At 28.8% G+C, this 72089-nt stretch overlaps 1 long non-coding RNA gene across 1 annotated transcript; it reads right to left on the bottom strand.

Moving 5' to 3' along the window:
- Positions 1-26836: 26836 nt before the first annotated feature.
- Positions 26837-33434, bottom strand: LOC132947854 (uncharacterized). Its single transcript, XR_009664945.1, has 2 exons — positions 30646-33434; positions 26837-29231 (listed from the first exon to the last, which is right to left on the bottom strand). It is a non-coding gene; the product is annotated as an uncharacterized LOC132947854 (long non-coding RNA).
- Positions 33435-72089: the final 38655 nt, after the last annotated feature.

A 72089-nucleotide genomic window follows, 5' to 3' on the forward strand; every position in this document is an offset into this window, starting at 1 on the left:
AAAACATTGTGAAATCCAAACGAATATTGTGTTTTTTTGGTTTTAAACTAGTTTTTTCTCTTTAAAACGACGTTTCAAACAAAACAAATTTTTTGAGACCGTTTTTAACCATTTTAAATATACTGTTTAAATACTGTTTTAAACGGTCTAAAACTTAATCTACCTATTTTTTAATGAAATAATACACCAACTCTGTAACTAATACACCACGTAGAAATATCATTACAAAAAAACATTATATACCTAACAGTTATGTTATAAATATGCCTATAGCTATGTACTGTAAAAATCTAAATATGACAAACAAATTGTAAACGTTGTGTCTTTTTTTTCATTATAATATCGCTTAGTAAAATTCCCTAAAATTAATATCCTATGGTTTATGTGGCTATAAATTACAAATATTATAATGTATATTTGAATATTTCATACAGGTACCTATTATGTTGGTCACGTGTTTAATTATGACCTATCGTATGGTACATATTGAGTATATTATAAATGCATGGATTTAAGTAGATTTAGTTTGTCCATACCTATAATATGATGTTATAATATTTTGTTCGGTCGGCTTAAATGTTGTGCATCGACGTGGGTGATCCGTGCGCAACGGGAAGTCCGTCCGATGTGGGTAAACTCGGTGGGTTCTCACGTCCTAAGCGTCCTATTTTATATTATACCGATAAGATCAGGGTTTTCGAAATGCTATTATAAACTGAAAAAAAAATGTACAGAAAAGAGGGTGGTAGGCACATAAGTATATAACAACAATTCTTTATAATATATTATATTATCGCGTGCATCGAAAGAACCCCGGTTCCAACAATAATAAAATAGTTGTTATTTCCAACAGAAAGATTTTCCAAACAATGATATTCCGTCTACCTATCTATATAACGATAACAACATAATTTATTAACTAGCCCTGTCATCCAGAGTCGCCGTTTCCCATCTGTGTGTCACCATTTAAGTACCTTCAACGCGTCTATACATTCCTGTTAAACTAGTCACAGGCGGTAGTTTTAAGAAAATAACATTTATGTCCGTTTATGAAATACATCGATTGATGCGCGTTTCCAGCCGAAAATTTCCAGACGAAATAATATGCGTATACCTATACAATGTTTGGTTTCAAACCGAAACCTTATTCGTGCCCTGCACCGTCGTAGTTGTATAGTTGTGACTTGTTAGGTTATATTTGTAAACCTAACTAATTAACTGTTATATGTATATTAACTTTTATCAACGTGTTAGATTATATTTTCTGTTCAAAACGATATTTTAAACAAAACAAATTGTTTGAGACTGTTTTTAACCATTTTAATATACTGTTTAAATACTGTTTTAAACGATTTAAAACTCAAACTACCTATTCGTTAAAACAAAAAATACAGTTTTTTTTTCAAAATGAAATAATAAACCAACTGTAATTAATACAACATGTAGAAATATCATTACAAAACAACATTATATACCTAACGGTTATGTTACAAAATAATGCTATATGCCTATAGCTATATGTATACTGTAAAAAACTGAATATGACAAACAAATTATAAATGTTGTGTCTTTTTTTCATTATAATGTCGCTTAGTAAAAGTCCCTAAAATTATATCCTATGGTTAGTGTGTCTCTAAATTACAAATATTATGGTGTATATTTGAATATTTCATATAGGTACCTATTATGTCGGTCACGTGTTTAATTATGACCTATCGTATTGTACATATTGAGTATATTATAAATGCGTGGATTTAAGTAGATTTTGTTTGTCCATGCCTATAATATTATATTAGCATATAATTTGTTCGGTCGGCTTAAATGTTGTGCATCGACGTGGCAACGCGTGTGATCCGTGCGCAGTGGGAAGTCCGTCCAATGTATAATATTGTTATTATTTCGAACAGAAAGATTTTCCAAATAATGATATTCCGTCTACCTATCTATATAACGATAACAACATAATTTATTATCTAGCCCTGTCATCCAGAGTCGCCGTCTCCCATCTGCGTGTCGCCATTTAAGTACCTTCGACGCGTCTATACATTCCTGTTAAACTAGTCACAGGCTTTAGTTTTAAGAAAATAATACACGAAAAACCCGTATAATAATATAATTTATGTATAATATACGCGTTCAGAGAGGGTCGAGTGAATTTAGGCGTAGGTATACAACAGTATACGAGAAGGTTATCGTAGGTACATCAAATGTAAAAGCGATTAAAAAAAAAACATTCGTCCTATTCGTCCATTCTTATATGGTACCTACATTTATCACTCGGCCATCGGATAATCGTCGTTGTAGATACCATGCTTCATTGCTATATTCAATAAAACTTTCAAATAAAAGTAAATAATAATAATTGGAATATTGTTTACAGTATTATTAGTAGCATAGTTGACAATAGTAGTTCGAGAAAATGATAATCTATACTATTATACTATGTAGCTGTAAGCGCATTTTTTTGTAAAGTAAACTGGATAACACTATCGGTTGAATTTTGATCGGATTTTTTATGTGTTCCTTATGATCACGTGAATGTTATAGGCATACATTTAATTAATTAATTAATTCGATAAAGTTAGTAAATAATTAGTTATAAATAAACGTGTAAAATTAACGTGTAAATTACGTATACCTATTTGCGACCCGCAGAATTCCTGCTACCTGCAATCTGAAATTTTTTTCCGTCAAATTATGTGTTTGATATCTGCGTATCAGTTGTTCCCAGAAATTTATTGATAAAATTAATCCCGTGGGCATCACACGTACACCAATATGTATGTATTCCTAGAAGTTGAAACGATCATAACACGCGTAACAAAAAATATTTTGTATGAATGAATTTATTGTCTATGTTACGTGAGGGCAGATAGAGAGCATTAACAAGGCGCTGAGTGCTGACCGATAAAAAACGACATATTCAAAAAAAGGCTTTTAACCTCGAATAACCTCTAACGCGTATATATGAAAATCGATGTCGACTTTCTTCACGTTGTTTATAACCATGCCATAATGTCGTGTACCAAAATTCAGCTAGCTCTTATCTTTTCCAAGTTGAACCCTTTTTTTAAATAAGCGTGAAAATTTAATACAAGGTTCCTGATATATTTTTAGTATAGTAGTTGAAAAATATTAAAAATTCATAGGTACAGTTATTTTTTATAAGCATTGAAAATTTCACTGAATGTTTATATTTGCATTTTCTATACACGATAAAATGTTGAAAATAATTTGAATTTTTTTGAGCTGTTTAAGGACAATGTAAGTTTTCAATTTTTTTTAGTTTTTTTTCTATAAATATCATTAAAATATTATTTGTTGGGTAAAAAAGCGTGACAATTTAATACAAGGTTCCTGATATATTTTTAGTATAGTTGTTGAAAAATATTAAAAATTCATAGGTACAGTTATATTTTATAAGCATTTAAAGTTCAAATTTTGACAAAATTTATCAAATTTAAAATGTAATAATTATTTTGTAGTTGAAAAATTTATAAAATATTCAACTTGTATAGCTAAGGATTGAACATTTAAAACAAGGTTCCACGTAAATAGGTCAATATATAAATTACCTAATTTACAATAATATTATCACATATTAGTAATACCATGGGCAGCTGACTGACCGTTTTCGCTCAGAATCGTTTTTCTTATACAATGATATTATAGAATTGAATTCAAATTTAACACCATCCATTACAGTGACCCACTTGTAACCTACTGTACAGCAGAGCGACATCCACTTACCCACCTTTTTTATTTTTTTTTGGTTATCGGATTTTCAATAAATTTAGAATTTTTATATACGTTATACTCATAAGTTTGTCTACCTTTATCAAAAAAAAAAAATGTCTACAAGAAAGTCAAATTAAATTTTTATGAGCGTTTGAAATTCATATTTTTACAACATTTGATATTCACTAGATTTCTCTTGTAACAATTTTATTATTTTATTGTAATTAAAAACGAATGACTGTAGATACTTGAAAATTTCACTGAATGTTTATATTTGCATTTTCTATACACGATAAGATCTTAAAAATTTGTTGACTCTTTTTGAGCTGTTTACGGACATTGTCAGTTTTCAATTTTTTTAGTTTTTTTTTCTATAAATATCAATAAAATTTTATTTATTGGGTAAAAAAGCGTGAATATTTATTTCAAATTTTAAATTTAATAATTATTTTGTAGTTAAAAATGTATAAAATGTTCAACTTTTATAGCTAAGGATTGGAAATTTAAAACAAGGCTCCACGTAAATAGTTTATATATAAATTACTTTATTCACAATTATATCATCAAATATACTTGGTCATATCATAGGCTGACGGACCGTTTTCGCTCAGAATAGTTTTTCTTATACAATAGTATTATATCATTGAATTCAAATTTAACACCATCCATTACAGTAACCCACTTGTAACCTACTGTACGGCAGAGCGACATCTACTTATCCACCTTTTTTGATTTTAACTTCTCCAAAATTGAAATACGACAATTTTTTAATTACTCTTTTTATATAATGTTTTTCGGAATTTGGAGGATAGGTAATATAAAAAATGTGGGAAAGTTGATTTCAAGTTGACTTGACGACAAGTTCAAATCTGATTTTAGAATTGTTAGTTTAATAGTATAGATTATTTTAAATTAAAATTAATTTAGTAGTACATGTTGGCAACGTTGCACTCGCTTTCATAATATTTTTAAGGCAAAGGTAGAGAAATCGTACACAATCGTTTAACTAAAAAGGACCATCGTATATCCCTGAGAGTATCTTCTTGATACCATATAATAGGGGAGGGGGGGTCTGCCGTTGGAATGTGCAGCTGCAGCTGGCTTCAACAGCGTCTATTGTTACTAAAAAAAAGGACGAATCGGTCCTTAAATCGATATATACATGTTACCCCAAAACCACCCAGTTAGCTTTCAGACGACAATAATAATGTATTACCAACGGGCTACGGTTATACGTTTTTGAATTACAACAAAATAAGAAAATCATTCTATGAGAAATCGATGTGTTAATATAAATATAATATATATAATATATCACACATAAAATGATATCGAGTTGAATAACAATAAAAACATATATACCTAAACACCACTGAAAAACCACTAACTTCCTCGCTCCGCTCAGAATCTAAAATATATTTTTATAGATAAAATACAAACACTTGAATAGAACGTGCTTATGCACTATGTACCTATTATGACAGCGCTATGATGATGGACACTTTAACTATCTGTTCTTTTCTGCCCAAAAGGTAAATAGCTTGTTGCTTATCGCACACGTCCATATAACGACATTTTCAGTTCAAAATGTTTTAATTTTTAATGTTTGATCAGCGATAGTATGGTATTAAATATCGTTGAATATCGATAAAACATGATAATCTCGTCCGTATAAGTTTTTATTTATACACCTGAATTGATTTTTGTATAATAGTTGTATGATTTGTTTTTTAATATTATTTTTAATTTTTTACCTATATACCTAAGTCATTTGGTTTTTTAATATTTAATGTTGTATGATAGTTCAAAGATTTAAACTCGAGGAAATGATTAAATTTGATAATGTATGCTGGGAAGTAGGACACCAAATTTATTATTCCCCGGATATTTTCGGTGTAGTAGGACTTTTCACTATAAAATTTATAAAATGGATTTATTTTCATAAATATCATAGATTATAAATGTATATATTTGATCAAGTGAACTACTTTGAAACAACAAAAATTAAAAAAAAATAAGTAGGTACGTGTAACGTAAAATATAATTAATAAAAATATTATTATTATAATTTCATATTTATTTTATTAATATTATTAATATTTTTTCCTTTTTTATTTAGCCAATTTTTGTACTTTTTGTACTTTTGTCAGGAAAATTTATTTATTACTTTTCATTATCTAATTCCATAATGCAGATAGCACATTGGAGATTTTATCCATAAATAGCAAATTTTTTTTCTGATTTCAAAACCTCAAAATCATAAATTTGGGACATAGGATATTTTTTTGTGTCAACAACGTTATATTTAATAATTTTTCATATGCCATCATAAAATAGCTAAAAAATGTCCACGAAACTGGAAAGTGACTCAGGGAGCGTATTATCTATATCGTGGTTTTAAAATAATATATAATATACTCCTCCAACACTATCGCGGGTAAGAAATTATTATTTTTATATTTGTACACAATTTATTATTCAAACAAATATTATAGTTATCTATATAAGTATATGCTTACTTATAGTTTATAGTATAATTTATTTATCTCTGTATATTATAGAATATATTACGATTATTAATTGTATTGATTAAAGAATTATTATTAATCACGTCATAATTTTGTTACGTTTCACAAATTATTTTGTATTGTATTAAATACCAAATTGAAATTATCTTTATTTTATAAAATTACATTATATTAGATTTTACAGCTCGTGATAATTTCGTTTATCATCTATACGAGATGAAATTTAAAATTTATTATAAGTAATAACATTATCTAAACGGGAAAAAATAATGACACTACAGTTATTTATAATTAGTGTGAGGTAATTTTGGACAACTCCGAAGAACAAATTTGTCTAGATTAAACTGTAAAATTAAAGTATCAGTTGGATACTTTTAATAGTCAAACATATTTATTTATTAAAATATAATTTTGATGTCTGATCGGAAACAGTATAATTAATCGTATGCGAAATCGACCAGCTATTCTTGAAAAGTTGTTCATTTCATAAATTGGAAACGGTAAATAATATTCTGTGTCTCCACAAAAACACTTACACGGTCATATCATATATAAATATTTAAGTCATTTTATATATGCAAAATAAAAATATTTATCAAAAAAACGATAAAGGCTACGCTCAGCAGATCACGTTAGTTTAAAAATTACAGTGAATTGACCGCTTATAAAATTTAAAGGCAATATCATAGGATTTTTATCATATTTTAATTTTAAAGCAAGTTTTACTTATTAATATTTCATTATGTATGTAGAATTATATATAAATATTTTATATTTGCGGGGATTTTTTTCCAATTACCGAGAAATGTGATCTCAGTGCGTGTGTATTATGTATATTTATGTGTATTTTTTTTTTATACAATTGTTATTGTTTGTGACTAAAAAAGGATAACAATAAATACGAAATAACTTCTACGTTTTTCCATTCGGGTAATTTGGTAAATATTATTCGTAAGAAGTTTGATGTTAAATTTTGAAGTTCAAATTTGAGAAAATTCGTTTCTAGGGTATCAAAAGAACAAAGTTTCGCAGTAGATTTTGAAATAATCGGAAAAAGTACAAAAATCAGCGTTAATTACATGCAGTTAAATACATGCGTTAAATACGATCAGTGATATACGGTTATCATCATATTAATATATCGGGATATATGTATTGTCAATAGGTACTATAGCGTAGTAGACAAGGTAAACTCCTGAGAAGAGAGGTAGAGGGCACGATTATCGTCTTTGGTTTTCGTCGACGTTGGAGTTTTCGAACAAAAAGACTACAGGCACGTTGCCTGTAACCTAACCACGTTGGTGACGTTGCCGAAAACATCCCATCAGTTCGAGGGTAGCGGTGTGATGGGGTGCGGTGGGGTGGAGAGGGAGGTTTGTCGACTACGCCCCGCCGCGCACTGAACAACACCCTACTCAACCACTCCCGAGAACCTGCCGTCAACGGGGCCTAACAATAACCATAATATATATTTTTTATTGATCCAGCAATCTAATACTTACCAATTAGATCCAATGTCATTTATTTACATTAGTTCATAATACCTATTACTGTTTTTAATAGTGAATTTATCAATTTCGGTTTGCTAGTTTATTAACTACGGCCCTCTATAATATCATGTACTTATTTATCTATATTATAATAATAATATAATAATTATCATTAAGATTGTATATTATTTTTATTATTTTTAATTATTATGTTAACAGCTGTATCTTATAGCTTTGGATATTAGTAACCTAACCTAACCGATACTCCAACACTGTTTATACCTATATATTATTTAATAACAACACGTACCTACGTGTAAAAACCTCGTGTTGTGTTGTGGTTGTGTGTAATAATATAATATTTATATATATAATAATATAATTTTGTTACACATTGTTGTAGGTATATAATATTTTATATCAAAAATTTGTAACGGGGATCATGGAATAGCTTCGCGGGCCACGGGTTGGGAATCACTGTCATAGATGAATACGAAATCTTATTACTATAATATATTATTCTGTATCATAAAATATTACTATACATATCGATATATGATAACATAAGTTATAATATAGGCACCTAAATCATAATATATAATATATGTATCTATATGTATATATGTGTTATTATGTACAGATATCGTTTAATTAATTATGTTAATATGTTATGTAGCGTACAAATTGGTTAAGTAAATTCAAATGTATAATATTATTACTAAATATCGCATCATTTACTTGTAATAATACAGTTTATTAGGCACCAGGTACCTTCTTACTAGAATTTCATTAGAAACAGTTTTCAATAAATTATTTATCAGACTATCTATTTATATACATAAATTATATAATTGTTGGAAAATTGGTACGGTTAATTAACTTACAAACTTGTATAGAAAAAACTTAAATATTAAATATATTACGAAATTATATAATATGAGCTCAAAAGAATTAAAATTACTGATAGCGTATAAGCTAACCTCACCTAAGCTGTATACGATTGTGATGCACTTAACGTTAATTAACTTCCTCCAGTAATCATATAAATATAAATGAATTCGGATTTTCAGATGATCTTTATTATGTAGGTACTAGGTACATTGCATATAAATATAATATTTTTCGTTTAAATTTCCAATTTCATCAACATTACATTCCTTAACATTTCTTCTATATTTTAAATTTTAATACAATAAAATGTGTACATGACGTGTGTGCGTGTGGTCTATCGGCGCCCTGTGACCGTCTAAATTCTCAGAATAGAGGCATGAGAGACGACAATACAAATATAGACATTATAAAGTTTTAAGTATACAGACCTTATGCCATATACAATTAAATGAACATACAGAAATGTATAAGCTACGTATAGATAACCTTCCTATTTATTTTACAATGGTTTGTAATAATATTATAAAAAAATATTATTATATCTATTTAAAATTATATTACTTTATATTCATCAAGTTCGAGTTTCAAGTGACAATATACCTACCGCTATATGTAGATTGTTATAATGTCGAGTATTGTGAGTACCAATTCTTAAAACGAACGGTATAAATCTTAAAATATATAATATAATGTAAAATCGTATGTAAAATCGTACCGAAAGACATGGTTTTAATTTTAACTCAAATAAAATATATTTACATACTATATACTATACATATTTATATAGGTACTTTATTGTACATACTACATACTATATTAATAATTGATAACTTGACTGTTCAATTATTTACTGCCGTTTATCAAAAACTTCTTTTTCTAAAATATTTCTGACAATCTAAAACATTAGATCGGAGTTTGAATCAGCGGTAATTTGAGGCAATTACTTGTGGGGGGGGGATGGGGGATGGGGCTGAGAATTATATAATGCTCATTACACCTCTATATGTACTACTGGACTAGAGCTGCTCGCAATTATTTATTTCAACAAGACAATTATTAAACAATTTGACCATAATGAAGTACAAAAAATATGATGTGCCTTATCTTTTAGTAGTATTATAAACAGAAATTATTCAGTTATTCATTTTTAATTTAGAATTATAAACAATGGTGGATTAAAGGGTTCATATAAAGTCGGCAAATCCATAAGAGGTCACTCGTACAAAATGTATTAGTAACATAATTACCCCCATTTTACTAAACCACTCGCTTCGCTAGCTAAAAATAATGACCATCCAATATTAATTTTATAGTAAAAATCATCTAAGTAATCTAAGTTTAGTGCGTAGGAATGAGGTATCTACTGTCTGTCTGTGTAGAATGTAGATAATAATTAAAATTTAGTTTGACAAAAAACCATTTTAAAATATAAAAATAATTTGAAGCTATCAATTATTCGTTATAATATTATAAGATTAAAAATATCAAATAATTACTTACACATAATGATTAATAATTTATTAAAATATGTAAAGCACTCAAGTACTCAATGTGATATGCGGCGAAAAACAAAAATACTTAAAATTTATCAATTGTTCCGATTTTGGTGGTATTAATAGTAAAAACCTTCATATATAGTTTAAAAAAAACATATTAATACGTCATATCATCAAAACCGGGAAACTTACTTATTATTATTACTACATAATTACGATAGTTCCAACTTATGATAGTAAGTAGTAAAATCTTACAAATTTCATTTAATTTTTCACAGAATATTTTGTTATAATTTATTATTTAATTCAGTTATTAAATATGAATTTTACAATTATAACAATTATTGTATATTCTGTTACTTTAAAATCGTGTTGGCCAGGGGGGTCTAAAACGTGTACCTTGAAGTTTTAGGAGGGCTTAGTCCCCTCAAGCTCCCCCCCCCCCCGATTTCCACCTTTGTAGGGTGGGCGAGATTCTCAACATTTTTGAGGCCGTGGCCACCCATAATGTCACCAGGAGTTTCGATGACGATTTTTTTAAAACAATAATTACACAAAATACTCACCATATATTAGATTATTATATCTGTGTTGGCGACAATCAATAATTTGTCTGAGAATGGTTATTCTGGACGACTGGCGTCGTTAGTCTTCGACTATCTATTAAAATATTTAACTAATAGTTTAAAGTAGAATATAATTAACGGGGACGGAAAACTAAACAGTTACAATAGTTGTTAAAATAATTATAGACGTCAATGATTTTCATTTTAAATTAAAACATTGTTTTTGAGTATTGTTATCAGTAACTATAAAATTGTATGTCATGCCAATTACTAAATAAAATTACAAATATTTTTAAATGTATAACATTAGAATATTATTATTATTTCATTTTTATTTTGTTAATATTATTAATATTTTTTCCTTTTTAATTTTTGGATTTTTGTCATTATTTTTTAACAATATTGTAATAATGTAATATAATATTCAAGATAATTTGTTTTCATATATTTTGTTGATTATTGCATATTTTTGCATATCATATAGCTTTTAGAATAATATTGCGCACTTTCGCGCTTTCAACTAAGCCGCTTGAAAGGTGTGACAAAGTTAGCGACGGGTAACGGCAGCGGTCGACCACTGACGACCAATCACAGTGCATCTAACCCTTGTCAAGGGGGTCGGACCCTTCCAGCGGCTCAGTTAAAAGTTCGAAAGTGAGCAACCTTATTCTGAGTAAAGTACTTGTACTGTACAGTTCTATGCCATTAGCTTACGAATTATAGCAAATCGACCTATTATGAAAATGGATGGTAAGAAAATTATCTGAAGTTTGATGGAAGTTTTTTTTACGATAATTCAGTTTTTAAGTGAGTTATGAGCATTTTTAATTTACTATTTATTATACACGTATAACTACTTAAAAACTGAATTGTCGTAAAAAACTATCATCAAAACATAGATAATATTCTTACCATCTAGTTTCATAATAGGTCGATTCACTCTAATTTATAAGCTAACGGCATAAAACTTGAACTGCTGAGCGTAAATTTGGTATGTTATGCGTCTGTAAGACAGAGACAACACATTCGGTGGCGCGGCGTCCTCTAAATAGATTCATAATATTCTTAAGCAATTTCACTAAAAAATATTTATTTTGTATTATGATATTATAAGAGTAATATTAATTAACACACTATGTCGTAAATGATGAAAATGTGTAAGTACCTACATTTTTTTAAAATTTTTTTTCGTATATTTGTTGCATATTTTAATATATTTTTATGATATATATTATTATACGGCTATATACCATGAAACTTTTTATTGCATACAAATCAGTACACTAATTATTATTATAATACTATCTTAGTATATTAATATATAAAACAGCAAATGTTATGTCAAAAGACAAGACATATTTACGATAATCTAAACATCATCACTGTGACATTGACGTGTTACTAATATCAGGTGTATTATACTAATAATTGGAAAATAAGGAAACAGTTTTAAATATTTATCTATTGAATGCAAACATTATATATGGAATATTAATATAAAATTAAACCAAAATTAATATTTTTTTTTGACAACTTTTGAGCTGTATTTTTGATAAATTAGGTATTACGATTTGACCAATCAACTTTTTTACACAATTTTTTTTGACTAACTGTCCGGATACAATAAAATATAGGTACAAATATGGATTTTCTTAAATAATGATAATAGTGTCAAGGAATAAAGTTTATTAAATAACTTAATGATTCCACAAATTGACAAGTATTTATGAATTTAACCATCGATATTTTTTGTATATACTTGATTTTTTGTTCGAAATAATATGTATACCAAACACAACATTTAAATACCTTAATTTAAAATGTATAACATAATATACAAATTAAATCAGCATTTATTTTCTAGGAAAATGAATAAATTGATAAATCTGACAAATGAATAGGAACGTTTTTATTTAATAATAGTAATATTTAATGTTTTGTTATTTGAAAATGCGTAACTGATAGGGAGTAGCGTATATTATAATTTATAATATAAAATATACAACATTGGGCAGAAAATATAATATATACTTATACATATTCGTCCCAAATGTTGCGATTTTCAACGTTTTTGCAATTTTTTACCTACCTAAGCTTGTATACATGTACTATATGTACGTAAATATCTACCTAACCTAACTCATTCTTAGTGGAGTGCTAAACCTACTCGGAATTAATTTTTTGTATCGTATGTTGGCCACAAACACAATATAAACAAACGTACACAAAAAAGTTATTCATATTAATTATTATAATAAATAAATAATAATAGATAATATACTGGCTCAAAAGTATGCTGCCTAGTTATAAATTTTCTTATTAATGTTATTACTGTATTAATTTTGTTAAAAATACATTTGTCTAAAATAATACATCAGTTTTTACTTTCGTTAATAATATTTATATTTTTCCTATTACAGTTATAATTTTAATTTTCTAAAAGTTTTCCTGTATTTTTTTTTATTTTTTAAGTTTTTTTTCATTCGTAAACTATAAATTCTTTTTATTTTCAACATAAAACAATTACACTTTTTAAATTCATAGACGCACGCACATCAAAAATGAATGCAATTATTAACGAAGGATTATATATTTTAGCTGGCCACAGATCTGGAGACTAAAATATTTTTATGCATCCATAGTAAGCCTATATAGTAAGCCGAAACTTTGCGAATACCGTGCTGCGACAAAATTAAAAAAGTGAAATTAATACCTATTCAAATTTAAATTTCATATTTATTTATTTATGTTAAAAATGTTTTATTGATCTATGTAAATCACAATATTATTGTAGTAGACCGGCGTTCGCGTGTTCTCGCTTGTGATGTGGATTAGGCCTACAGGGGACACCACAATAAAAAAAACGCGCCACGTGTAATACCTCATGCTTTTAAACAACATGTACGATGTGATATAATGTCTTTTAAGAAGCATAGGTGGTGTGGAAACATACACGACGCTGCAGTCATCCTATACAACGATTACATTGAAGTAATATATATAACACAAATAATAATAAGATAAAAAACCTATATAACATAAGACCGTGTTAGACATTAAAGAAATATGCTTTTAGAGCGATACAGATCACAGGTAGTTTAAGGCATAAAATATATACATAATATATACCTATAATGTGTCCAAAAACTCTCGTATCACTCCTGTTATATTCATAGCAAATCATGAGGTTTTTTTTATTTTATTAGAATTAATACTTATTCATTTAAATATTACTGATTTTATTGTGCGACTTGGCTCACTTTAAAGATTCATAGAATATTTTGTTTTATGATTTGAATATTATTTAACTGTGATATAAGTTATAAATAATTATTTAGAATGTCATATACTAGATATAATTTTTTTTCTCAATTTTTGACAATATTATATACAATTACATTAATATATTATAATATGATTACCTAATGAAAAACAATGTTTGGTGTATTTTTACCTATTGTTATTTAATATTGTTATTTAAAACGTAACTATTAAAATCTTGATGAATGTTTGCTCTGCAGTCTGGCGACAGCAAGTCGGATCAGAAAAAATGCAGGTACCTGGTACTGCACCCCTACATACAATTGGAAATGACCCCTCAGTCTATATAGCATGGAAACAATATCATTTTATTTTTGACAGCTTAGAAAACGATGATTATGGGATCGGCGCGGCCTGCAAGTCACTCGCATTAGCGGCGCTTACATGAACAGGTAGATGGACAGACAATATTATAGGTATGGGCGTGAACTGTAATAATAATGGTATGTTTTGATAGCTGATGACAGGGAGAAAAATATTTTACCACTAGAAACGATTTTATGTATAATACCTCTATAAAAATAAATTCGACAGCTGTAACGTATAGTCGTAGTCTTCGTAAATATATTATGTTAAAATGTTATATTTAACTAATATATACGTCTTATTATTCAAAATAATAACCACACCACTTACGGCAAATAATAATTTAAACTTAAATGTATACATATTTTTAAGAACGCTTCTCGAGAATTTGTTGACTTCATCTAACACACGACATCGCAAATTTGCAATCGCTAGTTTCAATATTGTGCAGTTGGTTTTCATATTAGAGTGACAACTGACAAACTTTTAGGTAAGAACATAATCTGTGCTTAGCGTCGGCGATTTGGCAATACTTTTTATTTTCAACGGGTATGTGAAATATTACAAATTAAAAATGCTCAATCTTGCTTGAAAATTAAAATATTACAAAATCGTTGACTCTAAGCACATATACCTAATGTTCTTACCTAAAAGTTTTTCATTTCACTCCAATATCAAAACCAACAGGCAACAGTTACTAGCTAATGAAAATTTGCTATGCTGTACATGTGTAAGACGGAGATAATAAATGCAAGAGTAGCGTTGTCTTAATGACGATTCTAAAGACATTCATTTTCGATAAAACTATTTTATGAATTATTTAGCATAATTCCAGCCTATTAAAATATAATTACCAAACGGTTCCATATACAAAAAAAAATGTTATTAATTTAAATAAGATTATAATATAATAGGTTCACATAATGTATGTTAATAATTGAAATACCTAGTTTATATTTTATTAGTTAAGACCTAATTTAATTACCTTTTGTAGCATTTATTTCGTAAAACAATTATAATCGTAGAAATATCAAAATTTAAATAAAATTCGTTTTCAGTTAATTTTACAAATTTGGAAATAAATCTTATTCACTGATAAATATTGAATTGTGAATTGTAGTATGTTAGTGATTGATTGAAGTCAGGTCCGAGCGCTTCTCCGATTTGTTGTGATATGTGGTGTTTTTTCATCGCATCTTCGTATTTTTGGCATTCGGTGATAATGTGTTTGACTGTGTAGTCCACTCCACATATTTCGCATATAGGAGAATCGTTTTTTTCCATGAGGAGCCTATGAGTGATGTAATTTGAATTATATACCTACCTATGCAACATATATAGTATATTGTAAATAGTGTCATTGATATCATGAATACCATTAAATTTTATAAATATAACTGTTAACTTCATTAAATATCTTAAAGTTATAATTTTTTGTTCATAATAGTTGTGTCCAGTTAGTACAAATTTTCATTTTACATTTTAATTTTATGACAATATGATATGATATGGTGCCTATAACAATATCAAAAATCATAAAAATAAAATGCTGGACGGCAAAGTGCAAATCTCAAAAAGTACCGGTTGGTAAAATCCATAAAAGTGCTGGGCGTATCCTCTGCAAAAGCACCCAGTCAAATCTACACCACGATCCTAACAAAACATAAAATTTGGTTTACATTTTATAATATTCATAACGCTTAAACATTTTTCTTTAGGAACTTACATTTGCCCATAATCGATCACTGTAGTACGAATCGCGGAAAAAAGTCCCACACTAGGAAAAATGAATAAAAGTATATCAAAACTGAAGTATAAATATGTTAAAATTGTATTGAAAAATACTTTAGAGTTATATAAAAAAATCATATGATATCATAAAAAATGTTAATTAACTACTTAAATCACATATTAAAATATAGTAAAATTTAATTTAATACAAGTTTAAAATAATAAAATGTAATAAAATAGTCAATAGTAAATACAATTATAGTACCTTTATAACTATAATAATAATGCTATAAAATAATAAAAATGTAATTTTATAATTAGGTACACATCTTTCTTATGTTATGACTTACGGCTGTTAAAAAGGCCTGTTTATAGGCAGGTATACATATTATTATACCAAAAAACGTTTGTTTTTATGTAATGTTCTAAAATTTATTGTAATTAAAGTTCAAATTATAAGTGTCTATAGTAATTTCGTATATATTTATTAGTCTAGTATATTTGAAAATCCATCCAGAATAAATTTCTATTATAACAAAAATTTAATTTTTTTAAAAATGACCTCTGCAATTACCTTTTAATTTATGATGAATAATTATTATAATATGAAACTTTTTTTATTTATCTATACCATAATATTATCATTACACTAAAACTAAATAGTAAATTTCTAAATTATATCAAAAGCCTAAAATATGGTCTTCATTAGGGAACTTGAAAATTAAATATATTTATTATAATATATACACTATATTGATATGTATTCTCCCTTCTATTTCTTATGATATAATATGATTTTTTATGTAACTTAAATGTATTTTTCAATACAGTGTTAACATATTTACACTTCAATTTTGATATATTTTCATTCATTTTTTTTCGGGACTTTTTTTCCGATTACTCTGTTGTAGGTAGGTTATGAGTGATAAATACTTTCCAATTTTGAACACCTTAAATCGTCTATAAGCATATTATTTTTTATCGTGTAGAATATTAGTTTCTTTGAATAGTTTCAACAAATTCTTATGTATAGATGGGTCATTATTAGAGTGGTGACGTTTGACGGGCCCTGGGCGCGGTGATTCGGTATGACAAGGGTAAGTAGATAATTTATTGTTATTATTATTTTTTTTTATTGTGGGAACATTCTAGTCCAGCCATACTCAACCTTTTTTTCACATAAAATATTTTAAAATATTACGCGGGCCGCATAATACCATACCATAATGACGAATAGGACGAATATTTTTTTAAACGCTTTTACATTTTATGTATCTATGATAACCTTCTCGTATTGTTTACGTCTAAATTCACTCGACCCTCTCTGAACGCGTATATACATAAATTATATTATTATACGGGTTTTTCGTGTATTATTTTTTTAGAACTACCGCCTGTGACTAGTTTAACAGGAATGTATAGACGCGTTGAAGGTACTTAAATGGCGACACACAGATGGGAGACGGCGACTCTGGATGACAGGGCTAGTTAATAAATTATGTTGTTATCGTTATATAGATAGGTAGACGGAATTTCATTGTTTGGAAAATCTTTCCGTTGGAAATAACAACTGTTTTATTATTGTTGGCACCGGGGTTCTTTCGATGCACGCGATAATATAATATATTATAAAGAATTGTTGTTATATACTTATGTGCCTACCACCCTCTTTTCTGTACATTTTTTTTTTCAGTTTATAATAGCATTTCGAAAACCCTGATCTTATCGGTATAATATAAAATAGGACGCTTTGACGAGTAAATTATTTTCCATAGTTGTACACCCAGAGAGTGAATTGTTTTTACCAAAAAACCGCACTTTTCACCATAGTAACGACGGAAATTTACGTCGCAATTATTGTTACGTAAAAGAGTAAAGACGGATAAATACGTCCTATTAATTTGTACCATAAGAGTGAAGACGGAAATAGACGTCATTAGAAAAAGTATAACTCCAAGAGGAATGACGTAAATTTCCGTCTAGTATATACCTAATTTAATAAAATTTTAAATAATTAATAAACATATTAATTACCTGTACAATTTAGAAATAAAACACTATTTAAAATGTATTCCCTAATATAATTTAAGTATTAGCTTTGGTTATAAATACTAGTATTCACTATCAATGGTATTAGGTACCTATATAATATAAGTAGCCTTTAGTAATACTTTATAATACTGTACCTATATAGTTATCTAGCTATGTTGTTACCTAAATAATAATTATACTACAAAGAACAGTTTTTAATACTATATATACATAATATCTTATATATATTTTTCTGTCAATAAAAATATGAACTGTACATGCACAGTCAAACACAGCACAGCATAATATTGCAGCTGAGCAATCACGTATGTACAACTTTACTGTGTATAATATACTATCAATAATCAAAGCCAAATATTATGATACAAATTGTACAGTATAGGCAACATATACACAAAGGTTTAATACACTTTTTCAAATAATTTATATTTTAATAGGTAACACTGATAAAAGTGTGGATTTTAGTTATCAAATTAGTCAAGATTTTTAGCTAAATATTTCATGATAAGTTTATTATTGATAACAGCACTCCTGAAAATATTAAAAATCAAAGACGATAGAAATTACAACATGAAGGAAATATACGTCATTCCTCTATAGAGCTACATTATTGATTGACGGAAGTTTCCGTCTATACTCGTCAAAGGGTTAGGACGTGAGAACCCACCGAGTTTACCCACATCGGACGGACTTCCCGTTGCGCACGGATCACCCACGTCGATGCACAACATTTAAGCCGACCGAACAAAATATTATAACATCATATTATAGGTATGGACAAACTAAATCTACTTAAATCCATGCATTTATAATATACTCAATATGTACCATACGATAGGTCATAATTAAACACGTGACCAACATAATAGGTACCTGTATGAAATATTCAAATATACATTATAATATTTGTAATTTATAGCCACATAAACCATAGGATATTAATTTTAGGGAATTTTACTAAGCGATATTATAATGAAAAAAAAGACACAACGTTTACAATTTGTTTGTCATATTTAGATTTTTACAGTACATAGCTATAGGCATATTTATAACATAACTGTTAGGTATATAATGTTTTTTTGTAATGATATTTCTACGTGGTGTATTAGTTACAGAGTTGGTGTATTATTTCATTAAAAAATAGGTAGATTAAGTTTTAGACCGTTTAAAACAGTATTTAAACAGTATATTTAAAATGGTTAAAAACGGTCTCAAAAAATTTGTTTTGTTTGAAACGTCGTTTTAAAGAGAAAAAACTAGTTTAAAACCAAAAAAACACAATATTCGTTTGGATTTCACAATGTTTTAAACATGTTTAACAACCTTGATTAATTGTGATTTTTGGCACAGAGTATTAATTGTTAGTTACATAGGTATGAGGTATCTGACATGGCATCTGGTATTTTTTATTTATAATTATTAAAACACAACTTACAATATCCACTAGGTAGTAGGTATGTACACGTCTACGTGTTTACTGCAGTTAACTAAAACAGTAATACGTAGTCATTACTCATTAGTACTCATTTCATCAGTACTCGGTAGGAATATAATAAATAATAATATACTGCCATACTGGTCGGCGTCCCTATCGTATTAAGACGGCTCTAAAAGATAGAATTGTTTATTTTGAATACTAATTAGAATTCGATTGCCCGTTTTCTATGTCTTGTGGGAAAAGCTTTTTAATTTTTATATTCTGAGCGAAGCGATGAATGTATTGATTTTATAATGATGTGTGTTTTTTTTTTATTATTTTTTTTATTTGTCAAAAAAAACAAAAGAAAAATTAAGGAAAAACAGGAATTTTTACGCAAAATATGTTTTTGAGAACATCGATTTTGGTTTTTGGTGTAACTCTAAAACAAATGAACGTGTATAGGTACATGAAATTTCCACTGGTTGTTTATATTTGCATTTTCTATACACGATAAAATTTTAAAATATTTTGATTTGTTTTGAACTGTTTAGGAACATTTTCCGTTTCTAATTTTATTAGTATTTTTTTCTATAGATGTCAATAAAACTTTATTTGTTGTGTAAAAAAGCTTGAAAATTTAATACAAGGCGCCTACTATATTGTTTCTATGAAATTTGAAAAATATTAAAAATCCTTAGTCACAGTTTTTATTTATAAGCATTTAAGTTCAAATCTTAACAAAATACTGTAAAATCACGAAAATTAGCAAATTATTTTGAGTTGAGAATTCATAAATATTTTCTTTTTAAATCTAAGATTTGAAAATGTAATACAAGATTATCCATAAGTTGATCTACATCTACCTTTATCAAAAAAAAAATGTCTACAAGAATGTCAAATTAAATTTTTATGAGCGTTTGAACTTATTTTTACAACTTTTGATATTCACTCAATTTCTCATGTAACGATTTTCTTATTTTGTTTTAATTAAAAAACGTATGACTGGAAATACTTGAAAATTTCACTGAATGTTAATATTGGCATTTTCTATGCACGATAAAATTTTGAAAATAATTTGACTCTTTTTGAGCTGTTTACGGACCATTTCAAATTTTCAATTTTTTTAGTTTTTTTTTTTGTTGAGTAAAAAAAAGTGAAAATTTAATAGAAGGCTCCTGATATATTGTTACAATAGCAGTTAAAAAGTATTGAAAATACATAGGCACAATTTTTTTTCATTGAATTCAAATTTAACATTATCCGTTACAGTGACTCACTTGTAACCTACTGTACAGCAGAGCGACATTCACTTACCCACTTTTTTTGTACATGGAACTGATTGGTAGTTATATTTCGATACGGCTGGAATTAAACTAAATTATTCATAAAATAGTTTTATCGAAAACGAATACTGATGTTTTAAGAATTGCCATTAAGAGGACGCCACACCGGCATGTGTTGTCTCTGTCTTACAAACGCGTAACACAGGTACCAAATTTACGCTCAGAAATTCACGTTTTTTGCCGTTAGGTTAAAAATTAGAGTAAATCGACATTTTATGAAACTTGATGCTAAGAACATTATCTGTGTTATGTTGGAAGTTTTTTTTTTACGATAATTCAGTTTTTAATTGATTTATGCGTGTATAATAAATGTAAATTAAAAATGCTCATAACTCACTTAATATTTAAGCTAACGGCATAAAACGTGAATTTCTGAGCGTAAATTTGGTATGTTGCGCGTTTGTGAGACGGTATATTACCAAAAATTCCGAGTGAAAAAGTCCGGTAAATATAATTAGGTAAAAAGAGAAATACAATGTTATGCACAATCAAACTTCCAATTAGTATTAATATAAATTGTAACTAAATTATTTACCTGACAAAATTAATTTTTTTTTTTTTAAATTATATTTTTGACGACAGTTAGTTAGTTTAACTGATAACAGTTTTGTTAGGTAATACTAGATAAACATTATTATCATTGATTTGATATGTTGCGCGTTTGTAAGACGGTATACTACCAAAAAGTCCTAGGAAAAAAAGTCCGTTTTTTTTAAATTATATTTTTGACGACAGTTAGGTAGTTAAACTGATAACAGTTTGGTTAGGTAATACTAGATAAACATTATTATCATTGATTTTTTTTTTTTAAATTAATTATTTTAAATATTATTATGTATATCATTGAATATTCTGTACTTTTTTATCTCGGGATTTTTAAGCTTAGCCCACCAAACATTTATCAAGATTAAAAATTATGTTTTAAAATAATATTAAATAACTATAAAGGTACACTAAAAATTGTTTTCCATTAGGTAATCATACAATATATTTATGTAATTGTAAATAATATTGTAAAAAACGTTTGAAAACCATATGAAATAGAAATGAAACATAGATATTTATGTATTAGTGACATTATAGATAGCCGTGTCATCAAACATTTTGAGAATCTCCGATCTACTTTTATATATCGTCAGAAATGTGTTAGGAAAACAAGTTTCAAACACTGCAGTAAGTAATTGCATAGTCGCGTCGACGATGCTGTACTATAGCAGTCAGCAGAGTTGTATAATATGATGTTGATTTTTCTTTTCACATTAAGAATTATGGAATACTCGCATTTATACCTACGTGAACATTAAACTATAAATCAACTCATATATAGAGGAATAACTATTATTCGAATAAATAGTGTTGTGCTATTGTTACACACAAAATTATGGAGTTTATCCTCTGTCTGACATTTAGGCGTATTTTAACGGATATCGGGTCATTATAATGAATAATAATGATTGTGATTAATCATTATTTAGTGTTTTTTGTAAATATATATATTATGAAGTATGTACATTGTACACATGATGAAATTTTAATATTTTATAATACAGATAAGTACATACAAGTATAATAGTATGTAATGTGTACAAATAAGTATGTAAATATGTTTTATTGGAGTCAAAATTAAAACCATTTCTTTCCGTACGACTTACGGTGCTATATATTATATATTTTAAGATTAATGCTATTCGTTTTGAGAATAACCTACTCAATACTCGACATTATAATAATATACATAATATGGGGGTAGATATTATATTGTCACTTTAAACTCAAACTTTATGAATATAAAGCAAAATCATTTTAAATAGATATTATAATTTTTTTTTATAATATAATTACAAACCGTTATAAAATATATAGGTAGGTTACCTATACGTAGATTATAAATTTTTATATGTTTATAATACCACGAATAGCCGCACGGACACATATTATTTTTTTAAGTTTTTAGTTAAAATGTTGATGAAATTTGAAATTTAATCGAAAAATATTGGTTTTATTTTTTTTTACGATTACAATATAATAAAATATAGGTATTTTTAATCAGTGCTAATATCTACGTAATAAAAATCGTCTAAAACTCCGAATTCATATATATTTATATGTTTACTGGAGGAAGTCAATTTACATTAAGTACATCACAATCGTATATAGGTTGGGTGAGGTTAGCTTATACGCTATCAGTAGTATATAATATATCAAAAAAATAAAAACAACGTTGCACAGTCAAAGTTCTCCTTTTTATGTGGTGCAAATCTCATTTCTTAGTTATGACTGTAGCCTTTTCGGTTCTTTCCCGCGTAAAACAGTTTTTGCTATGTTGTACATTTGTAAGACGGAGACAACACATGCGGGTGTAGCGTCCTCTTAATGAATGCAAGCATGGAAAAATAGTAGCCAATAAGAGCTATATATTATATATTATCTTATATGTTATAAGCTATAGTTAAAACATTTAGGTGTAATATCGCCTCATCGTATTCGATATCCGATATATCGACGACGAATGTAATATATCTGTATTCTGTACTTATATTTAGCTAAATAATAAATAATGATATATTATACTCGTATATATTATATATAATGATTTTAGTTTCCATTTACTGCACAGCTGTTGGTTGTAATTTATATGCAATATGCGTACATATTTGTAATAAGTATAAATTGCATTCTTAGTTAGGTCAGTGTGTTTATATATTATTTCAATTCGTGTATTTTGAAGTATTACTTTGTGTCACCTAAAACTGCTACAGCATAACTCAGAGGCAGCTACGGGTCTGGTAACTGGTAAGGCATTTAATATAATATATTTATGTTGACTGCGGATACTTCATATATTATAATTATTTACATAAAGCTCCTGATATATCGTTCTAATAGCAGTTAAAAAATATTAAAAATACATAGGCACAATTTTTTTTTATAAGCATTTAAAGTTCAAATTTTGACAACATTTATCAAATTTAATATCTATTTTAAATTTTGTAGTTTAAAATGTATAAAAGGTTCAACTTTTGTAGCTAAGGATTGAAAATTTAAAACAAAATTCCACGTAAATAGGTTATTTATAAATTACTTTATTCACAATAATATCATCAATTATACTTGGTAAATTCATAGGCTGACTGACCGTTTTCGCTCAGAATCGTTTTTCTTATACAATGCTATTATATCATTGAATTCAAATTTAACACCATCCATTAAAATGACCCACTTGTAATCTACTGTACAGCAGAGCGACATCCACTTATCCACCTTTTTTCTATTTATAAGTTAGTTACATTTTTTAATGGTTTTTTTTTAAAATTGTTATTCATGTATTATGTATTGCAATTTAATCCAACCTAAAGTTACATTTTTTTTTGTTCTCACATTGTTTATTATAAGTTTTGACTTAAAAATATAAAAATATAAAAGTGTATGCATACGAACAAAATTTTTGATACGTATATCACTTACCCGTTCTACGATTAATGTTGACATCTCGAATACAAGTCGAAGTGGTTAGGTACTTGAACGTATATTTTGATCATCCATTGACGTTTATTATAATATAATTATATAATATATAATTATATATTATTAACGAGTTAATTTTTCGTTTTAAGAAGTAAGTTAAGTTAATTTATTTTGTTTTTAATTTTATAATATTTCACTATTTCAGTCTATTACGTTTTCATGTCAAAAAATATGTATCGTAAATTAATTAAAGTTAAAAATGTATATCATTCGAATCTAACTTATATGGAAATACTGTATGAAGTATTAATACTATATCCTAAAATTTAGTTTTGGGTTGGAAAAAAATTAAGTACGCTAGCGTTGTATAAAAAATTTAACTTTTTTTTAACTTAATGAAAAGTTAACAAAAAGTGTGGATTAACTTTTAACTTAACTGAGTTTACCTATAGTTAAATTAACTTTTAACTTATAACTTTTTGTTATTAGTGCATATTAACTTAACTTAACTCAGTTAAAAAAAATCATTAACTTGCCCAGCCTTGTCACAATTCCTAAATAATTGCACATATTTTTCATTTATTTAGGTTTATTAAGTTTCATAGGTATTATATTTTAGATTGTGAGTGGAACGATGAATGTATTGATTTTACAATGATGTGTGTTTTTGGTTTTAATTTTTTTTTTTGTGTCTGTGTACACGATAAGTAGTTGAAATAATGTTTCGATTTTAAACTTCAGTATCTTGTTCGATGGGAAAGTGAATATTGTTGATGCATTGAAGAGGTCAGAATTAAAAATTCAGTAATTTTCAAAAGCGCCGGGAAAAACAAAAGAAAAATTAAGGAAAAAAGGGAAATTTAACGTAAAATTGATTTTTAACAAAATCGACTTTGGTTTTTAGTGTAACTTTAAAACAAATGACCGTAGATACATACAATTTTCACTGAATGTTTATATTTGTCTTTTCTATACATGAAAAAAAAATTTAAATATTTTGATTTGTTTTAAACTGTTTACAGATATACTCAGTTTCAAACTTTTTTACGTTTTTTTTCTATGAGTGTCAATAAAACTTTATTTGTTAGGTAAATTTGCTTTCAAATTTAATAAAAAGCTCCCATTATGTTATTTCAATGATGTTTGAATAATATTAAAAATTCTTAATCACAGTTTTTTTTTTTTATAAGCGTTTAAAGTTCAAATATTGACAATTTACTGAAAAATCACGAAAATGAGCAAATTATTTTGAGATGAGAATTCGTAAAAATTGTTCTTTTTAAATCTAAGATTTGAAAACATAATACAAGATTAATATTAAGTTTGTCTACCTTTATCAAAAAAAAAAAAAATGTCTACAAACAAATCAAATTAAATTTTTATGAACGTTTGAAGTTCATATTTTTACGACATTTGATATTCACTCGAATGCTCATGTAACGATTTTCTTATTTTATTGTAATTCAAAAACGAATGACTGAAGATACTTGAAAATTTCACCAAATGTTTATATTAGCATTATCTATGCACCATATAATTCTGAAAATAATTTGACTCTTTTTGAGCTTTTAACGGATTATTTAAATAATATATATTATATAACGGATATTTCAAATTTTCATTTTTTTTAGTTTTTTTTTTTCTATAAATATCAATAAAATTATATTTGTTGGGTAAAAAAGTGTGAAAATTGAATGCAAAGCTCCTGATATAATGTTACAATAGCAGTTGAAAAATATTAAAAATACATTGACACAATTTTTTTTATAAGCATTTACAATGACCAACATTGTCAAATTTAAAATTTAATATCTATTTTAAATTTTGTAGTTTAAAATGTATAAAAGGTTCAACTTTTGTAGCTAAGGATTGAAAATTTAAAACAAAATTCCACGTAAATAGGTTATTTATAAATTATTTTATTCACCTTAATATCATTAAATATACTTAGTTATATCATAGGCTAACTGACAATTTTCGCTCAGAATCGTTTTTCTTACACAATGATATTATATCATTGAATTCAAATTTAACACTATCCATTACAGTGACCCACTTGTAACTTACTGTTAAGTAGAGCGACATCCACTTACCCGCCTTTTTTTTTCATTTATTTACAATTCGACATTTTACACGAATAAAGTTTACCTATTTAAAAAAGACCAAAGTAAATAAGAGGTACTATACATTATATAAGTGGTATACACAGATATTTCCAATGGGAGGTGTTGAATTATAAAATCATCTCCATACTGTGAGCTTCCAGGTTTTTTACGACCTGTAAACTACTCACAATTCAAGAGGAACACTTAACCTGTACATACAAACCGCACCGCGGGTAAGCCCTGATGCTAGGTCGGTGGAACTTGTAGGTTTTAATCATAAATGTGTTGCTAAAATGAAATAACCAGTACTAATAAAATGTTAGTTTCTGCAAAAATAGTAAGGGTAACACTTTAAATAATAATATTAAATAATTGAAGAGAAAGTTTAAAGGTTATCATGATTTTATATTTTACATCCAACAAAAAGTGAAAATTTGTAGTGAAATACATAAAAAGAATGACAGTTTTATAATAATCATTTTTATGCACATAGCTGGTGCGCATGTAATTTTTTTTCCTCTATAACAATACAGTTAGAATGTAAATATAGGTACGACTCCTGTAGTTTAGCTTGTAATGGAGTAGGAGTTTAACATTATTTTGTTGACATTTTGTATACAATATAATAATAACAAATAAATAAATACAATAAATACATTTCAAATTAAAGTTAATAAAATATAGAGTGGTACAAAATAAATACAAAAATTAAACATTTTTTAAATAAGAAACAAAATTAAATAATAAGACTAAAAATTAAATTAAAAACAAATCAAATTATATAAGGATTATTATTGTAAGATGCAGAATTATGTCACCTATAAACTATTTTTCTCCAAGTACACTATTGAATATATTTTTTTTACGATCGTCGGCATTTGACCAAGGTAATTAACAAAATAATAATAATGGTCAATTACAATTTATAATAATAATTTCGTTCACGTAGTAAATAATACAATAACAATTTTTTGAGTGTGGCTTCGGGGAAATAATAATTTGTTAGCACGTGGCAAGTGCAGAAAAAATATTACAGTTTATGGCACTTGGCAGGTTCAAGAGGAATAATAATAAGGACATGTATTTTAATTTAAAGAATAATATTAGATCATTGCAAATAATGTAGCAAGCGTCGACACGAATAATAATCATTTTGTGAGCTTATGCTCTGTATACAATAAAACATCTCGGTGTCGGCGCCAGAGCAAGGCGATCTGTGACCCGTACGCCGTCTAAGCGTAAATCTTTTAATAATAATAATGTTTTAATAGTGGTATTTTTATATTGATTTTCTAAGTGTATTTTTCTTTTGGTCATGTGATTTACGACTTTCCACAATAAAACAAGATGATCAATTATAATAAATAAATAATTAGAATAAGGAAATGGAAAGAAAGAGACCTGCATCATGCGACGCCTTTAATACGTGCTTGTGTGGGGTGGTTGGGGGTATGATGGGGAAAATTATACGTTACAATGAGTGACAACTGATGGTTTGAGACGTGGGTATCCTGTTGTTGGTGTCTTCGCCAACTACGGGCCCATGTCGTTGACTTGGCCCATTGGTGTTATGGAATGGTCGATTATCAATCTGGAATTATAGTGTGTGTTCCGTGGGCCGGAGGAAACATCTCTCGTAGATTTTAGAAGTCTCCACCGTTCAGTGCGGACAAGGCCAAAATAACATATGTGGAATTTTTCACATGTCGTAATGTTTTGCGGGCGGCGATTTTACGTCTGGTTTTTCAGACTTTACATCCCTTGACGTCAGCGCCGCTGCTAGATTCTTCTTGTTTTTTTGATCTAGTTCTCGAAAAAAACTTTTGTCTCGGTCTTTCTTTCGAGTCATTGCCACAATAGGTCCACAGTGACAGTCAGCTGGAGTCCAGAAGTCATTAGAAATCCCAAAGTTACTGTGATTTTCACAGCCTCCGAAAGTCTGTACAGACACGAAATCGACAATTGCAATATAATAAATTATAATACTCATCACGTGACACGCCGTTTACAGGCGTAGCGTATAGGTAATTTATATTTAGAATAGCAGGTCCCCTGTTTTCTGATGGTAAGTTGAGTGGCACACTGCCCAAGCATCGTTCCTCGTAGCGTACATATCCGGAGAAGCCCAAAGCGCCGTTGAGTATAATGATGATTAGCATATACCAGTGTAATGTACAGTCAGGTGATCCGGTGAGTTGACGTGGTTTTTTCATTGCGTTTTCGATGTGCATCAGCTTTATACGTCAAAGGTACGGGTATTTACGTGTGTATAATGGCCAGCACTAGCAAGCAGGTGCGACCCAGACAAGTTCGGATGATAACATACATGCCAGATAGTTAATAATATCATGTTTGGGTAACTTGAAGGGTTCTAAAATACGTATATTAATAATTGCAAATTATGTGCTCTTCGCCTTTTCCGTTGCAGCTTGTCGACCTTCATACTATTGACGCAGAAGTGGGCACTTGGAGCTATGCATTGCACGGACTGCCAACACGCTAATTTTGGCAGGCACCGTTATATTATTTTATTTTATTTTCACTGACGACGGAGGACGCGACCCTCAGTCCAGAGGAACGTTCCAAATTGGTGATGTGGCCGATTACTCACTGGTCGCTGTTTGCCGGAAGTGCTCTGTGCTCAATAGAGGGCGTTGGAATGCTGAGCATTGTTTATTTACCGACCAGTTATCCTATGGAAATTGAGTGGCAGCTTTCTACGTAAAAGGTACGAGTATTCGAGTACGGCATGAGATGGACGGACGGATGACATATTCAACTAAAAAAAACAAAATTTTGTTTTAAATATAGTAGTATGGCCCATCGACAGTTATACTTTATTTAAGGGGGTGGAGGCGGAAAGTGTTATAAAAAAAAAATAAAAAAAAATATTATGCTTAGATTTACCGTAACCATATTCTAATGACTAATTATATACTAATCACTAAGACATTTAAATATTCAGGCGGACTCACAACTATTTTGTAATATATAAAGATGGGATTTTCCTATACACACAATATATTATATCTATTTAAAATGTGTTATTATTGCTATAATCAATGTTCGACCACGGCTATAACATAAAGTTAACTACTTAAATCAAGTACACAGTGAGCTACTAAACACTATAAGAGCAAGTTTTACTCGAGGATAAGATTGGAACACGTTCAATTTAACGTAATACATTCAATGTTATCGGCTATAATTTTTATTCCTTGAATATTTGTTTTTTGGTTATTACCCTGTAGAATATGATAGTATTAGTAAGGCTGTGCAATTTACTTATTTTTTATTAACTCCGTTAAGTTAAGTTAATATGCACCAATAACAAAAAGTTAAAAGTTAAAAGTTAATTTAACTATAAGTTAAATCAATTATGTTAAAAAATAATACACACTTTTTGATAACTTTTTATTAAGTTAAAAAAAAAGTTAATTTGTTTGTACAACGCTGGCGTACTTAATTATTTTCCAACCTATACTATATTATAGACTATAGACTCTAGTCTTGATACTCTATACAGTATTTCCATTTTTTTTAAATAATATTGATAGGGCTTAGATATTTTATTTATTCGAGTCGATACAATGTACCATTGGAATTTACGTGCAATGAATCCGACCCTAAAATTACCTACCTCTAATTGTGTATTCATGTAGCCATGTAGATAGCCAAAATGAACACATACCTATATATCAGATACCAGAGATATATAATCTGCCATTCTAAGCCTGGATGCATTGATGTGTTGTGAGATATGATGAATTCACAGAAAGCCCATGCCGAGTAAAATGTATAACCCTAAATGCGTTTATGTGTATACCATATTTTTTTTCCACACGTTTCTTTACAAACAATGTAGTCTCATACACAACAACGTTGTAACCTCGAAGGTTCGATAATAAAATTAACACGTGTCTTTAATATTTTAGTCTTGACTGTTCCGATAATATTTCGTCTGTTCACTTCATAAAACGCAATATATATGTCATATGGTACCTATTTATAAACCGCATAATATTATAAACACTATTTGGGTACTTCCATAACCCACTGGTAATCAAATCTTATAAATCTAAACAGAACGGTTTGATAACGCATATTATTTTGTCATTGTTTTGGCTGCGCTGTTTTTATATATAATATGTGGGCATACGCGATAAAAAAAAATGTAAAAAAACAATGCTCACCATTCCAACGCCCTCCATTGAGCATAGAGCACTTCCGGCAAACAGACACCAGTGAGTCATCGGCCATACCACTAATTGGGAACGTTCTTCTTGGCTCCCTCAGCTTCGTCCTCCAGGGTCAGTGAAAATAAAATAGAATATGATCAGTAGAGCTACGAACAATGGGTCCAGCAGATAGACAACCCGTGCAATGCGTAGCCCCAAGTGCCCACTTCTGCGTCAATAGTGTGAAGGTCAACAAGCTGTAACGGAAAAGGCGAAGAGCGCATAATGTGCGATTATTAATATACTTACGTATTTTAGAACCAAACATGTTATTATTACTATCCGGCATGTATATTATTATCCGAACTTGTCTGGGTCGTACATGCTCGCTGGTGCTCGCCACGAGACGCACGTAAATACCCGTACCTTTGACGTATAAAGCTGATGCACATCGAAAACGCAATGAAAAAAACACGTGAACTCACCGGATCACCTGACTGTACATTACACTGGTATATGCTAATCATCATTAGACTCAACGGCACTTTGGGCTTTTTCGGATACATACGCTACGGAGAACGGTGCTTGGGCAGTGTGCCACTCAACTTACCATCAGAAAACAGGGGACATGATATTTTACATATAAATTACCTATACGCTACGCCTGTAAACGGTGTGTCACGTGATAAGTATTATAATTTATTATATTGTAGTTGTCGATTTCGTGTTCGTACAAACTTTCGGAGGCTGTAAAAATCGCAGTAACTTTGGGATTTATAGTGACATACGGACTCCAGCTGACTGACACCGAGGACCTAGTGTGGCAATGGCTGAAAAGAAAGACCGAGACTAAAGTTTTTCTGAGAACTGAATAAAAAAAACAAGAACATTCTAGCAACGGCACTGATTTCAAGGGGACGTAAGATCTGAAAAAACTAGACGAAATAAATAAACATGCTTTGAAGAAGTCGCAAAGAATAAAGAAAGAATTGAATATGAAATAGTGTTATATAAACAGAGAAATTTCTATTGAAACTGCAATAAAAAAGTTTCATAAATTATGTTTCGATTAACAAAATAAACGTACATTGCAGAAGGTGCAAAGAATGCGAGCGTGTTATGTTAGTGTGCGAACTAGATACTTGACGACTTGAAGTAGGTATATCGTTTCGTGTGTGTTATCGCACATCTTATTTATGGACAGACAAACTATCGATAATTTATTGATATAAGTTCGAGTTTGATCGTGACAAGTTGATGGGTAAATTATTAATGTATGTCTTATGGTTTTACGTGTGATTGCAGTAATTATCGCGACTGAGATACCCGACGTCGGACCAATGATTTCCCTCGTTGGCTCAGTTGGTTTTTTGGTACTTGGACTCATTGTAAACGCAGCATTAGAAACTGTGTGGTACTGGAACCCGAATAGTGAGGAAGACTACGAAGACATCGAAAGTATGAAAGGCTATTATGTATCATAAAACGGTGATTCAACTTGAACCAGACCATTTCAATGATTCGATTAATATGTCATATCATAAAAAAAAAATGGGCCAACTTTATGATGGTGGATATTTATCAAAGATTTCAAGAAATTGATGAATTAGATGCATTTTTTATGCATATGATATTAGCGAATTGTTTGGTTCAAGAACAATGGAAATCTTAATGATCTTTCAACACAATATAAAAAAGCTTTGAAGTGTGACAATTCACAAAGTTAGTACCTAAAGTAGGTATTTTTGACCACCCATTATACCAAATTTTCAATGGAATTATACTCAGAAAAAAACATTTTGATCATGTGCATAAATATAAAAAAAAGGATATATTCTGATCTTATTTTTTTTTTATGAAACAAAAACAATATTTAACACTCCTTGGGTTTTTAAAAAATTGCAAATTTAATTAAAATTCTTCAAAATCACGTTTTTTCTTAACACGACATTTAAATAACTCATGTATGATATAATAATTATAAAAAGAAACAATTTAATGTATTGATAATGATTTTATATTAATTAAGATTGTGACACAAATTACTATTTTTCTAGCAGACATTCTGTACTTTTTTTTATCAACTCATTTTTGCGTAATTTTTGATTCTCTTTTTATTTTCATTTATACAATTACATTACACCTGATCAGTGAAAATAATAGCTTAAGTAAGATAACTATTATTTGATTGGTAAATTATTTTAAAATTCATAATTCAGATAATATTAATTATATACACTTATATAACAACTACTTGTTAAACATCCCTTACCACGTTTTTGATTACATTTTTTTGACTGTTAATACACAGTTTAATTGTATAACTCTATTGAATGTAGATATATCAATATATATAAATTATAAATATTTTTCAACCACATACAAACATTTACAACTAAACAATTATGTTGGAGCTCATGGGTTTTAATGCAATATTATATCAAATATTATACATTTATTCCAGGGGCTCATACATATGCATTTATTAAATAATATATAAGACCACAGCTAACAAGACCATGTATCAGTTGAATGTTATATATGTATAAACAATTAACATACGCAATAATGTAAATGAATAATATGTTTTTTTTTCTTATTTTCTTTAATACAATTTGAACAAATGTGGTAGAAGAGAACAAATAGCAGTTATAAAGCACGATAAAGTAGCAAGATGGACGAAAAAAGTAGATATATTCAAGAAGGATTTCATTTAAATACCATTAAACAAAAAGTTAGCATTAAAAAATGTTTAATTTATTATTTAAAAAAAAACGTTTGACAAAAATGTGGATAAAAATTAGCTAAGGACTTTTCATTAAGTACCTCACTGACGAGGCACTTAAAGCCCAAAAGCTTCATTCCTATAGAACTGGCTGAACCAAACACTGAAAAAATAGAAATTTTAGAAAGCGACATAGCCACAATAGAAATACGTATGAGATCATTTTTATGTATTGTGCATAACAATATTTTGTTGTACGATTATGCATGTGCATATTATGAATCCTGGTAAAAATAACCAGTAACAAAACATGTAAGCTAATTAATGAAATGAACCAGCAAGACTACAACCATGGGCTACTCATATGATGTATATTTACACCAAAATTATAAGTTCATAACATTTTATAAGTTACAAAAATAATCGTATATTTGGAACAATTAGTTTAGAATGTTGACAATCTTTAACCACGAAAACTTAATTTTGAAATATCAAGAACGTGGCAGGGTGGTGGGTTAACATCGCCGGTATGTACGTCATAGACGACACAATTAAAGCTAAAAAGCTGCATTCCTTTACCTTTGTGTAAATGCACTTTGTCTATTTTACGCGGTTGCAGATAGAGATAATTATAAATTAACCGTACACACTTTATACCAGTTTAATAAAACCTATTGATCCGTCTAAATGTGTTCCAACTTTATTGTGTTCAAAGATAAGGAACGATAAAGTAACATGATGGACGAAAAATGTAGATGTATTCAAGAAGGATTTCATTTAAATACCAATAAACGAAAAGTCAGCATTAAAAATTTTTTAATTTATTATTTAAAATAAAACGGTTGACAAAAATGTGGAGAAAAATTAGCTAAGGACTTTTCAGTAAGTACCTCACTGAAGAGACACTTAAAGCCCAAAAGCTTCATTCCTATAGAACTGGCTGAACCAAACATTAAAAAAATAGAAATTTTAGAAAGCGACATAGCCACAATAGAAATACGTATGAGATCATTTTTATGTATTGTGCATAACAATATTTTGTTGTACGATTATGCATGTGCATATTATGAATCCTGGTAAAAATAACCAGTAACAAAACATGTAAGCAATTAATGAAATGAACCAGCAAGACTACAACCATGGGCTACTCATATGATGTATATTTACACGAAAATTATAAGTTCATAACATTTTATAAGTTACAAAAATAATCATATATTTGGAACAATTAGTTTAGAATGTTGACAATCTTTAACCACGAAACTTAATTTTGAATTATCAAGAGCGTGGCAGGGAGTGGGTTAACATCGCCCGTATGTACGTCATAGACGACACAATTAAAGCTCAAAAGCTGCATACCTACAGAACTGGCATATTTCAAATGAGGAGAAATTGGAATTGTTAGAAATTGACATAACTACAGTAGAAATACGTATGAGATCATTTGTATGTGTTGTTCATAAGTCATAACAAAATTTTGTCGTACCATTATTCAAGTGCATATTATAAATCTAGTTAAAAATGGTACTAAAACTTAGTAACAAAACATCTAAGCAAGTAATAGAAACGAAGCATTAAGACTATATCTTGAGCTTCTCATATGATATAGATTTTTACCAAAATTACAATATAGATCACCTGTTAATGAACCCGATAAGAATACTGGTAAAAATTTGAATTTTGAATATATGAATATTCTTTACAAAGTATACGAAGTGTTTGTGTGATAGAGGAACACGTATTGCGTTTTGTTGCAATATAAACAAAACACAATTTATTCAATAATAATTAATAAATTCCTACATGCGATACGGGCAATCAGAATTAATAAATCTTATTAATAATATTGATGACAAGTAACAACAAAAACAAATTAATACGACCGTGTAGTTTATTTCATTGACGGCGGCTTTCTCATATCAGTATACGACAATCCGAGGGCGTGGTAAATGAAGGACCAGACCGACTGTTTGACGTGGAATAACAGCAACAGCATCATACGATGTTCGGTAATGGTGGACCGGCTCGATGACCCACAGTTGGCGGTCGACTCGACGTTCGAAAGGAGAGCCATAGTACATGGCATGAGACAACAATACTGGCGATCGTCAACAGCAACGGTCGGCAAGAGACTGATCTCGTCATACGGAATTTCCATAACGCGTACTCAAAAACGCGTCATGACGAACGGTAGACGCGTACACCAGTCGTGCAGGTCCGGAGCATACTATAGTCTGTACCGAATAAGAGGCTCTTATAAGAGCTCACCGCCGCCGCCGCACCATGGCACTGGGCGGCGCGGCACATGAAAACCGGTCGAAACTCGCGCATGACAGAGAGCGTTACCGCAGAGTGTTCCGGCGGTGGCGGGACCATAGACCTATAAACTAATGGACAGCACATTTCCCACTCCACCCTGCCATCAATGTACGGGCATCATATCAGAGAAAGAAAGAAGAAAAAACGAAGAGAGAAAAGAGAGAAATAACATAAAGTAGTAATCAAAAATCTATAATCTAACACTGTATAATATCCCCCCGTTCTTTTTTACTGTCTATCGTACCCAAGGGCGTAGGTATATAAATTGTATAATTGTATAAATACAATGAATACGTAAATATGGATACATCAAACAATGGATAAAACGTGCTGTGTTGACGTCGATCACCGTGGTGAGATCGCGAACGTCAACTATGTGTTGACAACGGCGATCGGCAGTGAACGTTTTAAATATAAATGACAAAATGAAAAACAATTTTAAATAAATAATTCTGATTGTATTTATATAATATAAATTATAAAAATTAATAAATTACCTGCTTTGGCTGGAATATAATATTTAGTTACACGCAAACTGAGGTCTGAGACAACTGCAATGCGCAACAGATAAATGACGGATAAATGACCTGATGTAAATCGGTGATTACGTAATTTCAAACACAGTGATTAATTCTTATACTATTAATAAACTATTATTAGCAGTATTGCTGGTACAGCCGTATGCGTCGTGGGTCAAAATTAGTGATGGGCACTATCGAATAGTTTACACTATCGAATATCTATTCGAATGTTTTTAACATAACCGATTAGTAGTTTTTAATAAAAACTATCGAATAGTCCGAAAAACTATCGAATAGTTCGGTGGACTATAGCGTGAAGACTAATCGTTTTTATAGCGTGAAGACTGAAAATTGGGTTGTTTAACTTGGATTACAGCCTAAGTGGTTCTTATTCTTGCGTGAAACGGTTTTTATCATGTTGTACAAACAATAAAAAAAATAATCATATTCTGTATAAAACTATTAGTTAATATTATTTTAATAGTCGAAGATTAATGACGCTGGTCTAGACGACCAACAAAGCTCAAAATAATTCATGAGCGGATAGGCCCATCAGGAAATCGGGATTTTCCCGGTAGGTTCCCATCGATATTACACTCAAGAACCCCCCCCCTCCCGAAAAAAAATAATAAAAAAAAATTTGAAAAATTAATTTTTATTATACCGGCTGGCGGCTGCGTGCCTGCGTATTTGTTATTTGTGTATACTCCATTAGCCATTAGAGCTCTCAGTGTAGTACCCGTTGATGCCCGTATAAATACCTATTGGCAATTTATGTTGAATGTACTATGGTACATTGGTACTAACTACTAAAACTAAATAATGTATAAAATGTAAATATTAATAAATATATTATACATTCGCTTGCCAGCGAAGCGAGCATTTTTTTTATATATTTAATATATGAGGCTCCAACAAATATATCCCGGTAAAAACAAAAGTAAGTACCTATCCACCCATGATTCAAGCTGTGGGTTGTCAAAAAATTATTCATTGTCACCAACACAGATATAATTTGCTATAGTGAATATTTTGTATAATTATCGTTTCAAAATGGTCGCCGAAAACCTTGGTGACATTATAGGTAGCCGCGTCCTCAAAAATGTTGAGAATCTCCGATATAGTTGTATAGATCGTCAGAAATGTGTTAGGAAAACAAGTTTTCGATAAACTGCAGTAATTAATTCCATAGTCGAGTCGACGATGCTGTATTATAGCAGAGTTGTATGTGATGTTCATTTTTCTTAATTATCGAATACTCGCATTTATATACCCTACATGATAACTATACTATAAATCAACTTCTATGTACAGTTCGAGGAATACTAATATAAATTGTAATACAAAAAATGTTATTGTTTCTCCTCTGTCTGACCTTTAGGCGTATTTTCAACGGAAATCGGGTCATTATATTAATGATTGCGGTTAATCATTATCTAGTGTTTTTTGTAAATATATAGGTTATGAATAAGTAATAACTAACTATGTATAGTACTATGTATTCTAAGAACTATTAATTAGCCAACTAACTCAGCAGTTTTTTTTTATTTGAATATTTTATAATACTTATACCTACATAATAATATAGTATGTAAATATATTTTATTCGAGTCAAAATAATTAAAACCATGTCTTACTGTACGATGTACGATGCTACACAGAGTGTAACAGATAGAACTGACTTTTGGAATAACTTTAATTCTAATCAATATTTTAAATTTTTAGATTCTAAGCGGAGCGAGGGATCTAGCGGTTTTACAATGGTGTTTATTTTTATTTTTTTATCCTATATACAAAATTTCTACCAGAAGGAATATTTCGATTTCAATATATAGTATTTTATCTTTTAGAAAATTGGATCAAGATGGTCAGGTTATAATTTGGTCAAAATGGTTTGGTTACGTCATAATTTTGCCATCACCGTTTACTTTTTACATGCTTTTACGGGAATATTACAAGTTTCGCTGTTTAAACGCTTATAACTCAGCTAATACTCAATTTATTGATTTAGACTCATATAATAATTTAAAGCTTTAGAACGGAATTTTTAATTTAATATTACTTTATAGTAGAATTATTAAATGGTTTATTTATAAACGAATGATAAACTTTCTTAGAAATATCTTTGTATTATTAGATTTTTTCATTTCTATACTTACGTACGCCGTTCGTGTTCAATATCTGAATAATGTTATTGTGGTGGTTTATTGTTGTATCTATTTGTACAATAAAATATGTTCAAATAGTTCAAAATTTTATGACAGTAATGTCAATCCGATGCTTTTTGCTAACAAATTTTTAAATAGAAATTTGTGTATCGATAATACCAGTGAACGAATGGTGTTTATGTGAGAAGTGCGTAAATTTAAGTACTGGTCGCGAGTGCGTTTATTGTATTGAATTTGAAAATGTACAACAGTTTTGTCCTGATAAAACATTCATTACATTAAATAAATCATTTTCTAAAATTATATTGGATGAATAAAAGTTAAAAACGTTAAGTGCATCACAATCGTATAGAGGTTAGGTTATGTTAGCTATTATATTATACCTACATGGCTACACTATAATATACTATTAAACTATCAATTGTTTTTAATTATTTTGAGCTCATATTATACTTTAATACTTAAGATTGGATTCATTATATAATTGGGAATTTCCTTGAGGCTAGAATGACTTATTATATAATTACATACCTAATATATTTAATATTTAAGTTTTTCTATATAAGTTTGTAAGTTATTAATCTATTATGGATGCGTGAAATTGCTATATTACCTACAATAATATTAAATTAGTTATTTAATCAATCGTATCAATCTTAAACCTTCTACAGAAAATGTCAATACTATATTTATAGAATTTGGAACAGTGAATAAGTATATTATCCAATACGTTTACATTTATTTTACATTTTATTCGATGCTGGTGGCATACGTTAACCATTCAACAATACGTCACAACGATTATCTCGATTTGCATTCTAACAAAATATTCTTTTTTTCCACAACATGTACGAGGAATCGATCGAGGCACATTTTTAAAATTGTAATTAGTTAATTAAATATTTAAGTTGGAAATTCTGAATTCTTTTGAATTTTTTACAATATTTATTGCAATTTAAATTACAAAAATTAAAAATGTCGCTCGATCGTTCCCTTGTATATATTACGGATAATCCGAATATATACTCAGAATAAAAACCATGATAATTGTTGCACGTATCTTTAGAATTAAAAACAGTAGTTTTTGACAAAAAAAAGACGTGGTGGTGAGGCCCCTTTAAGATAAATACGAAGACAATGTGCAAAAAAATAAATATGTTTGTAAAACAAAAATTATTTTATGAAAAAATCGTCACTCATCATAATTGAAACTGCGGAAACGTGTACGGCTGTGCATAAGTATAAACCGTATTTATTATTCTAGTATATTTGTGGATTGCGGTCTCTGATCGTACAAGATGATCACGCGTGTAATGAATATTTCAGAGATGAAAATAGAAATGAAATACCACCGAGAATTATGAGTCTTAATTTCGTGAATAATTATAATACCTTTATATGTAGTGCGTGTACGCATATAATATGTATACGAATATTTATATTATTTATCCGCGATGATTTCGGCTATGTAATATAGGCGGTGCAGCGCGTGTCATTGAATGATAACGTGGTAGGTATAGTGATTTCTAGTATTAATCTGGCGTGGCATCCAGTTGTACCATAATATATAATATGTTTGTGTTATAACATATCACATTTGTCTTTAGGCGTTGTGCCGGTACTAAAATATTATTATTTTCACGAGTTATTGAAACCCACCGACCACGACCACTACCACGAGCACATTCCAACACGACGACGACGACCGCAAGTCGTTATCCCCAATATAATCGATCGATATAATATACGTGAAGGTAATATTTGGGCACCGACTGTAGCTATGTACAGTATGTCCTAGAAGTCCCGTATCACCCTTAGTATCTCCGTGGAAAATCAATATATTTAAATGCAGTGTTTTTTACTGTATAAGTATGGAAATTCTGATTGAATAACATAATATTCGATTTTTTTTTCAAAAATTAAATAATTATCAAACATTTTTTTTAGGCAAATATATTTTTTTAATTTCTAAGATAGCCATTTTGTTGATCCTATTTTTTAAAACAGTTCCAAAAAAAAAATTTAATTTAATAAAAATCGCCCAAGTTAGAGACTATTATTATTTTTAATTTTAGCCGAAAAATCAGAGTGATTGTAATAATAAATTAACATGTGAATCGTATTTTGCTAATTTTGCCGTATGCATAGGTAACATAACTATTTTTCTCAGAAATTCAAAATATAATAATTAGCTCTAACTTGGGCAATTTTCATTAGATTTTATTATTTTTTTTTTAACTGTTTTAAAAAATACGATCAACAAAACATCTATTTTGGAAATTTCAAAAATATATTTGCCTAAAAAAATAGAATATTATGCTATTCAATCAGAATTTCCATATGACTGTAAAAAAAATGCATTTAAACTATATTTAAATATATTGATTTCCTACGGGGATACTAAGGGTGAACGGGACTTCATGGACATACTGTATATAGTATAGAGCGAGCTGCTTGTCTGTACTTGATAAATGTGAAGCTTTAATGTCTCATATTTCAAACACTTGTATTGCGTGCGAAATTTTAGTGTTAAAAAATTTCTAGAATGCGGAGCTACGATGCGTCTATATTTTTGACCGTGCGAAAATGCGGTGGATGTGGAGCTACGGATTCACAAAATATTTTTATTCGTGTGGAGCTACGGTGTATCCTGGTGAAACCGTCGTCCGTTTATGAAATACATCGATTGATGCGCGTTTCCAGCCGAAAATTTCCAGACGAAATAATATGCGTATACCTATACAACGTTTGGTTTCAATACCGAAACCTTATTCGTGCCCTGCACCGTCGTAGTTGTATAGTTGTGACTTGTTAGGTTATATTTGTAAACCTAACTAATTAACTGTTATATGTATATTAACTTTTATCAACGTGTTAGATTATATTTTCTGTTCAAAACGATATTTTAAACAAAACAAATTGTTTGAGACTGTTTTTAACCATTTTAATATACTGTTTAAATACTGTTTTAAACGATTTAAAACTCAAACTACCTATTCGTTAAAACAAAAAATACAGTTTTTTTTTTCAAAATGAAATAACAAACCAACTGTAATTAATACAACACGTAGAAATATCATTACAAAACAACATTATATACCTAACGGTTATGTTACAAAATAATGCTATATGCCTATATGTATACTGTAAAAAACTGAATATGACAAACAAATTATAAATGTTGTGTCTTTTTTTCATTATAATGTCGCTTAGTTAAAGTCCCTAAAATTAATATCCTATGGTTAGTGTGTCTCTCTTTATTATCTAGCCCTGTCATCCAGAGTCGCCGTCTGCCATCTGCGTGTCGCCATTTAAGTACCTTCGACGCGTCTATACATTCCTGTTAAACTAGTCACAGGCGGTAGTTTTAAGAAAATAATACACGAAAAACCCGTATAATAATATAATTTATGTATAATATACGCGTTCAGAGAGGGTCGAGTGAATTTAGGCGTAGGTATACAACAGTATACGAGAAGGTTATCGTAGGTACATCAAATGTAAAAGCGATTAAAAAAAAACATTCGTCCTATTCGTCCATTCTTATATGGTACCTATAATATTTTTAAATTCCTCATGCCGAAGAAAAAATACACATTTGAAAATAATAATTTAATAATATGGTAATTTGTCTATTATGCGCTCATCCGCTGCACGGTGAACCATGTACCTATGACATTAATCACTCGGCCGTCTGATAGCCGTCCGTTATTAAAGGTACCATGATATTTATTATTTTAAGGTTATCGTAGTTACATCAAAATATGTAAAAGCGATTACAAAAAACTTTCATCCTGTTCGTCTGTTGTGGTATGGTATATTAATTTTGAATTCCTCAAGTCAAAGAAAAAATACACATTTTAAAATAACAATTCAATAATATAAATCATATTATGGTAATTGGTTCATTATCGCTCATCCGCTGCACAGTGCACCGTGTATGACATTTATCACTCGGCCATCGGATAATCGGCGTTGTACCGTGATTCATTACTACCTATATTCAATAAAACTTTCAAATAAAAGTTAATAATAATTGGAATATTGTTTACAATTAATAGTAGCATAGTTGACAATAGAAGTTCAAAAAAATAATAATCTATACTTATATATAAAGCTGTAAGCACATTTTTGTGCAAAGTAAACTCGATGTGTGTTCCTTGTGATCACGTAAATGTCATAAGAATCAATTTATTCGATAAATTTAGTAATTAATCTGAATTAAATTAAATTAAAATAAATTAAAATAAAATAATTTTAGTTTATTATGTATTTAGTATATTTCATCAATAATCATCCGTATATTTTGTTTTGTAGTCAAAAGCGACATTAGCTTTTATCATTTATGCCGCTTATGATAATATTATAAAGAAACAAATTAAATACAAATTATTCTTGCATATTTTTTCAAGAGTTATATATATACATTTCACAAGCATTCCTAATTTTTCGGGTCGCATCCATTAGTAACATAATAGCTTTACACACAAAAAAAGTTTGAGAACCAATGCTATGGACCGCTCCGATTTTCCATTTACATTCGAACGAAGACACACATCCTTATACGCATGTGTAAAATTACGCCCCTCGGCAGCGGTTGCCTTTTTTTTTTCTTTGTGGCATAACTATATGGGGACCGAATCGGTTTTTATTCATTGATTTTAACCCTCAACACATGTAGCAAATCCCTGTGTTCGAATCTCGCAACAGTGCATTTGATGGTCTTGGGTATACTCCCCAAATTCTCGGTAGTATACGTCTTGTAAATTACGACAAACTTCGTGTGCTCGTATTGTCATAATACTCGAGAAAATACACAAAAAAAGAGGGTATAATTTAACCATAAATATAATGATAAAATATAAATTAACGAAACGCACGGCCAACAATATATTATTACGAAGCGATACCGGGTCTTAGACCCACCGCTGATTAGAATGTTCCCACTATAAAAAATAATAATAACAATAACAATAAATTATCTACCTACCCGTCCTACCCTTGTCATACCGAATCGCCGCGCCCAGGGCCCGTCAGACCGTCGCCACTCTAATAATGACCCATATATACATTAGTATTTGTTGAAACTATTCAAAGAAACTAATATTCTACACGGTAAAAATAATGTTTATAGATGAATTAAGGTGCTCAAAATTAGAAAGTATTTATGGGTGTACAACAGGGTAATCAGAAAAAAAATGAATGAACATATATCAAAATTGAAGTGTAAATATGTAAACACTGTATTGAAAAATACATTTAAATTACATAAAAAAACATATAATATCATAAAAAATAGAAGGGAGAATACATACCAATTAGTGTAGGTATATATTATAATAAATATATTTAATTTTCAAGTTCCCTAATGAAGACCATATTTTAGGCTTTTGATATAATTTAGTAATTTACTATTTAGTTTTAGTGTAATGATAATATGGTATAGATAAATATAAAAAGTTTCATATTATAATAATTATTCATCATAAATTGAAAGGTAATTGCAGAGGTAATTTTTAAAAAAAATAAGTTTGTTATAATAGGAATTCATTCTGGACGGATTTTCAAATATAGTAGACTAAAAAATATATACGAAATTACCATAGATACTTATAATTTGAACTTTAATTAGGAACATTACATAAAAACAAACATTTTTTGGTATAATAATAGGTTTTTTGTATACCTGCCTATAAACAGGCCTTTTTAACAGCCGTAAGTCATAACATTAGAAAGAGGTGTACCTAATTATAATATTACATTTTTATTATTTTATAGCATTATTATTATAATTATAAAATTACTATAATTGTATTTACTATTGACTATTGTACGAGTATTACATTTTATTATTTTAGACTTGTATTAAATTAAATTTTACTATATTTTAATATGTGATTTAAGTAACTAATTAACATTTTTTATGACATCATATGATTTTTTATGTAACTCTTTAGTTTTTTTCAATACAATTTTAACATATTTATACTTCAGTTTTGATATATTTTTATTAATATTTGCTAGTATGGGACTTTTTTTCCGCGATTCGTACAACAGTGATCAATTATGGGCAAATGTAAGTTCCTAAAGAAAAATGTTTATGAATATTATAAGATGTAACCTAATGTTTATGTTTTATTAGGATCGTGGTATAGATTTGACTGGGTGCTTGTACAAAGGATACACCCAGCACTTTTATGGATTTTACCAACCGGTACTTGTTGGGATTTGCACTTTACCGTCCAGCATTTAATTTTTATTATTTTTTATATTGTTATAGGCACCTATTCTTTTCATATTATATTAACACAATATTTTTAATTTATCCTAATATTGTCATAAAATTAAAATGTAAAATGAAAATTTGTACTAACTGGACACTACTATTACGAACAAAAAATTATAACTTTAAGATATTTAATGAATATAACAGTTATATTTATAAAATTGAATGGTATTCATGATATCAATGACACTATTTACAATATACTTTATAATGTTACATAGGTAGGGATATAATTCAAATTACATCACACATAGGCATAAATGGAAAAAAACGATTCTCCCATGTGCGAAATGTGTGGAGTGGACTACACAGTCAAACACATTATCCAAAAATTAATTGCCAAAAATACGAAGACGCCAGGAAAAAACACCACATATCACAACATATCGGAGAAGCGCTCGGACCTGACCCTCAATCAATCACTAACATACTACAATTCATAAGAAGAAATTCAGCTATATAACTTAATTTAAGCCATACAATACCATAAGTTAAATATACCTTTGTAAACTAATTTTAGGTTAATGTTAAACTAATGGCCATAGAAGCCAATGTTTTTAAGATCAAAAAAAAAAAAAGAAATTCAATGAATATTACAGTTTATTTATAAAAGTTAATGGTATTTATGATATCAATGACACTATATACAATATACTATAATATATATAATTCAAATTATATTTTTAATAATATATACATACTTAATTTTATCGAGAAAAATTACACATTTACACACTGATTACAACCGAAATAATAAATATACAACTATTAACAAGGTATATAATATCGTTCTCGTTGTTGTAACTATCAAAAAACATTGATAATCAAGTTATTCATTTGACTTTAATCACTAACAGGACGTTATGAGTCAATAGTCATTAGGTACTATTATACGGCTATTATACATTTATATCGGACGAAACCAACACATTTCTTTTGGATATAATAATATTATTATCTGTACTATGTAAAAAAAGTAAAGAACTATTAACTAGGTGTACATGTTCTCGTTGTTTTAAGTAACAGAAAACAATTATAATCACGTTATTCATAAGCCTTTTATCACTAAAAGGATGTTATGAGTCAATAGTCATTACTCATTAGGTACTATATTCGTCTATTAATTGTACCGGACGAAACCAATACATTTCTTATGAATATAATAATATAATAATCTATACTATGTAGGTTCAATATTTATCAGTGACTAAGATTTATTTCCAAAATTGTAAAATTAATTGAAAACGGATTTTATTTAAATTTTGATATTTATACGATTATAATTGTTTTACGAAAATAATGCTACAAAATGTAATTAAATTAGAACTTAACGAATAAAATATAAATTAGGTATTTCAATTATTAACATACAGCAATATGTGAACCTATTATATTATAATCTTATTTAAGTTAAAAGCATTTTTTTTGTATATGGAACCATTTGGTAATTATATTTTAATACGGCTGGAATTAATCTAAATAATTCATAAAATAGTTTTATCGAAAACGAATGTTATAAGAATCGTCATTAAGAGAACGCTACTCTTGCATTTGTTATCTCCGTCTTACACACGTACAGCATAGCAAATTTTCATTAGCTAGTAACTGTTGCCTGTTGGTTTTGATATTGGAGTGAAATGAAAAACTTTTAGGTAAGAACATTAGGTATAATATGTGTTTCAAGTCGACGTTTTTGTAATATTTTAATTTCCGAGCAAGATTGAGCATTTTTAATTTGTAATATTTCACATACCCGTTGAAAATAAAAATTATTGCAAAATCACTGACGCTAAGCACAGATAATGTTCTTACATAAAAGTTTGTCGGTTCACTCTAATATGAAAACTACACAATATTGAAACTAGTGATTGGACATTTGCGATGTCGTGTGTTAGACGAAGTCAACAAATTCTCAAGTAGCGTCCTTAAAAATGTGTATACATTTAAGTTTAAATTATTATTTGCCGTAAGTGGTGTAGTTATTATTTTGAATAATAAAACGTATATTATATTAGCTTATAATATAACATAATAAATTTACGAAGACTACGACTATACGTTACAGCTATCGAATTTATTTTTATCGAGGTATTATACATAAAATTATTTCTAATGGTAAAATATTTTTCCCCCTGTGTTCTGCGATCAAAACATACTATTATTATTACAGTTTACGTCCATACCTATAATATTGTCTGTCTATCTATCTGTTCATGTAAGCGTAGCTAATGCGAGGCGACTTGCAGGCGGCGCCGATCCCGTAAAAATCGTTTTCTAAGCTGTCAAAAATAAAATGTAGCCCAACGATATTGTTTCTATAATATGATATAGACTGAGGGGTAATTTCTAATTATAATTGTATGTAGGGGTGCAGTACCAGGTACCTACATTTTTTCTGATCCGACTTGCTGTCGCCAGACTGCAGAGCAAACATTCATCAAGATTAAAAATTACGTTTTAAAATAATAATATTAAGTAACAATAGGTAACAATACACCAAACATTGTTATAATGATATTATAATATATTTATGTAGGTAATTGTATAAAATATTGTCAAAAATTGAGAAAAAAAAATTACATCTAGTATATGACATTCTAAATAATTATGTATAACTTATATCACAGTTAAAAAATATCCAAATCATAAAACAAAATATTCTATGAATCATTAAAGTGAGACAAGTCACACAATAAAATCAGTAATATTTAAATGAATAAGTATTAATTCTTTTAAAATAAAAATAACCTCATGATTTGCTATGAATATAATAGGGGTGATACGAGGGTTTTGGGACACATTATAGGTATATATTATGTATATATTTTATGCCTTAAACTACTTAGCTGTGATCTGTATCACTCTAAAAGTATATTTCTTTAATCTCTAACACGATCTCATGTTATATACTGTAACGATTATCGTCATCGACATCGTACATTACTCCCTACGTTGAGCACGGCTAATATGCTGAGTGTTAGTAATGACAAATGTGTACATATGTTTGAAATATATATTATGCTGACGCGATGTTTAGCTCACATCGTGTAAATAACCGACCGGGACGCCTGGCGGTAGTTAGTTATGATAGAGTCTACAGTGGGGTAGTCGATAGAATATGGTCGGCGGTTGATAGTTGAATGGTCAAGAATGAAGAGTCATAGTCGGTGGTCGATAGTGGAACTCGAGGGCTGACAACAACCTGACGAGGACCTGCGGACGACCAGCTCAACCCACATTTGGACATCGGCACCCATGACACACCATGGCCCGATCGATAGCCCGGAGTTATAATTTATAAGTATACTTTCGATGTTGTAACTTGTAGTAGATAATAATAATACATTAATATTCAGATATACATATATATATATTACGTTGAGTACTTGCTTCACATAAGGTAACCCTGATCCCTAGTAATAATATCACACACCGAGGTCGAGTCTCCGAGACCTCGTTAACATAAACAGAACGACACCGGAACGGGTAAGAGCCCAAGTGAAGAGGAGATGTTACAATACATAGATTTATTATCATATTATTATTTGTGTTATTTATATTACTTCAATGTACTCGATGTAATGGATGACTGCAGTGTCGCGTAAGTTTCCACACCACCTATATGCTTGTTAAACGACATTATATCACATCGTACATGTTGTTTAAAAGCATGAGGCATTACACGGGGCGCGTTTTTTTTTATTGTGGTGTCCACTATAGGCCTAATCCACATCACAAGCGAGAACACGTGAACGCCGGTCTAATACAATAATATTGTACTTTACATAAATCAATAAAACATTTTTAATATAAATAAATAAATATTAAATTTAACGCTTTAATTTAAAAATTTTAATAATGTCGCAGCACGGCATTCGCACATTTTTGGCTTACTATAGGCTTACTAAAGTGCATAAAAATATTTCAGTCTTCAGATCTGTGTCCTGCTGATAGATATAATCCTTCGTTAATAACTCTATTCATTTTTGATGTGCGTGCGCCTATGAATCTAAAAAGTGTATAGCATATATACCTATATAGCATACCTACTTAGCACCGTAAGTCGTACGGAAAGAAATGGTTTTAATTTTGACTCCATTAAAACATATTCACATACTTATTTGTACACCACACATACTATTATACTTGTATGTACGTATCTGTATTATAAAATATTCAAATTTCATCATGTGTACACTGTACATAATTGATAATATATATATTTACAAAAAACAGAAAATAATGATTAATCACAATCATTATTAACTATTATAATAGTTGAAAATCCGTTGAAAATACGCCTAAAAGTCAGACAGAGGAGAAACTCCAAATTATTTTGTATAAAAGAACAACACTATTTATTCCAAGAATAGGTATTCCTCGGGCTGTACATAGAAGTTGATTTATAGTTAAGTTTTCATGTAGGTATTATATTATATTATATTATATTATATTATGGTTTTAAAATAATATAATACTTCTCCAACACTATCACGGGTATTACATTATTATTTTTATATTTGTACAGAATTTATTATTCCAACAACTATTATAGTTATCTATATAAGTATATGGTTTATAGTAAGTTATCTCTGTATATAGAATATATTACGATTTTTAATTGTATTGATTAAATAATTATTATTAATCACGTTGTTATTTAGTCATATTATTATCAATACGTTATTATCAATACCAAATTGAAATTATTTTTATTTTATAAAATTACATTATATTAAATTTTACAGCTCGGGATAATTTTGTTTATCATCTATACGAAATCAAATTTATAGTTTATTATAATAACTAATAAGTAATAACATTATCTAAACGGGAAAAAGTAATGACACTACAGTTATTTATAATTAGTGTGAGGTAATTTTGGACAACTCCGAGGAACCAATTTGTCCAGATTAAACTGTAAAATTAAAGTATCAGTTGGATACTTTTAATAGTCAAACATATTTAATATTTATTTATTAAAATATAATTTTGATGTCTGATCGAAAACAGTATAACTACTCGTATACGAAATCGACCAGCTATTCATGAAAAGTTGTTCATTTCATAAAGTGAAAATGGTAAATAATATTCTGTGTCTCCACAAAAACACTTACACGTTCATATCATATATGAATATTTAAGTCATTTTAAATATGAAAAAAAAAAATATTTACTAACAAAAAGATAAAGGCTATGCTCAGCAGATCACGGTAGTTTAAAAATTAGAGTGAATTGACTGCTTATAAAATTTAAAGGCAATATAATAGGATTTTAATTATATTTTAATTTTAAAGCTAGTTATTAGTATTTCAAGATGTACAATAATATATAAGTAATCGCTTTGGGATTTTTTTCTGGGGATTGTTTCCCATTACCGGGAAGTGTGAGCTCGGTACGTGTGTATTATGAATTTATGTGTATTTTTCATTTTTCATTTTTCATTATTAATTTATATTTTTTATACAATTGTTATTGTTTGTGATTAAAATATGATAACAATTAATACAAAATGTCTCCTGCATTTTTTTATGTGTGTAATTTGGTAAATATTATTCGTAGGGAGTTTGATGTTAAATTTTGAAATTCAAGTTATGAGAAAGTGTTTGTAGTTGTATGTAACAATATAATTTTGTTACACATTGTAGGTACTAGGTATAATAATATATTTTATTTTATTTTAATAGTTTATAACGGGCATCATCGCGGGCCACGGGTAGGGAATCACTGTCATAGACTAATAAGAATTCTTATTACTCTATGCTGTATGATATTACTATACATATCGATATTCGATAACATAAGTTATATAGGTACCGAAATCATAAATGATACATATCTATGTGTTATTATGTACGTATATCAAGTAATTAGTTATGTTCTGTAGCGTACAAATCGGTAAAGTAAATCCAAATGTATAATGTACAAAAAAGTGGGTAAGTGAATGTCGCTCTGCTGTACAGTAGGTTACAAGTGAGTCACTGTAATGGATGGTGTAATTTTTTAATTCAATGATATAATATCATTGTATAAGAAAATTTTTCTGAGCGAAAACGGTCAGTCAGCCTATGATATTACAAATTATATTTGATGATATTATTGTGAGTAAAGTAATATATATAATATATATATTTAACTATTTACGTGGAACCTTGTTTTAAATTTTCAATCTTAGCTATAAAACTTCAACATTTTAAACATTTTTATCTACAAAATAATTATTAAAATTTGTCAAAATTTGAACTTTAAATGCTCATAAAAAAAATTGTGAATGTATTTTTAATACTTTTCAACTGCTATTGTGACAGATATCAGGAACCTTGCATTAAAAATGTTATTGATAATTATTTTATAGAAAATAAAATAAATAAAGGTGGATAAGTGGATGTCGCTCTACTTAACAGTAAGTTACAAGTGGGTCATTGTAATGGATGGTGTTAAATTTGAATTCAATGATATAATATCATTGTATAAGAAAAACGATTCTGAGCGAAAACGGTCAGTCAGCTTATGATAAGAGCCTATGAAATAATTATATTTGATGATATTATTGTGAATAAAGTAATTTATATATAACCTATTTACGCGGAGCCTTGTTTTAAATTTTAAATCCTTAGCCATAAAAGTTAAACATTTTATACATTGTTAACTACAAAAAAATTAATAAATTAAAAATTTGAATAATGTTGTAAAAATTTGAACTTTAAATGCTTATAAAAAAAAATTGTGTCTATGTATTTTTAATATTTTTCAACTGCTATTAGAATGATATATGAGGAGCCTTATATTAAATTTTCACGCTTTTTTACCCAACAAATAAAATTTTATTGATATTTATAGAAAAAAAAACTAAAAAAATTGAAAACTGATAATGTCCATAAACCGCTCAAAAAGAGTCAAAATATTTTCAACATTTTATGGTGTATAGAAAATGCTAATATAAACATTCAGTGAAATTTTCAAGTATCTACAGTCATTCATTTTTTAATTACAATAAAATAAGAAAATTGTTACATGAGAAATCGAGTAAATATCAAATGTTGTAAAAATATAAATTTCAGACGCTCATAAAAAATTTTGATAAAGGTAGACAAACTTATGAGTAATCTTATATTACATTTTCAAATCTTAGATTTAAAAAGAAAAATTTTTATGAGATTCTCAACTCAAAATAATTTGCTAATTTTCGTGATTTTTCCGTATTTTGTCTAGATTTGAACTTTAAATGCTTATAAATAAAAACTGTGACTAAGGATTTTTAATTTTTTTCATCTGCCTTTGAAACCATAACCTAGGAAACTTCTATTAAATTTTCAAGCTTTTTTACCCAACAGATAAAATTTTATTGATATTTATAGAAAAAAAAACTAAAAAAATTGAAAACTGACAATGGCCGTAAACAGCTCAAAAAGAGTTAAAATATTTTGTACATTTTATGGTGTATAGAAAATGATAATATAAACATTCAGTCAAAATTTCATGTCCTTACGGTCATTTGTTTTAGAGTAACACCAAAAATTTTGCGTAAAAATTCCCGTTTTTTCTTAATTTTTCTTTTGTTTTTCACGTCGCTTGTGAAAACTACTGGGAAATTTTTACTTTTGACCCCCCAAAGTACAAACTAGATTCACTTTCCTATCAGAAAAGTTACTGTTGAAGATATCCAAGCACTTTTACTGTCCTAAAAGGTGATGACAGACACAAAAAAAAAAAAAAACACACATCATTGTAAAATCAATACATTAATTGCTTCGCTCAGAAACTAAAATTGAAAATTGACAATGTTCAAAAAGAGTCAAAATATTTTTTAAATTTAATCGTGTATAGAAAATGCAATTATCCAATAAAAATGTCATGTATATACGTTCATTTCTTTAAAATTTACACCTAAAACCAAAACTGATTTTGTCAAAAATCGATTTGGCGTAAAAATTCCCGTTTATCCTTAATTTTTATGTTGTTTTCCCGTCACTTTTGAAAACTATTGAGAATTTTAAAATTTGACCTTCCAAATGCACCAACTAGATTCACTTTCCCATCGAATAAGATACTGTTGAAGGAAATCGAAGTAGTTTTACTGCCCCAAACCAAAAATAAAAAAAATAAAAAAATACACATCATTGTAAAATCATTACATTCATCGCTCTGCTCAAAATCTAAAAAATGTAACTTATAAATATTTTTAAATTACAACCAGCTGCGCATATATTGAGAATTCTTAGAACCTCAGTAGTTATTTGTTTTCCATAAAGACTTTTAAATGTTTACCAATTATGTAACTTAATGCTAGTCTTATTAAAATATAATAATTATCAATCAGTTCCATGTACAAAAAAAATGTTATTAACTTAAATAATATTATAATGGTATCTACCTAAATGTATACATATAAAAAAAAAAACTATCACTAATGGCCTTTGCAGCCAATGTAATTTAAGATCTACAATTTTACAATTTATATAGATAATGTAGTCGCAAAAGTTACTTCCTTATACATCAAATGGAATAAAATCCTTGGCATTCAAGTTGTTAAATTTATTTAGAATATTATTATAGTATTTTTAATAATATTTGTAAAAGGTATAGAGTATCAATGAGTGAAATTCAAAATGTGTTTTATTTAAGATGCAAAAAAGTTCGATTATTTTGACTATATTGTGACATACGTCGGGTTAAATATTATAATATTAAAATATTATACATAATATACCTACTAAATAGGTTAGTAATCAATATTAAATAAGTATCTACTTACCTACATATTTAACTATACTTGGCTATAGTATTACTATGAAATATGAATGACATTAATGGACATCGGCAATATTATAATATCATAAAATATGAATTTATAATACAAGTATACAACCGTTATTACCAGTACCTATAATAATATTATAGTTATTCGACGTTCGTACGACGCATCGCGGTGGGCGAGCCGGCGGTCGACTGGGATATAACCCACGGTATATATATATATAAATATAACATAGACTATTTTTACTTTTAAGATAATATTAGCAAAAATATAAACAAAAATAAAGTGATGTTTATGCTACTCCTATGTGCAGTTACATTTTTAAATCACAAATGTTATACATTTGAACTTCTGAAGTACGTATCTTCTTAACTACGCAGGAACGTTACAATATACACATGTCTAGGAATATTTTTAAATAAACTACTAATTATTATTGATCTATAGTATGTTATACAGAAGTTATATTTCGGAACTAAAATTAGACAAGTTTTGTACATCCTAACAACAAATATTAGATGTTTACATGAGAGGACACATTTGAGATCATAAATTTATCTTCTGTAAAATGTAATATTAATTCTATGGTACAGTGGGCTAAGTATTTTTTTTATCCACTATAAGTCTCGTTTAGGAACTTACATTTGCCCATATTCGGTCACTGTGTTGGTACACCCATAAATACTTTCCAATCCTGAACATGGTAATTCGTATATAAGTATATTATTTTTTTTCGTGTAAAATATTAGTATCTTTGATTTGTACATAAGACTCAACAAATACTTATGTATAGATGGGTCGTTATCAGAGTGGCGACGGACTAACAGCTCGGGGTGCTGCGATTCGGTATGAGAAATGTAGATAATTTATTGTTATTGTTATTTTTTTTTTAATGTAGGTATCTTTTATTATTATTTGTATACTTTTTCGTGTATTTTCTCGGGTTTCATAACATTACAAAAACATGGCCTTCGGTATAATTTAAGACACGTATACGACCGAGAACCGGGGTTCTATACCCAAGTCCATCAAATACATTGTTGTTGAACACAGGGGACAGCTGCATGTGTTCGGGGTAAGCCAGGTGTAAAAACCGTTCGGCTCTCGTGTATTTATGCCACAAGGAAAAAAAATAAAAGGCAACAGCTGCCAAGGGACGTAATTCTACATGTGCGTCTTCGTTCTAATGTAAATGAAAAATCAGAACGGTCTATAGCACTGGTTCGCAAACTTTTATGTTCGTGGAGCTCTTACGTTGTTAACGGATATAAGATTATCTACCTTTATCAAAAAAAAAAAAAATGTCTATCACAAGAAAGTCAAATAAATTTTTTTTTAAATGTTGACTACATTTTTTTGTGTCTCATAAGTTGTTATAATAGAAGTTAAGAATATTATAGATTCAAAGGCCCAATTTTTTGTGATAAGCATTTGACTCCCAAAAGTAGGTACTATAGGTAATTGAATTCACTTTCCTACCAGAAAAAAGGGCGCTGTTGTAGAAAATTGACGCAGTTTTATTTCCTCGGATAGAAAAAACACAAATATCATTGTAAGATTAATACTGTATTCTTTCGTTTCGATCATAATCTAAAATTATAAAATAAATAACTCAACGTAATAAAATCACATTTCGATTCATATAATCGTAATTGAGTGTGGGTTTCATATACCTCCAAAAATTCTAGAACCTTATAATTAACCCTTTCTATGTTTATTAAATTAAATTTATCTAAATCTAAAAAATATTGATGAGTGTGTATCGAAATGCGTACAACATAAAATAATAATGCACTACAGTAGGCTGGCCGAACCGAGCGGCCTGTGGTAACGCTGTCTAAATGCGCGGTTCGTTTACTTTGGCGTGGACACATCGGACAGACAATACATTTTCGGATAGACACGAGCCTGGCCGAACTATACGTATACCACGCCTATTGACGAGCAAGAGCGTTCCCACGGCGCGTGTAGTGTACCAAGCCAGCGAATTTGACTCGTGGCTCGCCGAGCCACGCGCCGTGGGAACCCACATAAATATCTATGCGCGCGCGCGTGTATGTGTGTGTGAGAGTCTATGAGCGTATAATGATTATGATAAATGGAAATTTTTTCCCCGACTGTTTTTGGTCTAGTAAAACATCTCTCTCCCCCCCTCCATTTTTCTAAAAGTTTATTATTGACTATGATCATATCGAATTTAATAATATTATACTATTTATTATTTAATATGAAATTATATGTTTTAAATAAAGTATAAAAAATGTAAAACATTTTTTATTTTTATAAATATAATAGAATTTTATAAATGTATATGTTTGATCAACTTAACTACTGAATCAATACAAAATAAAAAAAAAAAATATAAAACAAAATATAATTAATAATTAATAAAAAAGGCTGAAAATTCCGAAATAAAAATGATACATTTTGTAAAAAATATTTGATTTCTGATTTTTTGTTAGTTCCAAACACACTTTTTTCATAATTACATTTAATTTTTTTTTGTTAAAACTGTACCAGACATTTACTTGTCCAACAGTCATTAAATAACGTTACGTAACTTTTACGAAAGTCATGAGGAATCGCAAATTTCACTTTGTAACGTAATTATAATATAACAATGTAACATTGTATTATTAATTGATTAAATTGATTAATTATAATTTATAATATAATATATAATTTGAAAATGGATTAGTTTTTTGTTCTAAATTTTTTTTCACGATGTTTTTATTCTAAATAGTATATCATTTATACTGTAGTATATGCACATTACACACGAGTTGACATATTTTACATGAATTGTATTTTATATTAATATATATTATTTGAGAAGTATTACAAATTTCGACGGGATGTTCAAAAAGCTTGGAAACGTTCATTAGACAAATTGTATCACTGGTAAACTATATTATGATATAATTAATGAGGTGATTAAATAATATTTTACCTAATGAAATATGTGCAGCAGTATTATCTGTTATTGCTATATGTTGTATTAAGGTATAAAAATATACGAACATAAAATAAATATTAAAGGGTTTCTAAATTTTTTGATAACCTTGTATAAGACGTATACTTATTTTATAACGTATTAATTTGATACCAAAATATAAATATTATTACTTAAACACTGCAACATGTTATTGAGTGCGTAGGTATACACCAGTAATTACTTATTTTCGTAGTCGGTGTTGGTGCATACAATATTAATTTGTTTAAAGATGTGACGAAAAATCAACAATTTATATTCGGTAGAAGCGGGGGCGGGGGCGGACTGGGAATAAAAATTGGCCTTGAGAAAATTCGGCACAATTTTGGGTTAATAATAAAATATTTATAATAACTTATCGGTCCAAATTCATTCAAACAGTACAAATTTTCACCAGACCCAGGTGAGGATCTCCCACCCTAGCCAGACGATTGAGGATTTGGTGGACTTCTTATTATGCGCAGCATAGTTTGCAGGTTGCGATGCGTCGGACACATCCTTCAACAGGACGGTGAGACCGAAACTGGCAATTCGAAGCAATACGAGACGAAATAATCGCAGTGCCAGAGGTGCAAGATGCCTCCGTAAGTGACGGGGGGGGGGGGGGGGGGACGCCACCCCGGCAAAGGAAACGGAGGTAAGAAACTGTTTTGGGGAATGGACCCGGGGCCCCTACACGCGCAACTCGGCGTAGTTTCCCAACCGGTGGTCCGCGGGCTAGTCATAAGTGGTCCGTGGGCCAGTCATAGGTGGTTCGTGGGCCAGTTATAGGTGGGCCAAGATCCCATTTATTTTTTTCTTCGATGTCTATTAGAAATTATTATTATTTTTTTTTTTAAATAGTGAACAAATTACGACTTATTGAGGAACCGTATAATATTATTATCGTTGTTGCTGCCAACGACCGATAATTATTTCCTAGTCTTTGTAAAATTAAGGTGGTCCGCCACCTATAACATATTATTATAGAAGCGGTCTGTGCCCCGTGGTGGTAAAAATGTTGGGAAACACTCAAACACTGGCGTAGACGGATGACCGCGCGATTATCGTCGCCGCTGCGTGGAGAGGCATCGTACGAACGCACGTATTCTGCTGTTGCTTTATAACCAAATATAATTTAATATAATCTTATAACTGACAGTTATAAGGTTACGTAATTTTCACGAAAATCATGCGGAATCACGAATTTCACTTTGTAACGTAGTTGTAACATTGTATTATTCATTGTAATATCGAATAGTTCTTATTTAAAAAAAATATGTTGATTGCATCTTTGAACAAAATAAAACATATTTTGAAATTATAAATTTGGAACGTAGCCTTAAATATTAAATAACGTTCACAATCGTTCGTTTTTCGGCTGAAAAATTAATTAATTGATTAACGACATTCGTTCGCAATCGTGTTATTAAAAAGGTATAACGTTAGCAATCGTGTTGTACCCTACTTTTTAAAATCGATAATTTTGGCGATGCTCCGTATTTACACAAATGGCCGGCCAACCCTCGTCAGAGGATAAAAACGTGAGCCGTGTGGGTGCCACATCACATAGGGGATAGAATATCTTATAACCATATGACCATATATACTGGATGATCCATTTAAGTGGATACACTAGTTATTTCAAAAAGTGTTAACTTTTTTTGAATTTTTTTTTTTAAAACTTTTAGATTTATACTTTTCTAAAACTTTATACTATTTAAATTTTTTTCATTCTTATATACTCTTATATTCACTCCTATATTTACTAGTGAAAACACTACTAACTTTTGATATTCAAATGGTAACATACAATAAAAAGATCATGAATTAATAAAACCATTTTTTTTTTATAAATTTACGCGTTAACATTTTTATTATTGTTGATATACGAAATACAGCTCCTCAAAGTATTAGTGGTTGAAGAAGGTGTTATAGTCGGCACCGCTGAAAAATTTTCATTTGTAAAGCCAGAAGCTATAACTGATAAATTCCATACCGTTCGACCTAACATGAAACATATTGATAATTGTTGTACTTTGTACCTGGTTAATTAAATATCCTATTATATCTATAGCCTATAAGCCTTCCCGTAGCTATCGGATTCATCTCCACTACGCTACACTAAGTTTCAATGTTTTTCTCTGGTTCATATTATACTATCACAGATAAACAATAACCAGATCAGTTGATCAAGCGTCGTTTCAACTTTGTTATTGTTCTGTGATATGAGCATAAGCGGCTTTCTCATTGGTCTATACATTTGGCGCAAAAATTTAAATTTAAAATTTAAAACAATTACTTTCAATCACAGCTTACATTAATTTGAAAAAAAAATCCATTTTTTGTTATTTAGAATTAAAACGTTACACAATTTTTGCGTTTATCGTTGTACAGAATTAAAACGTTATCCAAGTTTTTCGTTTATCGTTATTTAGGACTAAAACGTTAAACAAGTTTAGCGTTTATCGTTATTTAAAATAGTGTTAAATTTGAGATGTCCTGGGTAGAAAATCTGGTATTAAACCAAGTACCGAGTACTCGTCGAGTAAAATTTATAGTACTAACCGGGTATCGAGTATTGGCCGAGTAAAAATTTTAACACTTACAGGGTATCGAGTAGAAATGTAAATACAAAAGTATCAATTATCAACTATATAAACATTAGACAGTAAATACGAGATTTATTTTTGTAATTCGTAGAAGAAAAACAATTGTTTATAATCAACTGGCTATTGTAAATCGGTTCAGTTATTCCAAAATGTACCAAAATAAATTATAATTTATTACCCTAGAATTTTAGATTTTTCCCGTTATATTAATAATATGTATGGATATATTTATAAATAGATTATCAGCGTTTGTCATTGAATATGAGTCGAGTAAAAATGTAGTATTTCGCCGGGTACCGAGTAATGGCTGGGTAAAAATGTAGGTATAACTCCGGGTAACGAGTAAGAGCCGAGTCTTAAATCTGATATCGAGTAATTGCCGGGTACCCGGATCATCTTTAGTATTAATATCTATTAATTAATTAAAGGCAGTAAGTAACAAAATTTGAAAAATGAGTTTTTTATATCAAAATATTCGTTATTTTAAGGTGGATTTTTTGATTCCTTAGAAAAAATACCGTAAATGCAATAGATTTTATAATAAACGTGGTTAAACAATGTTAAATAAACATATACGTATATGAATGATACTAAGCAAAAAAACAGTATCAAACACGTCATGCTAAGCAAAAAGGCAGTAACTGACCACGGTATACGATCATTTTGGTAAGTATTGGCTCAAATACGGTATTTTCGTTTATTATTGATGATCATTTTCTAGCCGTATCACACAATATCATATTATCATAGATCATAATAATTTATAAACATACGATGTTAACTACGGTCTTAGAAGACCCCGCTGTTAATATTCTGGTTGTTATTAATTCTGTGATTGTATTTGGCCCATCAACCATGATTATATTATATTATTTCATGGTTATGCTATAAATAAATGTGATCCTACTGCATTTTCCCTCTGTAAACAATAATATTAACTTCTCACAAAACTAAGCTAAAAGTACGTATATGCGTTTCGAGGTGTTAAGAGATATCTTAGAGTTCATCCATGAGCGTTATTTGATTCTACAGAAAAATTATTTCAGAATCATTAATTTATTATTTTATTTTGATAATTTTATAAAAATAACAAGGGGATTCAAAAAAAAGTTATTTTTCTCAAAACAACTACATTGTTGCTTACTGCCTTTTGGCTTAGGAAGGCAGAATAAGTAATAATATATGAAGTAGCGTTAGGTTTGTGCTATGGTGCATTGATATCAGCTAATAATTTTAAGAGTATAGCAACTTTTGTGTTATCGAACTTTGAATAGTATTAATAATAAATTCATAAAGAAGGACTGAATATAAAATATCGTGTATTACCAATATTCCACCTATTTCATTTATTTTGCCAAAACACTATACCAGAGATTTTCAAACTGTACCTACTCCGGGAGAGTAATCTATAGGCTCCATGGACATATCTGAATTAAATTAAAATAAAATAATTTTAGTTTATTATGTGTATAGTATATTTCAGCAATAATCATCCGTATATTTTATTTTGTAGTCGGAAACGATATTAGCTTTTATCATTTATGTCACTTATGATAATATTATAGAGAAACATATTATAAACAAATCATTCATGTATAATCATTCATGAGTTATGTAAATTTCACAGGCATTACTAATTTTTCGGGCCACGTCAGTTTGCAACATAAGAGCTCGACGAACAAAAAAAATTTGAGAACCACAGCTATAGCCTATAGACCGTTCCGATTTTCCGAATTTTAAAATTACGCCCCCTGGCAGCTGTTGCCTTTTATTTTTTTTTCTTCGTGGCATAATTACATGGTGATAGAATCGTTTTCACACATGGATTCTAACCCTGAACACAAGCAGCTGTTTACTGTGTTCGATTCTCGCAACAATGCATTTGTTGCTCTTAGGTGTACTCCCCTGGGTTCTCAGTCCTATACGTCTTGTAAATTACGTCGAAGGCTGTGTGTTCGCATTTCTATAAAACCCAAGAAAATACATACAAAGAGAGGGTATAATACATGTATATAAGCATAAATATAATAATAAAATATACATTAACGAAACGCACGGCCAACAATATATTATTACGAAGCCAGACCGGTTCTTAGTCTCGCCGCCGTTTGGAATGCCGAATGTTCCTACAATAAAAAATAATAATAATAATAATAACAATAAATTATCTACAATTGTCATATCTATCGCCACTCTAAGTGAAACATCTATACGAAAGTATTTGTTGAGTCTTATACCTATAAAATTCAAAGAAACTGATATTTTACACGAAAAAACATAGTATACGAATTAACGTGCTTAGAATTGGAAAGTATTTATGAATGTACAACTGTGACCGATTATAAGCAAATGTAAGTTCCTAAACGAGACTTACCGGATAAAAAAATATTTAGGTCAGTCTCTAAGTTGTGGACAAAATGATGTACATAAGTTCCTACAGTTAGTTCTTTTAGATATAATAATATTATTATCTGTACTATGTAAAAAAAGTAAAGAACTATTAACTAGGTGTACATGTTCTCGTTGTTGTAAGTAACAGAAAACAATTATAATCACGTTATTCATTAGCCTTTTATCACTAACAGGATGTTATGAGTCAATAGTCATTACTCATTAGAAACTATATACGTCTATTGTACCGGACGAAACCAATACATATCTTTTGAATATAATAATATAATAATCTGTACTATGTAGGTTCAATATTTATTAGTGACTAAAATGTATTTCCAAAATTGTAAAATTAATTGAAAACGGATTTTATTTAAATTTTGATATTTATACGATTATAATTGTTTTACGAAATAAATGCTACAAAATATAATTAAATTAGAACTTAACAAATAAAATATAAACTAGGTATTTCAATTATTAACATATATTATGTAAGCCTATTATATTATAATCTTATTTACATCACATTGTTAATAAAATTTTTTTTGTACATGGAACTGATTGATAATTATATTTTAATAAGGCTGACATTTAGCTAAATAATTATTAACATAGTTTTATCGAAAACAAAAATATACTGATATTTTAAGAGTTCTCATTATAATATGCGGAGCTGGTTGCAATTTAAAAATTTAAAAAAGTTACATTGTTTTGTACATGAAACCGTTGGGTAATTATATTTTTTACGACTGGAATTAAGTTAAATAATTCATAAAACAGTATTATCGAAAACAAATGTCTGAAAAATCGTCATTCAGAGAACGGTACTCTTGCATTTGTTATCTCCGTCTTACACACGTACGGAATAGCAAATTTTCATTAGCTAGACTCTGTTGCCTGTTGGTTTTGATATTAGAGTGAAATGTAAAACTTTTATGTAAGAACATTATGTATATATGCTTAGAGTCGACGATTTTGTAATATTTTAATTTTCAAGCAAGATTGACCATTTGTAATTTGCAATATTTCACATACCCATTGAAAATAAAAAGTATTGCGAAATCACCGATGCTAAGTACAGATAATGATCTTACCTAAAAGTTTGTCAATTCACTCTAATATGAAAACCAGGCTGGTACCGAATTGGTTCCCGAGCTCCAACCCCACGTGCCGATTTGGTTCCCGTTTGAAAAAGGTATTTTATTAACGTAAGTCGAATTGGTTCCCGTTCAAAAAAGGTATTTTATTAAGTTGAGCCGAATTGGTTCCTGTTTAATTACGCACATTTTCCTTCTCAATTTTACAGGGTGTAAACTTAAAAGTAGGCTTGGTTAAAAATGTGTGTTATAAAAAAAATTATATAATATATAAAATGTTAAATTGTTGATTTGGAAGTCACTAGCCATCACTTAGGTTAGGTGTACAAAATACAAATAATAAAATATAATAAATACAATTATTTAAAATCGTTGATTTGCAAATTTGTTGCAAACTTTCTTTAAGTATTCAATTCACGTAAGCTTCTCATTAATGTACTCAGTCATACAATTTTCCTAGTATTTGTTATTTCTTTCCTGTTTGCTAGTAAGTGTCCTAGTATTATTACTTCGAAATGTATTATAATTTAATGTCTGAATGCTGTTTAAAGTCTCCATTAAATAAAATATATTAGGATGGGCACTTGTAAATTCTTTATTCAGTTTTGAATGGAACAATTTGCAACAATTTGTAGTCCTATCAATATTTTTGTCAAATAAATATACGATATACCATACAGCGATAAAAGTACGTAGGTATATCTTCATCGTTATCTTAATTGATCGGGGTATCACCGATAATTTGCTAAACTTCCAACATAACAATCTATTGCCATCTTATTGTATACATATTATACTATAGACTATAGAGTGTAGACTGTAGGTACATTTATATTTTTTACTATCTAATTTATATTTTGTACCAATTATCAAAAATTAAAAATTAAAATTGTAACTATTTTACCTGTACACAAACGGGAACCAATTTGGCTCAACCTAATAAAATACCTTCTTTAAACGGGAACCAATTCGGCTCAACTTAATAAAATACCTTTTTAAAACGGGAACCAATTCGGCCAAATGGGAACCAATTCGGTTACTCCCGAAAACCAACTGTACAATATTGAAACTAGTGATTGGAAATTTGCGATGTCATGTGTTAGACGAAGTCAACAAATTCTCGAGTAGCGTCCTTAAAAATATGTATACATTTAAGTTTAAATTATTATTTGCCGTTAAGTGTAGTTATTATTTTGAATAATAAAACGTATGTATTACTATAATATAAGATATAACATAATATATTTACGAAGACTACTATACGTTACAGCTATCGAATTTATTTTTATATAGGTATTATATATAAAATCATTTCTAGTGGTAAAATATTTTTGCCCCTGTGTTCTGCGATCAAAACATACTATTGTTATTACAGTTCACGTCCATACCTATAATACTGTCTGTCTATCTACCTGTTCATGTATGCGTCGATCCAATTATAATTGTATGTAGGGGTGCAGTACAAGGTATCTATATTTTTTCCGATCCGACTTACTGTCGCCAGACTGCGGAGCAAACATTCATCAAGATTAAAAATTATGTTTTAAAATAATAATATTAAGTAACAATAGGTAACAATACACCAAACATTGTTTTTCATTAGGTAATCATATTATCATATATTTATGTAATTGTATATAATATTGTCAACAATTGAGGAAAATAATAACATCTAGTATGACATTCTAAAAATAATAATAATAATATTCAAATCATAAAACAAAAAATTCAAACTGGAGTTGCAATGCACTCGGAAAACTACTCCTTATAGATTTATAGAACAGCTAGATAGCCGACTATAATTTATTATTGAAACTGCGTCCGCTATTGGTCCTCTATATGTCCAAATGGCAATGTTCACAATTGTATGTGATAACAATGAAAATAATATATTTTATTAATTTATTTCAATTAATAAGTTTAGTTGATAATAAAAAAAAATGCATTTATGAGGTATTATTTAATAAAATAAGTGATAATCAATTGAATAGTAATCATCATTAAAAGTATATTAATATTCAAACAATCTATGATAACAATTATTGTACCAATAATAAATAATTAATAACTAATGAATAATGAATAGTTATAATGATTTCGGATTTATGAATATAATTCGTGGCATCCATGTCTTCAGACGAGCGACTAATGTTACCCCTATATTAATATTTATAAGTAACTTATTACTATACATATACTATACAATATATTAGATTTTTATCTCTGAACATAAATACAAAGTTCTTTGTAAATATATTTTTTTATATTCTGCGAACTTATAATAATTATTATAAACCAAAAATCTGTAATAAACAAAATTATTTTTCTGGATAATAGGGATATTCAAAATTAACTTAATTGAGAAAATAAAGAAAAATATGAGTTGATTTTAAGTTAATGTAGAGGCAAATGAGTTAAATTAAAGTTAATTTAATTAAAATACTGAATTAGTAAGTTAAGTTAATAAGTTAAAATTAACTTAACTTTTACCTTAACTTCTAACTTATTAATACGTTAATGACCAGCCTTGCATACTTCTACACTAAATGTGGTTATACATATTATAATACCAATTTAAGAGGATGTCAGCAAAATATTAGTTTTCTCTCTCAGACCCACGCGTCACATAAATATATTAAAAGCATAAAATATATATGGAATCGTTATTAAGAATAATATCACCTATTGCAAAAAGTACGGGGGTATTATTTTTGAGAGTTTGACATATTTGTATTATATTTTATTATTATTTGGCTTTGTATTCGACTCTAAAAATTAAAAAAAATTAATTAAAATGATTATTAAAATATAAGTTTTGAGACAATATTTATACAAATCTATATGGCATACCCTCAATCATATATTCTCTATACTTTTTGTAAAGTATTATTTTACTTCGATATTGCTCGAATTAGAATTAAAAATGTTTTTGCATGAATGCATTTTGTCTATGTTATGAAAGTGCATCCTCCTTATTTAAAATATGATTCGCAAAATCGTAAGACAAATATTTTATTTGCTTTGGAAAATATATTTTGCTGCTAATTTTTATTATACTTTAATGGAAATAATTGTTCATAATAAATAATAATATTATAAACAATGTTGTTTGTTATTATATTTAAGTATTATTCATTATAGGTATTAACAAATAAATTCAAATATTGCGTATTTTAATAGCTTTTTAACTATATTAACATTGCAATGAATGTATATTTTTTTTAAAACCATATAGTCTCAAATGTACACAGCTTTAAGCTAACGGGAAGGGAGGTATCCCAGACACAGAATCACCGAGACACTTATGTTTTGAGATACTTCAAATCCAAAATCCAAAATGTTTGACTATCTAATCAATAATAATGACTATTACCAAGGATACTGCAGACATCCACTTATATTGTGGAAACGCTAGATACAATGTATCCATAACTAACTTCTTTATTTCTTGATCACTATAGTTTATGCCTGTGTTTAATAATATAAATTCTGCTATAAGTTCCATTTGGTCAATTAAATGGTGGATCTACCTGTGTTTAATTACGTAAATACAAAAAGTGTTATTAATAAATAATAATATATCTGAGACGACTTGTGCATCCACCAGTTAAAAAAATTAAATGTATAACAACCCCAAAAAATAAAATACTTTTTCCATTATATTTTGATTATTTTGAAGTAAAAATTATCAATGAATTCAAAAATGTTGTACTATACCTATATATTGTATATTGAGGAATACAATATGTAGGTCCTTCGCTATCATGTTCCCAGCTATAGCATAATAATATTATGAAATAATCTTAAGCTTATTTAATGTGTTGTTAGTCATAATATGATTATGACAATTTTACTTTGACGAAATAACTTTGAACACAGGATAACGACATTTTCTCTTTATATTGGGCAGGACAAAAGACTGCCTATGAATGAGTGAGCACGTTGACATTATACCCTTGTTTATAAGTGTATTGATTATTGAATATACTATGGTAATAGGTATCATTTATTACAAAATATTTGTTTTTTTACATTTTTTACATACTTACGTCGTACACGTATTACAAATGGCACCGCACTGATGATAAGAAAACAATAATTTTTCAAATTTGATTTTGTTATGGGAGGAAACGTCCAAACATTTATCTAGCCCCCGAGGTTACGTACATTTTCTCTTAAACTACTTGTGATCTGTATCGCTCTAAAAGTATATTTCTTTAATCTCTAATACTGTCTTATGTTATACGGGTTTTTTATCTTATTATTATTTGTGTTATATATATTACTTCAATGTACTCGATGTACTGCAGCGTCGTGTAAGTTTCCACACCACCTATGCTTGTTAAACGACATTATATCACATTGTACATGTTGTTTAAAAGCATGAGGTATTACACGTGGTGCGTTTTTTTTATTGTGGTGTCCCCTGTAGGCCTAATCCACATCACAAGCGAGAACACGCGAACGCCGGTCTACTACAATAATATTGTGATTTACTTAGATCAATAAAACATTTTTAATATGAATAAATAAATATTAAATTTAACTTTGAATAGGTATTAATTTCACTTTTTTAATTTTGTCGCAGCACGGCATTCGCACAGTTTCGGCTTTCTATATAGGCTTACTATGGATGCATAAAAATATTTCGGTCTTCAGATCTGTGGCCTGCTAAAAGATATAATCCTTCGTTAATAAATGCATTCATTTTTGATGGGCGTGCGTCTATGAATTTAAAAAGTGTAATTGTTTTATGTTGAAAATAAAAAGAATTTATAGTTTACGAATGAAAAAAACTTAAAAAATAAAAAAAATACAGCAAAACTTTTGGAAAATTAAAATTATAACTGCAATCGGAAAAATATAAATATTATTAACGAAAGTAAAAACTGATGTATTATTTTAGACAAATGTATTTTCAACAAAATTAATACGGTAATAACATTAATAAGAAAATTAATAACTATCCAGCATACTTTTGAGCCAGTATATTATCTATTATTATTTATTTATTATAATAATTAATATGAACAACTTTTTTGTGTACGTTTGTTTATATTGTGTTTGTGGCCAACATACGATACAAAAAATTAATACCGAGTACGTTTAGTACTCCACTAAGAATGCGTTAGGTACATATTTACGTACATAGTACATATTGTATACATGCTTAGGTAGGTAAAAAATTGCAAAAACGTTGAAAATTGCAAAATTTAGGACGAATATGTATAATTATATATTATATTTTCTGCCCAATGTTGTATATTTTATATTATAAATTATAATATACGCTACTCCCTATCAGTTATGCATTTTCAAATAACAAAACATTAAATTTTACTATTATTAAATAAAAACGTTCCTATTCATTGGTTACAATATTATTTTCATAAAAACAAATGCTGATTTAATTTGTATATTATGTTTTACATTTTAAATTAAGGTTAATTTTAAATTAATATTAATTTTGGTTTAATTTTATATTAATATTCCACGTTTAATGTTCACATTCAATATATAAATATTTAAAACTGTTTCCTTATTTTACAATTATTAGTATAATACACCTGATATTAGTAACACGTCAATGTCACAGTGATGATGTTTGGATTATCGTAAATATGTCTTGTCTTTTGGCATAATATTTGCTGTTTTAATGTTTTATATAGTAATATACTAAAATGGTATTATTATAATAATTAGTGCACTGATTTTTATGCAATAAAAAGTTTCATGGTCTATAGCTGTATAATAATATATATCATAAAAATCATTAAAATATGCAACAAATATGCGGAAAAAATTTAAAAGAAATGTAGGTACTTACACAATTTCATCATTTACGACATAGTGTGTTAATTAATATTACTCTTATAATATCATAATGCAAAACAAATATTTTTTTAGTGAAATTGCTTGAGAATATTATGAATCTATTTAGAGGACGCCGCGCCACCGAATGTGTTGTCTCTGTCTTACAGACGCATAACATACCAAATTTACGCTCAGCAGTTCAAGTTTTATGCCGTTAGCTTACAAATTAGAGTGAATCGACCTATTATTGACTAGATGGTAAGAATATTATCTGTGTTTTGATGATAGTTTTTTACGACAATTCAGTTTTTAAGTAGTTATGCAAGTATAATAAATAGTAAATTATAAATGCTCATAACTCACTTAAAAATTGAATTATCGTAAAAAAACTTCCATTAAAACACAGATAATTTTCTTACCATTAATTTTCATAATAGGTCGATTCACTGTAATTCGTAAGCTTACGACATAAAACTTGAACTGCTGAGAGTAAATTTGGTAAGTTACACGTTTGTAAGACGGATACAACACACGTGTGTGTCATCTTAAATGTTTTAACAACAGTAAAAGTACTCTACTCAGAATAAGCTTGCTCACTTTCGCACTTTCAACTGAGCCGCTGGAAGGGTCCAACCCCCCTGACAAGGGTCAGATGCACTGTGATTGGTCGTCAGTTGTCGACCGCTGCCGTTAACCGTCGCTGACTTCGTCACACCCTTCTAGCGGCTCAGTTGAAAGCGTGAAAGTGCGCAAGCTTATTCTGAACACTATATTATATAATTAAATTTCAAATCAATGTGCAACGAATATCAATTTTTTTCAAGATATTCAAAAATATGCAATAATCAACAATTAATATGCAAAACAAATTATCTTGAATATATTACATTTTTACAATAATCTTAATAATTAATGACAAAAATCTAAATACGCGCATGGTAACTACTACTATATAAAGAAAAAAATTAAATGTCGTTAACATACATACTACATTCCTATAGAAAATATAAATAAACATGTTCGGTGTACGCATAAATATAATATTATAATATGGTCGCTAAGGTGACTTAGTGGTAGATATATTATTAAACGTGTCATAATGGGTGTGTAATGTGTACGTGTATAAGTATATAATATAGGCTTAAAATTTGAAATGGATATATTTGCACTACATTTTTTTTTAAACTGATAAATAGTATAATAAAACTTTTCGTAAAGTTTGTACGTAAAAAACATAATATATATAATCACATTTGTTCATTATATATATAAATACAGACAGACATAAATAATATACACACTGAAAGACACAAAAGACACTGTGTGTCCCGCCGTCTTTGTTAGCGTACAGGAACGTATGCTGTGGAGGCGTTGGACGAGTATAATATTTTGTATAGCTATAATATTCGTCGACGAAACCGAAAAACGGTGAACGAGTAGCGACTAGACCATGCGACTTTGGTACCACTGATTCGTTTTCGACGGAAACGTTGCTTTGGATTTGTTGCTTTTGTTGTTAGACGCAATATAGGAACAATATAGTGAATAACATATGGTTTCGTACTTTAAGTGAGTAATACAGCTTATTGAAGTGGTTTACAGTAAAAATACATTTTGTATAAATTGTAGAGGAGAACTTCATCTAGAATCCTTAGAAGTCTGATTTTCAATATTTTTATTAATTAGCCAAATAATAACTAATCGATAGAATATAAAAATAACTTATTAATTTACCGTGTGATTTTGGACGATTGAAATACGATATTATCAAGAATTAGGTTGCTTACGATTCTAGAAAAAATTGTCCTCAACAATTTTTACAGTTGGTACAGACTGTCTTCGTATTCTGTTGTAAATAGGTATAAAAAATTTCTCGACTTCCTATGGTAAAAACAAGTATTTTCTTTTTTTATAACTTCTTGACCACAAGTGACGAACACCGGAAGTAAAATAAACTGTTGAACGGAACTAATACTACATTATATAATATATAATAATTAAGGTGGCCAAAAGCCGTGATTCAGTTTTAATAACAATTTGTCTAACCGCACAGAAATTTGTCGTTACATTGGCACGTTTTAGATTCTGAGCGAAGCGATGAATGTATTGATTTTACAATGATGTGTGTTTTTTTTAAAATTTTTTTTAATTGTTTTTTATTTTTGTGCCTGTCATCACCTTTTAGGACAGTAAAAGTGCTTGGATTTTCTTCAACAGTAACTTTTCTGATAGGAAAGTGAATCTAGTTGGTACTTTGGGGGGTCAAAAGTAAAAATTTCCCAGTAGTTTTCAAAAGCGACGTGAAAGACAAAAGAAAAATTAAGGAAAAACGGGAATTTTTACGCAAAATCTGTTTTTGAGAAAATCGATTTTGGTTTTTGGTGTAACTCTAAAACAAATCACCGTAGGGACATTAAATTTTGACTGAATGTTTATATTAGGATTTTCTATACACCATAAAATTTTGAAAATATTTTGACTCTTTTAGAGCCTTTTACGGACATTGTCAGTTTTCAATTTTTTTAGTTTTTTTTTCTATAAATATCAATAAAATTTTATTTGTTGGGTAAATAAGCGTGAAAATGTAATATAAGGCTCCTGATATATCGTTCTAATAGCAGTTGAAAAATATTAAAAATACATATGCTTAATTTTTTTTTATAAGCATTTAAAGTTTAAATTTTGACAACATTATTCAAATTTCTAATTTATTAATTATTTTGTAGTTAAAAATGTATAAAATGTTTAACTTTTATGGCTAAGGATTTAAAATTTAAAACAAGGCTCCGCGTAAATAGGTTATATTATATTAATTACTTTATTCACAATAATATCATCAAATATAATTATTTCATAGGCTCTTATCATAAGCTGACTGACCGTTTTCGCTCAGAATCGTTTTTCTTATACATTGATAATATATCATTGAATTCAAATTTAACACCATCCATTACAGTGACCCACTTGTAACCTACTGTACAGCAGAGCGACATCCACTTATCCACCTTTTTTTTTATATATACGTGAATGTAATACGTGAAACCGGCAAAAGATATTATATACCAACACGTGTCCGTACATAATTTATCACCGATATAATAAGGTAACTTTAGTACCTTCCTACCTATATATTATATTACTGTATTGTTCTAGCTCGCATAGCGTCTGTGCAAAAACCAGTAAGTCCATCACAGGAGCATTTTTTTTTCACAATACAGGATAGAAGGCATATCAAAAAACTATATTTTATGCGATTTTTAAAAAATACCTCATAATATAAATTTTTTAATTGTGAATTAAATTCTATTTTATTGTTTAGCCTATCCCGTATTGAAAAATATTTTTTTCTGTGGTAGACTAACCGTCGCAAATTACCAAAATTATTTTATTAGATGTGGCGCAAATTACATACAAACTAAAATGTACTTATTGGTGGCGCAAATTACAAGTTATTAAATTGGCGCAAAATATCATATCCCATTATGTATTGTATATAATATTATCGTGTCGGATTTGTAATTATTATATTATATAGTATTATAATAATGAACGTGTACGTTAAGTACCTTTATAGGTATTATTATGTGCATAAAGAATACATAATATAATGCATTACTCGGCGGCGTCTCGACAGTAGGTATATAGGTATTGAATATTTAGAATGGACGATTATTTAACGTGTAATAGCACTGCATTGGGTGGCTGTGTATTTTTATGAGCTCTATATTATAATATACGGTCTACGACGCAATTCGTGAAGTACATGTATGTATAAACGAATCGCGGATATTTTC

This window comes from Metopolophium dirhodum, chromosome 6 (assembly GCF_019925205.1).
Source record: "Metopolophium dirhodum isolate CAU chromosome 6, ASM1992520v1, whole genome shotgun sequence".
Lineage (NCBI taxonomy): Eukaryota > Metazoa > Arthropoda > Insecta > Hemiptera > Aphididae > Metopolophium > Metopolophium dirhodum.